At 40.0% G+C, this 72089-nt stretch overlaps 1 protein-coding gene and 1 pseudogene across 1 annotated transcript; both read right to left on the bottom strand.

Annotated features, from left to right (window-relative positions):
* Window positions 1-9078: 9078 nt before the first annotated feature.
* On the bottom strand, window positions 9079-9996 carry LOC149205989 (mitochondrial carnitine/acylcarnitine carrier-like protein pseudogene; annotated as a pseudogene).
* Window positions 9997-15318: 5322 nt separating this feature from the next.
* LOC149205990 (uncharacterized) lies at window positions 15319-19858 on the bottom strand. Its single transcript, XM_089397559.1, has 2 exons — window positions 18440-19858; window positions 15319-15825 (listed from the first exon to the last, which is right to left on the bottom strand). Exons 1-2 carry the CDS (start codon window positions 19856-19858, stop codon window positions 15319-15321), a joined length of 1926 nt encoding a protein of 641 aa, XP_089253685.1.
* Window positions 19859-72089: the final 52231 nt, after the last annotated feature.

The following is a 72089-nucleotide window of genomic DNA, read 5'->3' on the forward strand; positions in this document are numbered from 1 at the left end:
CAAGCCTCCTGGTCTGGTTGAACTCATTCTGTCAATTTGTGATTCTTATATAACATATAGTCTTTAAGGAAGCAACCAAGAAAACTTTAGTACAATCCCGTAAGCCTCCTGCTTTAGTTGACATTCCATTCATTTACATTCCAGGGAAAATTGTAAAGTTATAACTAAAATTGTAAGTTGATTTGGATGGCCTAAGACCCGACATATCAAATCAGCAAAGGTAATTACTAAAATTCAGGTTATAAATTCCCAAAGCCGTTGGCATTGCTCCACTATGAAAATTATTGAAACCGCATATTTATGATACAAAGAAAGTGTAGATACAATATGATCTTTGGATGATAAGCCTTCACCTAAAGGCTAAAGTGTCAACACATCCTTAGCCTCAGATATCTCTAAATAGAATGGACACAATAAGCTTTAGAAAATGACATTCACTAAACTCGTACTTTGAAACCAATTTCAAAGTATTCTTAGTTATTAACTTGCATATCTAAAAGCATACAGTGCAATAGGGTAAGTATAAATAGGGCAGGCCACAGCAGAAAAGGTTTGAAGCTGATGCAGCTTCTCCTGGTTACAGAGCCTCTCTTCACTTTGTCTGTTGTATATCTAGAAAAGCAGGAAGTCGAATAGTTCTGCTGGCACATTGTGGCACCCCAAGATGATGCTTGACCCGCATCTCTAACATTAGCTCTCTGCTTTAAATTGTAGAGCTGGTCTTCCCATCTTGATCTCCATTCTTCTTTTGCAAGTTCCTTCCAGAGGACAAGTAAAATAGTCAAAACAAAATAGCAAGCATTGTATGTGTCAGCCACACATTTATCATGCTAAAGTAACCCCTGGTTAGCACATTATACGAGTCATGGATCACAACACAATACCAAACGACACCCACGTCATGACATGCATAAAAAAGAGGTGAATGAAGTTTTCCAGTATTTGTTTATAATACAAACCTAACATAAGATAGTTCCAGATTTTGAGATCCAAAGATACACAAATTCAACATCAAAGTAAGCCTCACCAGACAAATATTTCAAATGCAATCCAGCATACCATTACATTTCCTCGAAGAGCTATTTAATCCTAATCCACATCTGAAACCATTAACAACTCACAACCAGTGCAACATAAATGTCTGCCAAATCATGGAAATACATGTAAACAAAGAAAACCACTATGCTAGGCATACTAAGCAACCTGGAGTGCTTTGATTTTTGTTCACCTTAAAACTGTTAGCAGTTTGACGAAGTGTATTCAAAACAATAGAATGAAGATGTTTGGACAATACAAATTGTGTCTATTTCCATACAGATCAAACTCTATGAAATTGACACAAGCAGTCACAAATGCTTTGCTAAACAGAATGCAGTCTTCACCAATTAAAAAGCAATGTAGCTATAGACCCCAAAATTGGCTCCCCTGAAATAGAGATTTCCACTAAAGATCATTATGAAGGGCTGCAGGCCCACAAAAAAACCATCTACAACACTAATATGATTTCACTTACTGACAATCCAAGCCTGATATAATTACAAACTAGGAATTTGTTATCATATTAAAACCTATCACACATGTGAGATCTATAGTTCCTTGAATTCAAAGGATCAAGCACGCTCACCATATTCAGTGTACAAGGGCCTCTTCCTATATGTCGGATGATAAGGAAAAACAAGGCAATATCAAAATTGTTGTTTCTTCGTGGAAGAAATTTCCCAATTGGAAAATGTCGATCAACTCTAGGAAAATCAATCTATTTTTCACCCACTGCCATATGGAATCAACAATCAAATCCCCCATTTTTTCAACCTTCTCTATGAAATTAGATGCATCTTGAAAAATATAGCTAATATTTGCATCATCAACATTATACATCTCAATTTTTTTATACTCAAAAAGGTCTCGATATTGTGCTTCTGATTGACTAAATTGATTAGCACAAAAGCATAGAACATGAGTGACATCCAGAAACTGTAATGTAGTTATAGACCTTGAAGCCAAAGATCCACCAATAAAAAATATTCTGTAACATGTGATGGCCGCTTTGAGCCGATAGCCTAAGAGAGCAAAGCCATCTTTTCCAAAATGTGTTCACTATCAAGCTTTGAAATCTTGTTCAAATATTTCAATTTAACTGTCAGGGATATACTGTGACATGAATCACTATTTCCTTTTGGATATTTTCCATGATAGTTGTCCTGGAAAAATGGTGACATTTCTAAGTTATCCTTATCAGGTGATTTTGAGAATGGATACTGAGAAAGTCCTATAAACCTATACCACTAGTATATGCAATATCTTGTGGTTTTGTGTTTTCCCCATTTTCAAGCATTCTTTACCTACAACAGTTAACTGGAAAGAAAATAATTGAAATGATGAGTGCAAGTGACCTAATTTAGTGGCCCTAGAATCTTCTTTCTCGTCATCCCCTGGAAGATATTTTCTTAGAAATGTATTTATCAAAACATCCAATTTATGGTGAAGTTTGAATATGAATGGTTGCAACTTCATCATTTCTCTTGATCCTCCACAAAAGCTAGCTTGAACTCATGCACAAATTTGTTTTGGTCAATATCTCCATAGATAAATTGATCCATTGATCCAATTGTTGTTTCTAAAATGTAACAACCAAGCTTTTCCCCTGATATCTCATGTAACAAATCTGAAGCAATTTCTGGACTATTTAGAAAAAGCTCGACTAGTCTTGGATGCTGTGAAATATCAAACGATATTTTTCCAGTGGAAGGATGTCCTGGAACCCCTGATTACATTGCCACAATATGAAAATCACTATCATGTGTATTTTTGTCTTCAATGGTAAGGAAAATTCCTTCATAAGTAGTCTCAGTCGCATTGTAGAATGCATCCACACGAACCTTATCATATCATGCCTTTAAAGCATTGATCCATCTCCAGTCTGAAATACAATTGATATTCCAAGGACAAAAATTCCAGAGCATTTACCATAGAATATTAACTTTGGTTCCTTGTGTTCCAAACTTTTATTTGAATTTATTTAAGGATTTTTCCTTTCTTGAATCATGGAGTCTCTCTCCATGTCCTTTTGGATGCCATTCACGATAATATCAATTGACTCATCTTGAGGTGAACCAAACTCGCCACAGGAGATAGCCTGAAGATTTGTTGCATTTGATCCATTAATTACTGTCTCTTGGGTAGAAAGAAGATATTTTCCAGTAATTTCATGTTAACTGCTGCCTAATAGCCCCGTACGTTTTCTTTAAAGTAAAATAAAAATGAAGTCCCGTCAATGACAAAAGGTCAACAACAGTCTTTTGTAACATAGTGTGACATGCTGCTAGACGATGCTTAACAATATCAATGCCAATCAGTGTCCCAGACCTCCTCAAAATTTCAGCGAGCATACAGATTTCAACACCCGTGCCATCAAATCTAGGAAGTTCCCTATCTGTGATTTCATCAGGTCCCATGAATAACCTGACAAAAGCGTGACAATGTGTCCCTCAAAGAGGTATTCCAAATCATTTCCCAACATCAACATTGTTGATTGCATCAAATCCTTCTAGGTAACAATATTTTGATGCATTGATCACTCCAACAGGGCCTTGAACATGGTGGAGTCCAGAAAAAAAAGCTTAGAATTCCGAAGCAACACACCTATGCCTTACAACATATGTAGAAACCAATGATGCATAATTGATCAAATTCACAAATGGTGTTTCCAATAATTGTAAAACTGCAATTGAGCCATCGACTCTCCGAAGGGGTATCTTAGGAAAAACAATGGAACTCTATAGTATTGCATATATCTCAATGTCTAAACAATTAGGTTCTCATGGATAACTAAAGAATTTGTCCTCACATGTGGGAAAGAATGTGCGTAGGAGATCAATTTCCTCCTCTTTAAATTTGAAAATTGCAACGAGACGTATATGCTCTTCTAATCCAACAAAGACAGTGTACTCCCCACCTAGGCGCACTCCATTGGGGTGGGCTTTGAATATCTAGTCGAAAGGCTGACAAATCTCTAGTTGTCTTCCAACATATATAACAATCAGCTTTCTGAGGTGACTTGATTCTGGTATGATTTCAACAATTGTTTTGTTGATAAGTGACTGAAGGCGTGGGATGCATGACTTAATTACAGTTTCAAGATGCTTCCATTTCAGGTCATTTTGAAAAACAACCTTGTTGATAGTGTGTAATATGTTGCAATTGATTATATCCCATAGTTCAACAATATGTCCAACTGGAACAAGATGTAGAGTGTTTTTTATTCTTCTGCCATAAGCTCTTTGGAAAGATGTCTCATGCTGGAAAAGGGAACCCATTTACCCACTTCTTCACCATCCTCTTCACTGGTAATCTTTGTTATGTCAAATAATTCTTCCAAAATCTCACAGATATTTCCAACACTTTTGTCATGTTTTAGATCAATTGCACCTTGGTCTATTCTTTTTTCACTCGTATATTTTCTTCTTATACTCAACTTGTTTGTAGGAAATGGTGTTCATGCATCTGTAGAGACACTTTGTAGAGAATCAGACACAAGCCCTGCATAATTGTTTTGCAAAGCAATGTTAACATGTTCATTTTGCTGACTAATTTCTTTTTTCCATAACTTACTCATTGGATGGAATGGATTAGAACATTAATCAAGACTTTTTAGAGATTATCCTTCTCACTCATATACAAGGAGAAAAAGTGTGTGGAAAATCTCCTATCTAAGGATGGACGTTGTGGATTATTGGGTATGATTAATTACTCTGCTTTTGATAATGAAACATTTCAAAGATCAGAAGTATAAAAATCTAAAGGATCTTCGTAGACAATTTCTATAAACTACTGTTTGATATTGTTGATACTTAAAAAGATTATTTTCTCTTTTTGTGAAGAAAACTTTTAGATATTTTAAATAGGATCAACCAAGGTAAGATAGATTAGGAAGATCGATAAAGATGGAAAGGTAGATCTTTTCAATTTATATATTATTTATATGTAATGATGAAATAAGATATAATTTTGAGGGGAATAATAAAGGGATCAAAGATGTATGGGGATGACATAAAAAATATTGAATATGTGACTAATTTCTGATAATGAAAATATGTGGGTTTTTTCTTATTGAAAAAAAAAAGATGCACTCAACAGCTCTAAAACCTATGAATCAACAATGTAGTTCACAAATCAACCCTATAAATTCAATAAACAACACATTGCACTAATGGGGTGTTGGATTCTAGGTGTGGTTTCAGCAAAACAGATTTATCAGTAGTCATATAGGCCACATTTATCTCTCGGCTTGTGTTCTTGTGGAGACTACTGGTAATATTGAGTGAAGAGGATTAAGAATCACTGGAAAGAAAAAAATTGAAATGATGAGTGCATGTGACCTAATTTAGTGGCCCTAGAATCTTCTTTCTTGTCATCCCCTGGAAGATATTTTCTTAGAAATGTATTTATCAAAACATCCAATTTATGGTGAAGTTTGAATATGAATGGTTGCAACTTCATCATTTCTCTTAATCCTCCACGAAAGCTAGCTTGAACTCATGCACAAATTTGTTTTGGTCAATATCTCCAGAGATAAATTGATCCATTGATCCAATTGTTGTTTCTGAAATGTAACAACCAAGCTTTTCCCATGATATCTCATGTAACACATCTGAAGCAATTTTTGGACTATTTAGAAAAAGCTCGACTAGTCTTGGATGTTGTGAAATATCAAACGATATTTTTCCAGTGGAAGGATGTCTTGGAACCCCTGATTAAATTTCCACAATATGAAAATCACTATCATGTGTATTTCTGTCTTCAATGGTAAGGAAAATTCCTTCAAAAGTAGTCTCATTTGCATTGTAGAATGCATCCACATGAACCTTATCATGTCATGCCTTTAAAGCCTTGATCCATCTCGAGTTTGAAATACAATTGATATTCCAAGGACAAAAATTCTAGAGCATTTACCATAGAATATTAACTTTGGTTCCTTGTGTTCCAAACTTTTATTTGAATTTATTTAAGGATTTTTCCTTTCTTGAATCATGGAGTCTCTCTCCATGTCCTTTTCGATGCCCATTCACGATAATATCAATTGACTCATCTTGAGGTGAACCAAACTCGCCACAGGAGATAACCTGAAGATTTGTTGCATTTGATCCATTAATTACTGTCTCTTGGGTAGAATGAATTTATTTTCCAGTAATTTCATGTTAACTGTTGCCTAATAGCCCCGTACGTTTTCTTTAACGTAAAAGAAAAAATGAAGTCCCATCAATGACAAAAAGTCGACAACAGTCTTTTGTAACATAGTGTGACATGCTTCTAGACGATGCTTAACAATATCAATGCCAATCAGTCTCCCAGACCTCCTCAAGATTTCAGCGAGCATACAGATTTCAACACCCGTCCCATGAATAACCTGACAAGAAATGATTGCATTACAATTTTGACATCCCAGTATTAGAGTACATAACTTGTAAAGAAATGATAGTGTATGCATTTGCATTTTCCATTAAATTGTCCAATTACAAGCTATAATATCTAGCCAAACGGTAAAGTGATCTATTCTAACTTGTAGCCACACAGGAAAGTGAACTATTCTAAGTTGTAGCTTCGTGGGAAAGTGAACTATTCTAACTTGTAAAGAAGAAATGATGTCGCATGTGTTTGCATTTTCTATTAAATTGTCCAATTACAAGCTACTATATCTAACCACCTGGGAAAATGAACTTGCAAATATATAATAGATTATACTAATTCAAAGAGAAAAGCCAGTGATCTTATGGATACATACTTGATTAACCAGATGCACTTCACTCTCAGAATTCCTCGCTTCTGAGAAGAAGGCCCCTCATGCTTTTTCTTTTCGATTCAATCGTGTATAAACCGAATAGAGGTACGACTGTAAATTGTTCAGAGGTACCAAAGAGAACATTGAACGTCTAGCTATTATGCCTGATGAGCAGGGAAAATTTTAAGAACCCCCCCTAAATTTATATATTTAATAAATGGGCGAATCTCCATGGTATATAGGAAAAATGGAAGGTGATTTTATCAATAATATAATATGTATATATAATTTTTTGGCGAATCTCTCACCAGGCATGGCGAATATTTTACTCAATTATAAAATCTTGTGTTCATTGAATACACAAATGAAATCATTTCATTTCTTTAAAATATATTTTGAAATCAAAATTACCGAAATTACATATGGATAACCTAGTGGGTGTAGGATAAAATTCTCCCGTGTCATTCACAGAAAGCATGAGAAAAAACCTAATACTATATATATAACCAAGACCACCGTGCCAATACACAAGTATGTTCCTATTTGCAGTTAGAAAAATTACCCAAATTACAATCTGTTTACTCTAGCATATGTTGGAAAGTTATAGAAGGATGACTAGTGCAATCAATCCATTCCTTTTAACTCTGGATTTGTTTCAGTTTAAAACAGAAGTATAAAAATATACTTGTCCAATGTCTATGCTTTAACCATTCACCTTAAGATGTTTTTACAATATAATTTCCTAAGTCTATTTAATATCTTCATTATCATAAAAACCAACCTATATCCATCTTAACTCCACATCTACCACTCTTAGGGGGATGAAATCTATTTATCCCTCCGAGCACGTGGTAGACCCAGAATTAAGATGGATCTAAGATGATAGAATTTCCCCTTTAAATAGTCTATGCTCACATGAATACCATGGTATTACCATGGGTCAATACCATAGGTTATCATAAACCTGGAGCTTAAAAATTACTATTAGTAATTTATAAAAATTAATAAAATTAATAGTTGATTTTTATTTTATTTTTTATTTTAACCAAGCCCCGAGAGGGATCAAATATTTTTCACTCTATGCTAGTTTGCATATCACGATATTTGGCACCTCTCGGGGGTTAGTAGATCCAGAGTAAAGATGGATCTATGCTGGTTTAACTCCCCCATTTAAATAGGTTGCATTCCAGGTGAATACCATGGGTCAATACCATGTGCCATTTTGGTGAATACCATGGGTCAATACAATGTGCCATTTTTATTTTTATTAATAATAATGTTTTTTTGCATGGTATTAATAACAATCTAGTCCATGGTATTTTTCCCATAGGTTTCACCTAAATATACCGCAATTTTTTGAATCTCCTTAAATATAAGGTGATTTATGGAGTAAATATAAAAAAATGTTTTATTTGTTTACCATACCTCTCGTTTATTTATATTTTTATTAATTTACCATACCTCTTTTACAAATATGGTATTTGGCCCATAGGATTCACTTAAATAAAATCTCTTTCTTGAGCCTTCATAAATAGAACGAGGGTTATGGACTAAATATAAAAAGAGGTTTATTTATTTACCATATGTCTAGTTTATTTATATTTTTATTTATTTACCATACCTTTTGAGTAAGTATAAAAAGACGTTTTAGTTATTTACCCTACCTCCACTTTACTTATATTTTTATTTGTTTACACCCTTGCATGTATATAAGGTGACTTATGGAGTAAATATAAAAAATGTTTTATTTATTTACCATACCTCTCATTTATTTATATTTTTATTAATTTACCATACCTCTTTTATAAATATGGTATTTGGGCCTTTGGCCCATAGGATTCACTTAAATAAAACCTATTCTTGAAAATGGGCGAATGGATTCACTTAAATAAAACCTATTCTTGAAAATGGGCGAATGGAAGGTTGTAACTCCTAATTTCAAGGGCTAAATTTACCTTTTTTACCCTCTCCCTTAAAATAAGGTGGGCTATTTGAGGTGATTTGTAAAAATGTACTATGATACAAAATATTCGCCCACTAAAAATTTAAAACCCCTTAATTTCGCCAAAGGGCGAACATTCACCCCTAAAATTATCCTTGCTGATGAGAGAGGAAGATGGAAACCCGTTAGAAATTTACGCCGCAAAATAAAATCAAAGACGACAGAGCTCACCCAAACCAAGAATGGAGAATAAAAAACGAGCCCTAAACAACTTTCAAATAACGAACATGCCATTCCCCAATTTGCTTTGTTTCTTTTGAACTCCTGTAACTAGACACAAGTTGATTTGAAGTTCCCATCATCCCAAGCTCAACCTGGTAATCTCATAAGCAAGGAAGCAGGCGACATTGGCAGGAACACTTCTGGCCATGGCTTTGACCAAGCCTTTTAGACAAGCCTTTAAGCCCTTCTAAAGCAGCAATTTTCTTGACGACATTAATTGTACCAACATACTTTGGATGGTGAAATTCATCAATCTGAATGACACTCTTCAACTCTTCAAAGCATCAGTTGGATATACAAGTGTCCAGCTAGAAGCGCCAGAAATCCCACCAGAAACAAGCAGGGTACCCATGCCCAATTGAGATGCATCATGCCGTCGTGCCATGAACGGCTTCAGAGCCTTATACACGCCATATGCAATGCCATTTACAGATACATCCCTTAATAAAGTAGGATAAAGCCCTTAAACAATTCTCTGGCTCCTTCGGATCTTAAGACATGCTTAGCTACATCAACTAGGCCATTGTGTTTAATAGAAGTTGTCACTCTTGTTACCCCTAAAGTTGCAACTGAAGCAGTATCCAAAGCACTCTGAGCTTGCAATCTACATCTGATAAGCTTAGTTGGGCAAGTCAAGAAAGATAAGAAATCCCTGCCCCTTCTCCACACACCACCTACTTCCCTACAGTGGCAAACCAGGCTCAACCCTAAATAGGGCTTCCATTTGACCTCTTGCACTAAACACAACTGCATTGCAAGCTACGACAGTGGAAAAAGGGGCTCCCATTCCTTTGTATATCCCTGTGAGGCCTTCTTTGGCAATGTTATGCTTGACAACATCCATTGCACCGACATAGCGAAGATGTTGGCCAGGAAGAAGCAATGGTTGACTCTAGGGCTTCACCTCAATTGTGTCAAAGGGATGCCCAGATATCAGTTGTGTTGTTCCCCCAACAGTGCTAGAAATTAGATCCTTTGCTACATCGATTGCCATAATTGGAAGCGACTAATCCTAAAACCTAATATCTACAACACACGGCTTTACTTTATGTGGAACTCTATCTGACGTTTAATATCGATAAAATGCGACCTTTTATTTAGTTTTCAATAAACGGAAGTATTCTAAATGCAGAAAGCTTCCTTAAAATGGGTGTTCAAGGTCACTCAAATTGTACATAGAACCTTAAAATGGGCGTTCAAGTCCACTCAAATTGTACAAAGAAGGTGGATGAATTGCTCACCTGATCAACATGCCTTGTCCAACAATAAAAACAACTTAATGTAACCCAGCGAAAAACCTACAAGCAGAACCCTGCATGAGATGGACCAAGATTCAATAACTTGAAAGCAGCAGAACCTGGAACTCAGTTGTTGGTTGGGGCGCTCATCCTCGATAGAATTTGTGGCAGATAAAGTTGAGCTTAGAAGGAGTTGAGTACCCTCTACAAATATCAAATCCATTAAAAACCCATATTAAACTTAGAGGAATTAGAGGTTAGCAAATCGGAAAGGGCATTGAATTATGCCAGAGGACAACTTTCTCACATTTTTGTATTAAATTAGACGACTGATTTTTGTTCAATCATCTAACAAAAGATCTAACGGCTACGATTAGGATATAAGGGCATTTGGGGGAGTTCATTTTAGAGGGAAATGCCTTACGGCGTAACGAGAAAAAAATGAACAAGATGTGCATTTTAATTTTTTTTTTTAAGTTATTTATTTTAACTCTTCTATACTTTATAATCTGAACTTAGATTGAGTCATTTGTTCAAACTTTGTCTTCTGGCAGCTTATTTATGGAACCAATTTGCAAGTCATTGCCCTAAGTTGCAAAGGTTTTTAATCCAAATCAACAACGAAACACGTAACACTTTTCAGTGTTTGAGTGCATTCACGCAAAGAAGAGTAAAAGTTTGGAACAAAATTTGTTGGATGAATCAATTTGTGCAATACAATGTTCAATTCAAGGGGGCAATTGGTTGAACAATACTTCTCATGTGGACCCCATAGTCTTGGAGGAGACTGATCACTCCTCAAATTGGATTGTGGAGACTCGGAGAGTCATCCAACATATTTTCTAGGGGACAACTTTATTTGGATGGGCTTGGGGTCCCATAATTGCCGGAAGTGCATGAATCAAGTATTGGACCTTCTGAGATAACCCCCTCAAGGGAGAAGTACAACGGATACATTCCTAAGGATGTAGCTTGTGTTGATGATCTTGATGAATTACAAGTCATGACCCGTGACATAGTATGTCCTTACTAGTTTAAAGTTTGAAGCTTTTTTGGACTTTGGAGACCATTTCAAACATTATTGTTAATGTATTTTATGTTCATAGTTTATAGTTTATGTATCTCGATGTAATTTTTCCTATTTACACCAATACATGCAATATAAGTCAATAAACTTGCATATGTGATGTCTAATTGTTTGTATTTACATTGATAAATATTTTTCATGGGTCAAGTCCCCTGACATAGTATGTCTTTATTACTTTATAGTTTGAAGCGTTTTTGGACATTGGAGACCATTTCAAGCATTATTGTTAATGTATTTTATGTTTATAGTTTGTAGTTTATGTATCTCGCTGTAATTTCTCCTATTTGCACCATTACATGTGAACAGTGATATAAGTCAGTAAACTTACATATGTGGTGTCTAATTGTTTGTATTTACATTGATAAATGTTTTATGCATTATTTATTCAGCCAAGTAGTTCACCAGGTCAAAGGCCAAGTTTGAGCCAAGCCTTTTGCCAAGTCAAAGACCAAGTTCTAGCCGAGTAATAATCTTTGACCTCACCATGTCTGACTCTCATAACTATGGCATCCAATAGATATTGTAGTACAGCCAACTAGCATATTCAACAGCGACAACATATTTTCCATATATATTGGTGAACCTGAAAACAAATTTGATATACCAAGAACACAACTCCAAAATGCATAAGAGTTAAACAACAATATCGAGTGATCTTTCTTGTTTTTATATAAGATTTCATCAACTTTGTCAAGCTTGTTGCTCGATGTTTAACTCCTAAGACTAGGAGCCATTTTGCACTGGTAGGTTACTTCAGTTAGGTTGAATTAGCAATCCATCTAGGAAATTTTGGCTTCACACTGCAATATTAGGTCAGGATTAGCTACATTAAAAATGAACTGACATTCCCCAAACTTTAATGTAGGTCACAGCCTACTTTAACCACATTTCTATAATTTATTTTACTTCATCTGTACAGAGAAAAACATAATTGACATTATCTAGCAATAATGGGTAGTACAAAATTAGCCTTAATTCAACAAAGCACGCCTAAAACTTGGAGGAGAGTTCCCCCTGCATAATTGAATACTTCATACCATATGGAATAGATCATGCTTTTTTCAATCATGATGGTTGCAAGTTCAAAGGGCTCCACAACAAAAAAAAACTTGCACTTAATCTCAATAAACAATGAATTTTTTGACTTACTGAAACGAGCACTAAAATGGAAAACAAATCAGCAAAGAGATGGTTTAATCTACAGTGAAATTTTTACTTATTGAAATGAGTGCTAAAAATGGAAAACCAATTAGCAAGAGGAGATTTGAAGAACTCAAAATAGATGGAAGGTAGACCAAAGGATTATGATGAAAGGTTGCATGAGGAAACTATCCAACAAAGGCTGACACAAGGCAAATACAAGGGATGATGATGGCAAATGGTCTGCCTGGTCTTTAAAGTTAAATCATGAAATAAGGTTGCAACAAAAACAACAAATGCATATATTAGTGTAGACCTATCTTAACTTAGGATCTATTAAGTACCAAGAGGAATCAAATCTTTTGAGATGTAAATTTTTGGATCATAAGATGGATCTAGGTACAGATGAAGAAAGGGGTCGCAATATTTCTATGTAAATATCATAGCTGCAGTATTTCTATTTATGTGTAAATCTGGGTCTCTCTTTTATCTCTTTATATAGCCATTTAATATTAGATGTACATATCAAATCGCTTATATAGAGAGAGAGAGAGAGGGGGAGAGAAAGATTTTATTTCTGTTTGTATATACATTTGGCTAAGTCTTTACTATTATTTGTTATAAATATTATATCTTTTTTGAAGCCAACATGTAAGCATTGCCCACATGACAAATGTGACAACATCTCTATCATACTGGACTGTAGATGCACCTCGCTACTCTTGGTGCAGCAAAAAATTAAAAGCTTGTGCACAAGGCATGAATAAGTGGAGTTGGGAAAACATATCCAGGAAGACATCTCGGAGGTTGGGCAAAGAAAACAGTATACTAAACCTCAACAAGCACATAACCTAGGACTTGGCGATTTTAATCTCACAGCGTATCTGACCCTGGAGTAAATATATTGAAATCCCTGTTGATGCAATCTCTAAAGATATTGAACCCTTAAGGTTCCTTAATTTGGCTTCCTCCAACAATTTGCTCAATTTATAAGTTCCAACACAAGGAGTTTGACTTGCACAGAACAGTTCTTTGTTCAAGAAACTTCCAAAATCACTTTCCCCTAACAGGGTTGCTTTAAAACATGGACAATAAAGATTCATCAACCTCCCAAATATAAGAATTAGAAGTATCATAAAACTTGTACAGTTATTCGATAACCTCAACACCAAGGCCAATTGGGGAGAATAACACTTGCAAACTACAGGGTGTAAGATAGAGAAATGTAAACACTACCACACAATTATAGAGTTCGTGAGAGAGGTCAGCCAATCATGTAGAGAACGAGGCAGGCCTCAAAGAGATGTACCAAATGGAGCAATTAATGACAGCAAAGGCAGGACGGGTGGCAGTGTAAACAACAATCCACAAGGGGTAGCCACATCACCTATAACAACAAGACAGGTGAAGGCACATTAATTATAACATCACATCTCCTTCTTAGATATGAGAACACAAAGGAAAGCTGATTGGGTGAGGAGGGGGGTGTAGGGAAGACTACTGATTGACATGATAACAGAAATGTTGATGTTGATGCAGATGAATCATGAATTTGCTCTTACAGGGGAGGGGTTTCACAACAAGCAGCCCACGAGGGAATGTAGACCATGCCCCAGTCCATTGAACTCGTCATAGAAGATACAAGGATTATGACACAGTACATTTTGGCCAAGGTGGGGATCAACTGTTCTCTGGGGATGAGTCACCAAGTTGTGGATTCAATGGAGATGGAAAGTTGGAACCTGGGAAAGGCAACACCACACCAGTGACTCCTCCCTCTGGGATTGAATCTAGTTACAGACTTTTATTTTCTGATACTTATTAGTTAGCAATATTTAGGAAAATCTGAGCTTAAGTAATCCAGTTCATCTTAGTACTTTTTTCTTGGAGAAGCCTAGCTGATAAATGCAACTTTAATAGATAAATCTGGTAGAAGCTGATGATCTAAAATTCACACTTTTTTTTGGTTTCCCCTTATATGTCTTTTGAACCACTGCAAACATGGATATGGCCCGGGAATATTTTATTTCTGAACTGCAAAACTGGGATCCAAGATCTAAACTAAAACCCCATAATTTTGTGACTGAAAATCAACACTAAGTGCTTTCTTCTGTATATTAATAAAATCCTTGTTTGTTGACTAAAGAAATAATTGTAAAATAACCCCTGATTATTTTTCTAAGGACAAACAGGTGTGGCATTTAAACTCCACCAGCAACTAAATTTTTGCAGCAATTTTCTCACTTTTCATGTGCAATCATGACATAACACATATGAAAACTAAGTGCCATTAGTAACATTGCAGATGAACAACATACTCAACTTTTCAGCACACACCCCGACAAAGCAAAATAATGCAATAGATCCGTGTGCCATTCACACAAGTCCAAAATATTACCATGTAGAGCAGTTTTGCCACGCTGCATCAAGAAACTTACATACCATACGGCATAACCATACATAGAAATATTACAAGAGACAAGGAAATATAAGCAATATAGTTCTAACGTCAAATCTATCCGATGCTAGCAAGCAGTTTGTTGAGGAAAACTCTCCCCTGCTCTGTCTAGAATTACAGATCTATGTTAACAAAAGAAAGAATGCCTACAAATCAAATTAAATTAAGCCGATGGATCAGAAAGACTACCATAAAGACAACAGAAATTCTGTTAAGATTTTAAAAAATTAAGGTAATTCTTGCCTCGTTTTTAAGAAAATATTCCGTACAACATTACAAAAGCTTGACAATGGATTTGTTTCCAAAGCCCACAAATGCAGTTGAATTTTTCTCCGCCTATTCCCACTCCAAACAATTACTACAAAATATCTGTGCCACCGAAACAAATACCTTTCAGAAAATCACCAGGAGAGAGAAAAGCATGTAAATCAAGCTGCAAGCATACGCCACCAAGCCTTGTTGTTCATTTCCATGAGATGCCAAGACAATCAATAAACTGCTGCAAGCTCTTGTGCACCAAAGCACGGTCAATGCCGCCATGACAAACATGACAAGTCCTTGAGGTGGGATAAAAAGCGTAGATGCCGAGAAAATCACCATTGGCAGCATACAGTAGCCCACCAAGCTCAGACATCTGTACAGATCCAAGTTACCATTTCTCCCTGCCAACATATTGAACACAAAATAGAGGAACAGGGAAGCGACTGTCATCCAGCCCAAAATTACGCCGAAGTAAAGCTTTCCTGCTAGAAGCTGGCAAAGCCCAAAAGCTATGCAGAACAAAAAATGGCCTGATAGGTCAACATTCTCATGTAGATTGGGATTCACTCTGAAGGGATTCAAAAGGTTTAAGGTCTTCTTTGTTATGAGATGGGTATTGATCCCCAATTCAAATGGACTCTACCTGGAACTCCTACGTAAAAAGCGCACAGATGTGGAGTGGAGAGCAGAATTCAAATGGACTCTACCTGTAACTCCTCCGTAAAAAGCGCACAAATGTCGAGCGGAGTTTTTTTTAAGGGTATTTTAACATTTTAAAACATTTTTTTATTAAATTAGACGGCTGATTTTTGTTCAATCGTCTAACAAAAGATCTAACGACTACGATTAGGACAGAAGGGCATTTGGGGGAGTTCATTTCAGAGGGAAACGACTTACGGTGTAAATAATTGAAAAATATTATTTTGTTAAAATTCTATTGATAAGTACTTTCTACATGTGAGTATAAGGGAGACATGTAATTTTTGCATACTCAACTTGGAGTTGACACATAACATTTAAAAATAATAATAAGTTTATTTCAATGTTTTAGAATGCAAACTTATGTGGTTCATTATGATTTTTCAAGGGAAATTTTTCAGTAAATCACATTCCAATTTTTTGGGCCGATGCATTTCGAACCAATGAGTGTGCTTCATCATCATGAGTTAGATGAATGTTCTGATCCAACCATGTTAATATATACTACAGAGATGCAAAACGACTAGAAATAACAGAGAAAATAAACAAATAAATAAAATATTTCAATGTTCACCTTAAGTAAAACATTTCTTCTTCTTTTTTTTAATAGGAAAGATCCAATGTCTAAGCAAGAGCCTAGATGTCCCATATTGACAACATACAGAGTGAAAACTCCCTAGAACTACCTACTTCTTGAGCCTAATTAATACAAGTTACAACATGCCTCCGGAGACTTGAACTTGGGTGAGTGGGGTGGCAAGCCACAATCCCAACCACTTGAGCTAAGAACTATTGGCACCTTAAGTAAAATATTTCAAGTAGAGAGGTGCTCTTCAATTAAGTATGGTGGAGACATTGTGACACTAAAAAAATGACAAATAAATGACTTTTCATGTACATATATACATGGCAACATGTGACGAATCAAATGCATCTTAAATATGGATTTATGGATAAAGAAAGCTCAAATTTCGAGGTAGTTTTTTTTAATCAATTAGTATGAAGGAATTAATACCTGAAATAAAATTATATGATTAAAAAATTACATCTTGAGAAATTTGATTCCTCTCATTACTTGATTTTTTTTTTTCCCGTGGAAAAAGTCATAATTTCTATTAATTCGTAAGAAATTACATTCTGTAGATGCCTAGGCATATGCATAATGAGGCTGGTAGCCTCCCAGATATAGCAGATAATTGTTGTTGTGACAGCAGCAGCCATGTACAAAAATTAAAAAAAAATTGTCTTCTGCCTCCACGCAGGGAGTTCATAAAATATCAAAGACATTTTACAAAAAACCAAGGATAAACATAAAAACAAGATAGCTGTTTTGCAGAGATATGCTCCACGCAGGGAGGCCATCTGGGTTCATACAAAAAAGAACCAAAACCCATAGGTCAAAAAAGAAATTTTGAAGAAAAAACAGTCGTTGAGATGACTGTCGGAGAGTTCTGAGATGAAGCTGTGGTAGAAACCATTACGATAACAGAAGATATACCCAGCGGTTTTCCAGAAAAACCATTGAGCCAAAAAGAAACTGTGAGTGGAAAAGTAAACAACAGTATGGTTAAGTCTCCCGGTGAGGATGCAGATCTACACACGACCTGTGGTAGTATTGGTGGAAAGTTCCATCCACTTCTTCCTGTATCAACCAGTCCTCTTCTTGCCTATGCGCTGCCTCCTTTGATAGGTGGTCTGCCCCTGAGTTGCGCTCCCTGTAAATGTGTTGACAAACAAAATTATCAAAAGTCGCTGAAAGCCTGTGAGCCTCATCCAAAATGTGTCTCAAAGAAAAATCAGAGCAATGAGATGTTCTATTGAGCCAATTGCAGACAAGTTTTGAGTCCCCAAACAGTTGTAGCTTTGTGCAACTTTTCTCAAGGGCAAAGTGGATGAGGTGTTTGGCTATGGAGAGCTCAACAAAATTATTTGTACCCCTTCCCAGGTGCATTTGGATCTTAAAACAGTGGTCGTCCCTTAGGTGGAGTATGGCTCCTCCCCCACAACCTTCTTCTTGGGCTGAACCATCAAAGTAGGCCCAAGGGTATGATTTATCAATGAGCTCAGGTCGGATGGTTCTGGGAGGAGTTGGTGGGGGGTCTTCGGGGAGGAGGCTGAAATCGGCAAGGACATGGGTTCTGATGGCAGGCCAGAGGGGGTCCTTTCAGTCAAAAATGGCTCGGTTCCTCGCCGTCCAGATAGCCCAGCACATTAGGAGGGGAATGTTCCTGTCTCTACCCTTGTGCTTCTCTAGCCAGTCCTGCCAGGCCTCTATAATGGATCTCCCTTGCCATTGATGTAGGGAATGAGAAGATGAGGTGATGAGGGTCCATTGCTCATTGACAATAGGGAAAGACAGAAATAAGTGTTCGGTGTCTTCCTCATTGTTCCTACAGAGGTGACACCAGAACGGCCCATGAAAAGATCGCCTCATCAAATTTGAGCCCGTGGGGATTTTGTTGAAAAGGATGGTCCACATTAGCATTCGCGCTCTCGGCGCTGCTTTGAGCTTCCATAGTGATTTCCACCAGTTCTGAATGTTTTATGGCTAGACCTGCTGCATGAGCTTTAGGTAGCCTTCCTTGGGAGAGTATTTCCCATTTTTTGCAAAAGCCCACACAACTTCATCTTCTTCTTCCGTTATCCTGATGTGTGCTTGTGTGAGAGCTTCCGTGAAATCCTCCCAGTCTTGCCTCCAGTGTCCCGGGATGTGAAGTTCTTGTGCTGTCTTCCAAGCCTGCTGGAAAAGGGTGGAGTTTGCCTGATCTGCAATGTTGGATATGTGAGTAACGCCCTGGTTCTTTAGGAGAGGAATCAACTGTGCTGGGAGTCGATGGGTGTTTCCACATCCGATCCAGGGATCCACTCCTACACGAACGGCGTTCCCCTGATGAATCCGCCATGTTAGGCCTTCCCGAATGAGGGGGAGGGAGTTTAGTACTGCTTTCCATATATTGGATTTGCTGCCGCTTGCCCTGTGTTCCCTGCAGATCCAGTCGATAGTGTTTTCCGGGGCGATGTACTTATCATATACTACTCTTGTCCAGAGGTTGTGCGAGGTGATGAGCTGCCATCCTAGCTTTGCTGCCAATGCTTTGGCAAAATAATCCAACCTTTTTATACCCCAGCCTCCCCATTTCTTAGGCCTCGCTATTGTGTCCCATTTTACCCATGCGAAGAGATTCCCCTGCTTGTTCCCTTTCCATAGGAATCTGTTGCAGATCTTTTGCAATCTGGCTAGAATTCCCCTAGGAATCCAGGCCAGAGACATCCAGTATACCGGTGTTGCTTCCAGCACTGCTTTTATGAGGGTGAGTCTTCCTGCCCGAGTAAGGTACCTGTTGTACCACACATTCAACCTCTTTTCCACCTTAACAATGAGCCAGATCCAATCTGCAACTTTGTATCCCCCGGGTTTTAGCCGGAATCCTAGATATTTCAACCCTTCCTCCATGGGATGTGTAGAGAAAGGAAACCGGCGAAGAGTGAAATGTACTTCATGTTGCGAGCATCCTATAGCTGTGAGGGTGGATTTGTGTACATTTATGATCATGCCTGTGGCCTTCTGGAAGAGGTCGAAAACATTCTGTAAGGCGGTGGTGTCGGCCATGCTGCCATTTAAGAATATGAGCACATCGTCTACAAATAGGAGGTGGGTGAGAGAGAAATTCTCCATTATTTTTATACCTGTAAATCCGCCTCTCCTGTGTTCTGCCCCTATTAGTCTGCTTAGCCCCTCCATGACAAGCAGGAAAAGTAATGGTGATAGAGGGCATCCCTGCCTAAGGCCCCTTTCGGCTGTGAAGAAAGGAGTGGGAGTTCCATTGAGGAGGACACTGAAAGGCACATCAGAAATGCAGCTCATAATCCATTTGATGTACATATAAGGGAAGCCCAGATGAGTGAGGAGCATGTGAATGTAGAGCAGGCTTGTTCTGTCGTAAGCTTTGGAGAGGTCCACTTTTAAGAGCATACCTTTTAGATTCTTAATCTGCACCGAGTGTAGGAGTTCTTATGCAGTTCCAATGGCTTCGTGGATCTGGCAATGCTGTAGGAAAGCAAACTGTTCAGGGGATATGTGTGCCGAAAGGATGGGCTTGAGTCTATTAGCTAGGATTTTGGCCATGATCTTGTAGAGGCAGTTGCACAGAGAGATGGGTTGAAAGTCATTGAAAGAAGCTGGCTTGTCGGATTTGGGAATGAGGGCTATGAAAGTGGATTTGATGGCCGAGGGGATTTTTCCATTGAGGCGGAAATGATTGATTACTTTGAGGAGGTCCTGACCCAGTAGGTCAAAAAAGGCCAGATAGAATTCTATAGACCAGCCGTCAGGTCCTGGGCTTTTGTCTCTTTGGAAACCTCGGATAGTAGCCTCAAGCTCCCCCAGCAAAACCTCCTTGGTGAGTTCCCCTTCTTCCCCTTCATTCACAAACCTGGGGAAGTGCTCGACCACTCTCATGATCTCTAACAGGCTGGCTTCCCTCGGGGCCATATAAATATTCCTGAAATGCGAGGTGGCCAATGAGGCGAGCTCTTTGGATGTGTGAACCTGATGCCCCTGTTCATTTTGCAGCTCCCAGATAATGTTGATTTCTTTCCTGCCATTTGCAAAGCGATGAAAGAACTTTGTATTCTCGTCCCCCTCCTTGAGCCAGATTGCTCTGCTTCTTAGTCGCCAGCTTTCTTCTCTGTCTTTAAGAACTTGAGCCTTCTGCTTGGTTAAAGTTTCATATAAGGCTTTCTGTTCCATAGAGGTGAAAGTACCCTCTGATTGAGATTCAAGATCTGCGATCACCTGCTCAGCTTGGGTTATAATGAGGTCTTCTTGTTCCCTTTTCTTGTGAGCCCAAGCTCTGGATAAGACCTTAATTTCAGAGAGGTTTTTGACAAACCGTATTGCTGGATCCTCCTCCTCAGTGATCGGGTGCAATTTCCAGAATTTAGTTATTAGGATGATATAGGAGAGGTCCTGGAGCCATGTAGAGTTGAATTTGAAAGGGGCTGTGTGCTTTTGTCGCCTGTCTCCAACCTCTAAAAGAATGGGCCTATGATCCGAGATTCCTCCACTGCCGACCCATTGCCTAGATTTGGGTTGGCTGTTGTAGAAAGCCTCCTTGATTATAAAACGGTCCAGTCTCCTAGCCAGGCTTTGATCACCAATTCGGTTGTTCCTCCAGGTATGTTGAATCTTAGCCGAGGGGATATCTATCCAGAGGAAATTCTCTAGCAGATGCTCAAAGAAGTCGGATAGCGGGTCTATCTGCGCCATATGTCCCCAAGATTCCGAGAAGCCCATAGAGAAATTCAGGTCCCCACCTAGGATCACGTTATCTTCTAGAAGGAGGGGGGAGCTGAGTAGCCTACGCCAAAAAAGCTCCCTATTGTGGCAAGGTCCATAGACATTGATAATTCTCAGCTCTTCCTCCAGATCCTTGGAATAGATGTCCGCTCCCAGAAATCCCCCCCCTCCCCATATGTTCTTCAGGTTAATGGTGCTATGCTTAAACCCAACTGCGATACCCCCGGAGCGTCCTGAGACGTCAAGAGCGTGGAAAGTCCATCCCGGCAGCCAAGAACTTAGGATAGGGATAACCGCTTCTGCCTTACAAAGAGTTTCTTGTAAAAGGATAACATCAACCAAATCAGATAAGAGGAGACGCTTCAGGGCCAACTTTTTCTTGGGGCTGGCCAGCTCTCTACAATTGAAGGACAGAATCTTCATGGAGGGGGATTGGGGAGGGTGTCCTTTGCTCTAAGTGCCCTTTCAATAGTATGTTGTTTGCCCTGAATCACTTCGTCACCTGCTTGTCCTATTGCTTTGTGAAGTTTGGAAGGCCTCCCTCTACCTTGTTTGGGTGAGAGGATAGGAGGGGTAGCATCCAACCCTATGGTATCCGGCTCTTTCTGCTTGGCAGTCGAGCGAGTGGAATACCTCGGTGTTGAGTTTACCGATGGGGAAGGGGTCTGTAGGGAGGGGATAGGGATGGATGAGAGGGAGCACGAGGCAAAGGTGGCTGATGGCTTTGGAAGGGGGCAGGTCATATAGCTGACCTGTCCTTGAGGGGGGGAGAGGGGGCCGGGACTCCGCTACCGGGTCAGGATCCAACGGGGAAGAGGGGGGGGATCAAGATCGGAGGGGGTAAATGGGAGGAGAGCGACAAAAAAGAAGAAGTATGATGAGAAACAGAGGCAGCGGGGGGGAGAGACATACCCGATGAGAAGACGTCGCCTTTTGCTGCCTTTGAGCGCGTCAGTGGTGGAGAAGGAGGCCTGATCGGGTTCTTGCCCTTCTTTTTCTGCAGAGGTGCGAGCGGCGCTTCCACAGTGTCCGAAGTTTTGATTTGCTCCGCCTTTTGAGCTACAGCGACCTGTGGATCGGGATTCTCAGATTCCGGGGCTTGTTCCTGCTCTCTGATATCCTGAGGATTTTTCTTGAGGAGGGGGCAGTCTTTGTATAGATGACCCACTTGGTGGCATCTCCTACAGCGGTAGGGGATTCCTTCATAATCCAGCTTCTGCTTCCTCGAAAAGGATTTCCATTGTATAATGATATACTCCTGCAGGCCTCCTCTTGTGTCTAGATGCACTAAAATCCTGGCATATGCCATCATTCCCGTTGTGATATATGACTTGTCAGACTCCATGTAAGTACCCAATGAGTTCCCGATTCTCCTGAAAATATCCTCGGACCAGTACTGGAGGGGCAGGCTCGGGAGTCTGATCCAGACCGGCCCAACCCCAATTTGTTCAGTCTCCGGGTCGAAGAGGGGCGACCATCTTTTGAGAAGTACCGGTGCTTTTTCGAAATGCCAGAAAGATGACAAAACCCAGCTCGTGTGGTCGGCCCTGGCGAACCTCAGCGCGAACCATCCTCGCACGAATGTCTGGACAAAGGGGATTTCTGCCAGATGTTGACCCCAGATCTCCATTGCCCATAACTTTAGCCTTTCCGCTGAGTAATTTCTGCCTCTGATGCGCCCCACTAGCACCCTATCTGCTAAGTCCATCGCGTCCCCCCACTGAATGTCTTCTTCGAGCCTCAGAATGATGTCCGCAGGTCGGGATTTGAAGCAACGCTGTTTCTTTGAGGGGCGGGAGGACATACGTTTAGGGTTTGTAGGAGCCCTAGATCCTTCTGGAGCAGCGAGCGGGGGGAAGGGTTAGGGGTCGGGAGGGGGACGGGAATAGCCTCCGGAAGGGGGGGGGTCGAGTTAAAACTGCTAGAGGAAACAGGGGGTACGAGGGGAGGGGGCGGAGCTGCCAGAGGGATAGCTTCGAGGGATGCTTCAGATTGAAGCGGGGGAGGGTGGGAGCCTGGCAGATCTGAAGGGCCGGCGCAGGAAGGAGAGGCTTGGAAGCAATCCGAGAGAAACCCAAGTGAGGCCGGGGAAGGAACAGTGAAGGGCGTCCAGGATGTGGGTTCTTCCGGCTGAAGAGAGGCAGAGAGAACAGGGTCTGTCGACTGTGTGAGGTCCTCGAAGCTGGCGGTCAAGCTTTCACTGTACAGACCTCCTGAAGCTGCAAACGTGGAGCGCCAGATGGAGCCTTCCGCCAGCGGAGAGTCCGAGTAGTCCACCTCGTCTAGGTCCATTATGCCAGGTGCTAAAAACAGGGTAATACCTCGGAACCAGGTAACCGTCAGAGACCGGCACCGACAACGTTGTTGGATCGGGACCGTCCAGGGGCGGGAAAAATGGAACAAAGAAACCGCCCGGGACGAGCAGGCGGGAGGAAAACGACGGGATGCGTCCGTGACCTATCTGTGAATAGTTCTTCAAAACCCTAACAGCAATCGGCAGAGGTGAAAAAAACAGGGTAAAAGGATAAGGTAAGAGATAACTCTCTATGTTGGTGAGAAAAAGAGGATCGCTAGCCTGGGCACGTGTTCTGAGATGTGTCAGGGGCGGCTGTAGGACCGATGCCAGCCTGCAACCCCGTTCCCCTACCCCCGTTCAAACCATGAGAAAACCAGGTCCAGTCGTACCCTCTTCGGCCGATCCATTCCATAATGAGTGTTTCTCATTACTTGATATATCTGGGTTTAAGATGGATTTTCGTTGGTATTTATTATTATTTGTTTAGAAAAAAATGCTAAGCAAACTAAGTGATTCTTTCCCTATATTCATTAAAGGCATCTTTATTAATTTTATTGAGATAGATTGGTGCACCTAACTTAGGGTGATCCATTGCTAGACATCAACTAGTATGAAACTAGCGAAATGCCCATCACTGTAACCAACTAATTGAGTTAAGCCCTTGGGATTTTTATATTAGGTATATGTATGTGTGTATTATTTATATTAATTATGTTCATTACACATCTTACATTAAACTAAATTTGAGTTGATGAGTTGGAATTTATATACCATTGGAGTTTCGAGAAATTGGCTCAATGATAATCATCGTGTTGTATACATAGAAGTCAAAGACAATTACATTTTATATTTTTATTTAACAATATTTATTACATATAAACCCGGTCTAGGTTAAGGTATTAGCAACATCATCTCAAGATATCATAAATATTCTAAAAATTCTAAATATAGAGTATTTTATATTACCACTAACTCAAATTCTTAAAAACAATAATCTCACATTAATTAGAATTATAACGAAGATGTCTTATATTAACTACTATTTTGAAGGTCACAACCAATCCAAACACCAAATTGGTATATGAGATCCCCTTGTTTGAGGGATAAGGGACTAATCTCTAAATAGTGATTTGACTACTAAAGTCTACATAAGTGTATATACTCTTCTAACTTCTAAATTTAAATGTGTGACCTCTTAGGAGGAAACATATGTTTTTAACCATTAGGCTCTCTCTCTCTCTCTCTCTCTCTCTCTCTCTCTAATATGATGATAATGATGATGATGATGATGATGATGGTGATGATTAACATCCATTGACATTATAATTAGTTTATCAGACCTTTAGAAAGGTAAGAGATACTTGGATTTCTTTAGAATGTTATTTCTATTCTAAAAATACATTAGGAGACACGTTCCAAGATAACCATAAGTTTGATGATATATAAGTTCAAAAAGGCTAATATTATGACAAATATTTTGAGATTGTGATCTAATTTGAGTATATGCATGACACTCTTAGAAAAAATGCTTTTATCTTCAACCATTTTAGTGTCACAAAGATGATGGATTATTTCATACCAAAGTGTTTTAAGAATTGTCCAATGTCATTTTCACCATACAATTCATGAGAATTTGCTCTTATTTTAGTGATGTTGTTTTTCTTCTTTATGCGAGTCAAAACAAAGAGATAATTTTGATCTTCTTGACTAGGGTTGACCATCTCCTTATAGTACATTAGTTTTCTTTTATCCTCTAATCCTTTATTGCACCACAGATTCTCCCTCTACTTAAATTTAAGATGTAATGTGATTTTTAATATTATCGATATTTAAAAAAAAATGATTTCTTCCTTTATTCCCAAATGATTTAGCTAAGACTTGACATCTTTATGACATCCCTACTCATGTGACTAGTGGTTTTGACTAGAATTTGAAGCAAGTGCAAACTTGAGGGGGCCTAATTGTTAAAAACATGTGTTTCCTCCTTGGAATTCACAAGTTCAAAACCAAAGGGGGTAAAGTTTGTACATGTTTATTAATTATATTAGCATGTTGTGACAAGGCTCAAGGGGTAGGTGTCCCCTTGGTGTGGGATGTCTAAATGATCAATAATGGGAGTGTCTTCAAGCATCTTGGCACATTCCAAGTCACAAGTTTTTGCTAGTATTGACTTGCTAAGTTAGCTTCGCCCAATTTTCTTGTTAAAAAAAGAGAGTTTGAAGCAATTTTAGTGAGTCTCTTGTTGTCTGTGTTGTGTATCTTGTCCTTGTACATTAAGTTTATAATCATTGTCATGTTCTCAATGTGGGAAAAGCTCACTTCTGTGAGGAGGATACGATAGGGTTTCTTGCCTTTAATTTGATATTATAATTTATTTATTTTTGGATCCGCTCTATCTTTCTCTAAGATTCTCTAGAGATACTACATCCCAAACTTCACATCCATATAAGATGATAGGAATAATGAGAGTCTCAAAGAGGAGTTTTTTAGTTTTTATCATCCCATAGCCAAAGGTCCACTAATTTACAATCATTTTCATTCCCATAATAAGCTTCATTTATTCTTTTCTTAACACTATAGTTCCAATTGAACTTGTGTTGAATATCAATTATGAGATATTTGTAGGCAGAAACTTCCTCCAAGTGGTTGTTGTCATAAACAAAAGTGTTGTAGATGATATTTTCAGATTTAATTATCATAACCTTCATTTTGTTATTGTTCAAAGTCATACCTATATTAAAGCAGAACACAAGAAGAAGTCCTTGAGGATTCTTAGTTGGTCGTTGAGGTCATAGTTACTTCTCACCATAAAAATAATATCATTGTCGTAATAAGAAATGTGATGGCTATACCAGCAAGAATTGGGCCAACAAAACTTGTGTCTTCTAAACAATTTTTTAACTTGTGAATATATACCAAAAAAAAGAAAAAAAAGAAATAAGAAACAACCTTACTTAACTCCAACATTATGTTAAACAATCTTTTAACTTATAAATATATATATAAAAGAAATAAAAAACAACCTTACTTAACTCCAACATTATGATTAATATTTTATGACTACCCTCAATATTACTAAACTTATTTTTTTATTATGATTAATATTTTATGACTACCCTCAATATTACTAAACTTATTTTTTTAAGTATAATCATGAACTTATCCTTTTTTTAACAATAATCGATTAATTTGTATTAGCAAATTACTTGCAACTGCACAACAAAATTACATGTCTTTCCTAGGTAGTAAAGTATTTCCACCTTTTCTATATCACTTCAAACATGCAAAGGTGTGCTGATCTTCCACTTTCCACGTGATATTCAATTATCCACGTGGGGTTCCTTGCATGAAGCTTCAGCTATTCTCGTGCCGCCGTCATTGGTGTCCTACTTCAATCGAGCTAAGAGTATAGTTGTCAACGGACAGAAATCTCGGGGTAAATTGGCGGAGGAAATTAAACTTTTGCTATTGAACAGAGAATTTAGTCTACATTCAGCTGGATAAGTTCAGAGGATAGATGCCTGATTACATTTGTAGAATCTCCCACAATTATAAGAGCGTCGATAGGTAGTTAATTAATTTGCCAGGTTTATACTTTGCATCCATCTCTGCTATATTATTGCTCATTATTCCCATTATGAGTATCTTGTTCCAATTGGTTCATCAAAACTATAAAATAATTCCCTGCATTTATCACCCATTTCAGTGTTCCTAAACTTAATAATATTGTAGAAATATGCTATATTATAAAAAAAATAAAAAAAAATATTAATGAATATATACTATATATAATAAAAAATAAAATAATAATAATAATTATGATATAATCACAAACATAACAATATTATATAATTAATTTATATATATATATATATGATTGTTGCCTCTGCTTTCTCGCATTTTTGGGTGCGGAGTGGAGAGCCGGCTGAAGCTACCAGGTCGCCATAGCCATGACTTCCACATGTCTACAGCCAATCCACGCAAAGCAGGTAAGCCAACAGTGAATGCATGACTAGTTTCTGTTTTCATTGCCACGTTTTACTCCTCGGTAGAATCCCTGTATGTCCATGCACGTCTGCTGCTTCGATGTGCCTCCTCCATAGCTACCTCCCAGCAATAGTCCTCACAACCTCTCATGCATCCCCCTAAAACGACACGCACCCTCCATTTCTCACCTGATTCCACAGAGACCTACATATCCAGCCTTTGCAGTTGTGAGGACGTTTGGCCAGCTTCCCCTTCAGGCTGACCTTTTGCAATTTGACCTTTCACTTTCCCGGTGGTCGTCGTTCTGGTTTTGGCTCGGCTGGAGGCTCTCAGTCGCTATTCCCTCGGCACGCGCCCGGATAGAGGTCAGTCACTCAGTTTTTGTCTTACATGCTTTACACAGATTTTCTCTGCCTCTTTAAAAAGTGTCTGGAATATTGTTTATTGAGTGATTTCTTCCAGCTTTCCACTATCATTGAGACTAGCCTGCATGGAAAAAGATATATATATATATATATATATATATTGATTGGGATTACAACAGAATAGGTTTATTCTAAGCTAGTTTAAAAGTCTCTCTGCATAGATTCTGGTTCTTCTGGCTACAACATGTCCTGGTTATTTTTTCACAAATTGAAGGAATCTATAGTGTTTTACAAGCCCTGTACAGACTTTCGAGTTAAAATAGGAACATGGTGGTGCATATTTGAAATATACTGCTGTTGTATTGTATGCCAAGAATCATCAGTTAGTTAAGGCTCCCTAGCGGTATTTTGAATAGACTCTACTTTCACCACTGATCTTGAACTCTCGCCCTCCACTCTCCTGAAGTGGATCGGAAAACCACTTCCCGACGCCCGGAATTTGAACTCCATTCCGGCTTCCCTTATGGCTCTGGGAATATTACACTGAATGAAGGGTCTCACACCTGTGGGAGTAAATTATTAGACTCAATCCCCTCAAATTGAGAGTCTATCGTCAGAGGGGACTTAAATTCCTTTCATCCAACATCACCTAATCCGAGCCTTTTGTCCAATGCCTGATCGTCTGCTCATTTACTCCCAGTAGTTATCCCGATTTGGCAATCTATCCCTCTGCTGATTTTTGCCTTCTCAATTCCCGAAGTCTTCTAGCAGCTAGGCTTTTTGTCAGAACGGGTATCTTTCCCCGGCAGGTCAATATCTTATCGAGGCTCTTCTCTCAGAGTCCAGACGCCTATGTATTAAATTCTAGCCCATTGCCCCGATTTGGAAATCTTCCTAGGATTCCAATTCACTATACAAAGCCAGGTGACAGTTTTGGAGGCACATGGAGGGCGGCTCCGACGCATCAGCCACGGAGGCCATGACACAGGCTGCCATAATGGCAGAGAAAGAATGGGGTGGCGCCACATCATCCAAAGGTTGGAATGCCACATCATCCAAAAGTTGGCAAGCCACGTTGGACGAGGTTGTCATCCAATCAACAATGCACCATACTGAAAAGGACAGAGACCGACCTCAGCATATGCTGTCGGATCACACAGGTCACTACAACAAGGCTCGAAACCCAGTTAAGACCATACCTCCGCCTGCTGCTATCAAATTAGACAACATCCACCTGACTGAACGCATAGACAGTCTACAGGATCTCGCCTTAGTTTGCAGATGGCATTTCCCAGAAATGAATGATTCCTCAATGCGAAAATGGCTTGAGACTCAGTGGAAGCCGCTGAGATACCTCCCTATAATCTCTAAGCTCATGAAGGAGTGGTATTGTTTCCATTTTTTAAAAGTTGGGGATGCAGAAGACATCTAGTCTCGCCCTTGGGTTCACAGAAGGAGCTTCCTAGCCCTCCACAGATGGTACATAGGGTACAACCCTTTGAGAAACACCCCCTCGAATAACCTGATCTGGGTAAAACTCCCAAATCTTCCCCTGGAAATGTGGTCAAAAGAGACCCTTACAGAGATAGGAAACTCCATCGGAAGATTTGTCTATGTCGATCCATGGTGTCTCGGGCAGAGAGATAAACACATTGCTTGGATTCTTATTGAAATGGCCTATAGGGGAGGATTCCCCGACCATATAGAAATAGCATGGAGAGACTTAAAAATAAAACAACGTCTTGACTTTTGGGGCATACCATTCAGGTGTTCTGCTTGTCATAAGACAGGTCATCTTATAAACAACTGCCCCCCTCATCCTAGCAGGAAGCATCATGGAAAGATCCGAGCAGTTTCTCCCCTGTCCACTGAAAAGGAAAAACTATCTCCTACAGCTAGTTCAAATCCGGCGGATTAGGTCGATGCACTAGATTTCAATAATCTGGAAAATGATTTCAACCTATCTCCACAGCATATCTCACAAGTCCTCTCTCGGAACTTCCGTCCCAGACCTGATAGCTTTTCCATGACTGGCCTAGATGCTGAAAATAATACACAAATATTTCATTGTTTTCCCCTGCCGATTTCGCCTGATGATAGACCCATTCCTCCTCCCCCCCGATCTCCAAGCCAAAGATCTCTACTGTGGGCTCCCAAACCATCCACATCCCATCATCCTCGCCTTCGCCCGAAAAGGCCCAGTCTCCTACATTAAAAGGCAATGTACCGAAAATGGTCCAGTTTCCATCTCTTAAAGGCAAAGAACCGATAATTTCTGCCACCCCCGTAAACTCCCCGGCCTCATCCCCTACAAATTTGTACAACTGTGATTTAGATTTCCTCCTAAACAAGAAATCCCTCGAGCTGGAACCTTTAACCATCCATAAGCCTCGTAAACCTTTGCCTCCTTTCATCAGTTCAAATTCTGCTAAAAATATTACAGTGCGGAAAAATCCAATAGAGGGAGTAGACATTTTCGGGGGAGGACAAAGGATGCGGATAGAGAAATGAGAGACCTATCCCTTAGGGATGTTCCTATTTTCGACATGACAGAGTTTCAGCCTCTTAGAGAAAGCTCGGCTGGTTTTCCCGTTAAATGACCTTCATCATATCTATGAACATCTGAGGCCTGGGAGCAGGTCTCAAATTTTTGGCGCTTAAAGACCTCTTCTCCTCAGCCAATCCTAAAATCATTTTAGTTCAAGAAACTATGCACAGTAAGCAAGCGACCATCTCTTACTTCAGTAAAATGTTCCCAACATGGCACATGTCTGCCTCAGAAGCACATGGTCTATCGGGAGGGCTGGCGGTTTTGTGGGATCCTTATTGGATCAAAGCCAACACCTTCAAATGCTTTGCGGGCATTCTCATAACAACTAAAATCAGAGGATATAATTGCCCCATCAATATTTTAAACATATACGCTCCTTATAAGAACAGGATACACTTTTGGGATAAATTTTTCGATTCAAAAATCTTTGACATTGACTCATTAATGATTGCAGGTGATTGAAACATTACTTTAAGCACAGAAGAACGCTGGGGCAACTGCAGAAAGAGAGATCCGCTCGCTGATAGAATCAAGTATGAGCTCCTGCACAGGAACCTAGTAGATGTTGTCCCACTCGAAATTATGCCCACGTGGGATAATGGAAGAATTGAGAAGGCCTATATTGCAAAAAGGATAGACAGGTTCCTTGTTCATACCAACATAATCGACACAATGGGCATGCCTTTCTCGTCCATTGAGAATGTATACATCTCCGACCACAGGCCTATCTTTCTCAGCTGGAAGGAAAAAGGGTATAAGAACGGATACTCCTTCAAATTCAACAGAATTTGCTTAGAGCACCCTGAATTAAATGAATTAATTAAAAAAGCATGGAAGGAGTTAACAACAAATAACTTTTCCCTCCCTTTTATGACATTTCGAGACAAGCTATCTCATATTAGAAAAGTGGTAAAGGAATGGCAACACAAAAAAAGACAGGCGGACAGAATGGCTCTACAGGAAGTGCAAAAGGAACTGGACAGTATTTCCAAGCTCTTGGAGACAAACTCGCCTTCTTTCAGTATGAGATGTCGCCTCAATGAGCTTGAAAGAAAGAAACAAAATTTCCTAAAGCAGGAGGAAACAACATGGCGTCTTAAAAGCAGAGCAACCTGGCTCAAGGAAGGGGACATAAATTCTAAATTCTTTCACAAGTATGCTAATGCCAGAAGGGAGAGAAACGCCATATGGAAGATTAGTGATGGAAAGGGGGGGTTCCTTTTCTCACAACAAGACATATCAAAAGAAGCTGTGAGACATTTTAAAAATCAATACAAAAGAAGGGAAAATTATTGCTTCCAGGATATCTTATGGGGCCTTGAACTGGTCCCTCAAATGTTCGATGATGAAAAAAATGAAAGTCTCTTTCAGCCCATTACTGAGGAAGAGCTTCTTGGAGTTATGAAGGCCTTTATGAAGGATAAATGTCCTGGCCCGGATGGCTGGGCAATTGATTTTTTCATTCACTTCTTTGACATCATCAAACTAGATCTGCTGAGAATGGTTGAAGCAGCGAGAATCTCTGGCAGCATTCATCAGATTACTTCTTCCACGCAGATTGCTCTTATCCCAAAGAAACTGGAAGCGGACACCTTCAAAGACTTTAGGCCGATTTCCTTATGCAACATAACTTTCAAAATCATCACCAAAATCATTGCTGAAAGAATGAAATCGACCTTAGCCAGCTTTTTATCAAAGGACCAGCACACATTTTTAAAGGGGAGGAACATATTGGACGCAGTGGCCAACACTCAAGAGAGCCTGTTCTCCATAGTCTCCAACAAAACATAAGCTGCCATTCTGAAAATCAAATTACAAAAAGCTTTTGACTGCTTAGACTGGGGCTTCATCAGATGTTTATTAGCTAAGATTGGCTTGAAATCAAACGCCATAAACTGGATAATGGCATGCGTCGAGAAAGTGAACTATTAAATCATCATAAACGGATCTCCCTCCCCATTCTTCCCTGCAGAAAGGGGGCTTCGTCAAGGCTGCCCACTCTCTCCGTTGTTGTTCATCCTAGCCATGAACTCCTTAAGCCTCCATATAAATAAGGGTGTCTCCGAGAACAGATGCAGGGCTGTAAATATATGTAGGAACAACTTTATCACTCACAATCTGTTTGTTGACAACGTACTAATTTTTTCCATGCTGTGCAGGATCTCGTGGGCATGTTTATATGACATATTAATAAAGTTTCAAAGCGCCACTGGCTTACAAATAAACAAGTCAAAATCCACTCTCTTCCACAATGAAGCCAATATGGAAACAATGGAATGGATATCTTCACTGTTTGGAGTAGAAGCGAGATCAATAAAGGACGGTATAAAATATCTGGGCTTCAGGCTAAAGGCAAAGGGTTATACCAAAGATGACTGGCAATGGCTAATTGATCGCTTCTATAAAAAGATCACAGCATGGGAATACAAATTTCTATCACTGGCAGGTAGAATCGTGCTTACACAAGCAGTACTGTCGCAACTTGCAGTATATTGGGCTCACATCTTCCTTCTTCCGGCTAGCATCACATAGAAAATGAACAGGGTGATCGCAAATTCCATATGGAGCAACAAAACGGTCAACGACAAATATCATCTCACTAGTCTGAAAAAGATCTCACGGCCAAAGTCCGCAAGTGGTTGGGGACTTATCGACTTGAGGGCCTTTGGGAAAGCTCTGCTTTGCAAATCCCTATGGAGGGGAATATTTGGAGAAGGGCCATGGAGCACCACAATTAAACTTAAATATATGAGAGGCAAGAAGCTAGAATACTGGTTTCGCCTTGGAAGGATTGACCCTAGGAACGGATCCGCGATTTGGATCAGCTTCCGAAAAATAGAGAAATACTTTCTAATGAACCTAAAATGGTCCCTCCAATCTGGTACAAACATCCTCATTGGGCTCGATCCCATCATGAGCGGGCGTGAACACATCTCCATCCCCGCGCGGATCCTTATCTTTCTACATAGCAAGGGCTTTTTCACATGGGACAAGCTCATTGCTGGTTGGCATGGCCCCCTCCCTTCATGGAAAACGGCCGCTGATCTTTGTATGTCGGAGCCTATGGCTAGCCTTTGGAACATAGTCAGGAATGCCTTAAGATGTTGCGGTTTTCACAAATCAAGGTCACATGATTACCTCATCTGGAAGACGCCTATTGCTGAGGAACAGGTTCGCGTCAAGGATATTTATGCTGACCTGATTGGTTTATCACCCCCACCTTCTCTCCCCATTTTCCCTACAGTCTTCTGGAAAAGAGGCTGCTCTCCAAAACTTATATATTTCTCGTGGCTGGTGTTTAACAACGAAAATTTTTCCTGGGAAAATTTAAGAAAAAGAAAGTGGCAAGGGCCGAGAAGGTGTCTCTTATGTAGATCAGAAGAAGAAACAAATTTTCACATGTTCTTCCAATGCAAATCCATTCTGAAACTGTGGCACGAATTCGCTGGCCTATATGTCTTCCCCTAGGTCATTCATGCTTCTACACATGCTGCTTTTGAATGGTGGAGTGGACAACGGGATTCATGGCGCTCCTTCATTATCATTGTCATATGGTGTGCATGGAGGTGGAGGAACCGAATTATCTTCAAGGACGCTAAGGAGCCTCTCGACGATATTTTACAACACATCATTTCCATCCACGACTCTATTTTGATAAAGCCTCCCAATCTGAAAGCAATCAACAGAAATGGGCAAGAAGATTTACAAGCCCTCCCCCCAATGGCCTTCTTTAATGGCGCCGCCCAGCAGAACTCATGTGGCTGTGGAGCTCTCATTATTATGGATGAGGATCTCCATTACAGTCTCTTGGAATTCTGGAAAGGGCACCAATAGCTTGGCTGAAGCAAAAGCCCTGGCTGGTCTTCTTTCCTTTTGTATTTATTTTGATATTCGCACCATCTCCATTTTCGGGGACTCAAAGATCATGATCGATCATGTAAATGGAAAATGCCACATCAAATGCCCCCACCTCTTTGCCTGGATGGACAGGATCATGTTCTTTTGGGGCCACTTGCGAGAATGCACCATCAAGCACATCTACAGGGCACAGAACCAGCTTGCAGACCGCCTGTCCAAGGACGGTCTTCATCTTGATCGAGGTCGCTGGTCCTTGGAGGTAAAGTCTGGAGGGGAAGCATTTTCCATACAGGACTTCTCTCTCCCAAGCTTTTGATTATCTGATCTGGTTTTCTCATCCTTTTTTGTTTTCCAAGTTTTTGTATGGCATATATATGATTTTCCGCCGATTCCCCCTCTGTTTCTTGCACGATGTTTCTCATCTACATGGATCTGCTAATGTATTTGTGCTCCATGTCCCCAACTTATCCGATCTCATCAGCATGATATGTTCCATTTTGTAACTGTTATATTGACTCAATATAATATAACTTAGCTTTTTCTTCTTGAAAATATATAACTTATATATATATATATATATATATATATATATATATATATATATATATATATATATATATATATATATATATATATATATATATATATATATATATATATATATATATATATATAAAAGTTATATATAATATTATTATGTTTATGATTATATTATACATAAAATTATAAAATTATTACATTTGTGGTTATATATAGTGTATATTTGTTAGTGATATATATGACTAACTAATATACACTCTATAAAACAACAAATGTAATATTTTTATGGTATAATAACTATTGATTATAATCACACATATATTATTATTATATAATTAATTTACAAAATATAATAAAATAATATAGTATATATAATATTAGTAAAAAATAAATACACATATATATTTTGAATGGGTTTAATGGTTAAGAATGTACGTTTTTTTCTAGGAGGTCATAGATTTCAATCTAAAGGAGAGTATAATATGTACACCTCTATAGACTTTAGCAATCAAATTGTTGTGAAGAGGGGTCCCTTGTTTGTGATGCACCAATTTGGTGTTTGTTTTAATTGTGATTTTCAAATTAGGTTGTTGTTGTTATTATTATTATTATTATTATTTACTTAGATGGAGTCACATGTGGTGGTGCGAGAATGTCTCCCACATGTTTGGAGGATGCCAATAGAACCACCCACACATGTTTGGGAGATGAGGCAAGGTGTAGGTAGGAATGGGATGATGGGTTTCGTGGTTAGTTGTCCCATTTGTAAGGAAACCTTAGATATGATTTAGTAAGAATGATGGCAGGGGCAACATTATGACAAGAATTAGGATGCGACTTCTTATAGTTAATCTCCTACACAAGCATGCCAATTTCATGGAAGAAGAGGGCAATTCTAGTAGCTCTATGGACACTAGAATAGGCCTCATTTTAGCTCTTTTGTGCAACCCTTGATTCTAACAGTTAATATCTGTTTTTTATTAATTAATTAACCTGTTCATATTTTTTGTGTGTTATTATTTTGGAGTTTGGTCTACATGTAAAATATTATGGATCCTTCAAAACATTTGAGAAAGAAATGCACGTGGTTTCTCTAGTTGTCTCCATCTCCCAAATTATGACACTTAGTATAGTCATTGATTTGTGTTAAAAATTAATATCCCTAATGTTGGTACCATAAATATTTTCTTTTGGTAATTTTTGCTTCTTGACAATAGAAGATTTTAGGGTGTTTGATTTTATACTCCCCTAGGTCAGGCTAGCCTTGTCAATTTATTTGGGCCTCTATATCTTCAAGTTGTTGATAGTTCTTTTTCCATCATTGGTATCTCACCCACTCCTAAACTTTCTAGGATACCCTTGTCATCCCCATAAAAGTATTGTCTTTGAGTTGCAACCCCATAAGTTGTCCACATATGCTTACTTTTTCTCTTCAGTTCTCGACTTTATGTCCCCTACACTCATTTCATCTTGATTGTCCCTCCTTTGCATCTTGCAAATTCCAGCCTCCCCCAGTGAGGCAAGCAAGAAAAGGGCCTGACCCTGAGTGCAACAAACAAGGTCCCTATGTATGCCCTCCCTCTTATGTCAAACATCAACCACCCTTGCAAACCCTTCAGTGCATATTAAGATCCGAGATTGATGCCATCAAGTAGGCCACACATTTCTAATGTAGATTCCCCATGGAGATCAAGGCCAATGTGTCCACCATGGATGAGATATCAAAAGAAAAATATAGAAATTATCTAAGGATGACCTATAGGTCAAATTCAAGGAGTGGATCCTCGACCTCAACAACTCTTAAAAAGTGTATAAATTTTGATAGAATTGCAATTGCTCAAGAAATTTAATCTAAAATCAAGAGACACAATTCTACTCTACTGATCCGCGGAATGAATTCCACAATTTAGAAAAACATGCATAGATATGCAATAAGAAAAACCACAAATACACAGTGAGTTCGATGGGAACCCAACTGGGAAAAACCCCTCAAGCCTGTTTCATTAATCAATGAATTGAGAAACTATTACAGTTGCTAACTCCCGTTCTAAGCTCAACTCGCAGAAAGAATAATTGTTCTCTTGCTCAATGAACAACCTCTCACCAACACTTAGCCAAATATTTTCTCACTAAGGCCCCTATTTCCTTGCACAAATCCTGAGGAAAATAAACCCTATTCTTTAAGAATTTCCTCCAAAATGATTGTGTAATTCCAAAGGGTTGATCATTGATTGCATGGAACACATATACACTTAACACTAGTTTACAACTAACGTTACACTACCTTAGAATCTCCACCACAGATGAGAAATTTGAATTCCTTGCATGCATGAGATATTTTTGGTTGACTGACTAGTTAATCGGATGATCTCTGAGTTAGATTGTTGTCCCAACGCACAATTGACCTCCAACTAGTTCTATTAACTGTTAGAACTAGTTTAACTGAGTATAACTGGAAATAACTGAATTGGATTGCTATAAATTAGAAATCAACACATGCAAACTGAAATCCAATCCCACTAACTCGAATTTACTAAACTAACTGAGTGACAAGAGCCATGTCACCTCAATTAACTGCCTCCAAGTTGTTTGTTGATGTGGAAATTTCAATTTTTCTCAATTTGACCAAGGTTAAGTCAAATTGAGCCTTTCTTTCTACACTTATCAACACTCCCTCTTAGTAAGAAAGGGATTATCAACCACCCCTACCATGCATATGTGGAATTCAAACTTCCCTCTTGACAAAGCCTTTGTCAAGATGTCAGCGTCTTGTTCCTCAGTTGGAATGTACTGTAACAACATAATTCTCCTCTACACATAGTCCCGCAAACGATGATACCAAATATCATGTGTTTGGACTTGTCATGAAATACCAGATTCTCAGATAGATTAATGCAACTATGATTATCACGATATATCACTGTCGAATCCATCTCTTGACTGAATAGTCCCACAAGTATTTTCCTCATCTAGATTACTTCACATGTTGCTTGAATTGCAACCATGTATTCAACCTCTACTAAGTTGAGCGTCAAAAACCTCTGCTTCCTGTTGTACCAGGAAATAGCTGTGAACCAAACATTGAAGATAACTCCTGATGTACTTTCTTGTCAGATGGAATCCATACCCAATTTGCATCAGTGAAGCCTTGCAACTTCACTCCCTATGTCCTTCTGTACCATAATCCATACTGGGTAGTGCCTCTAAGGTACCGTAAAACATGCTTTGTTGCCTACCAATGCAATTTGGTCGACCTAACCATAGCTTGGCTCAACTGGTTGACTGGATAACACATATCTGGTTATGTGTTCACAAGATACATCAATGAATCCACTAACTACTAGTAAATGGTAGCATCAACCTCTTTACCTGAAGTGGCATTTCCCTTTCTCTAGTTTGTCGCTAGAGGTGTCTCCATGGGCTTACAACTCTCCATGAAAAATATATGGAATATTTCAGTGGCATACTTTCCTTGAGACACAAACAATTCCCCATCACCTTGCCATACTTCCAGCCCGAGGAAGTAGTGCATGAGACCCATGTATTTCATCTCAAATTCCCTTGCAAGGTCCTCCTTGCAAGAGTTGATCAACTACTCATCACTTGTCAATATTAAATCATCAACATATAAAACAATGATAAACAATTTACCTTCTACCAAAATATGATAGAGGTTCACGTCTACTTCACTTTTGGTGAAGCCCAATCCAGTGAGATAACTATCAATTCAAGTGTACCAATCTTGGGGTGCTTGTTTGAGACAATACAATGTTCGCATGAGTCTGTAAACATGAGACTCCCAATCAAATGTCTCAAAAAAAATTGGTTTCTCTATGTACACTTCCTCCTCAATAACACCATTGTGAAATGTTGCTTTTACATCCATCTAGTCGATCTTCCACCTCATTTGTGCAAAGAATGCAAGAATTGATCTAATGGATGAATACCTTGCTATGGGAGCAAAGGTTTCCTCATAGTCAATTCCCTCAACTCGAGAGAATCCTTTGGCCACAAATTTGGCCTTATACTTCTCTATGATTTTGTTTGTTGCATGCTTAACTTTGAAGATCCATTTCGAACCCACAATTAATTTTTCTTCTGGTCTTGGGACTGCTTCCCAAACACTATTTTTTATGATGGATTCATATTCTTCCACCATTTCATCAACCGAAACTGATTTCTCAATTACTTCCTCAAAAGAGGATGGCTACGTCTCTACAAGCTCAGTCATTATATCCATGTATGGAGTGTACCTCTCAGGTGACCACCTTTGACTGCGCAAATTTGAAGAAGCTCCCATATTCTCCCTCGCATCATTTACTAGTCTTTCAGCTTCCCTGGTTCTTTTCTATCTTCTCTAGATGGTTATGCTTGATTGGATGTCTCCATTCTTCCTCCTCCCTTCTCCTCCATTTGTGATTCCTCCACAACTTTATGAGGCTCCTCCTTTGGAGTTAAAATCTCCTCTTATGGTGGGATTTGAAGCTCTCTCTCAAGAGAGCATCTTATTCTTTTCTCCTCATCAAACTTTACATCCCTTTGCAAAATTGTCATTCTGAGGGAAGGCAATGATCAGGTGCTCAAGTTTATTCTTAAAAATCAAAGTGTCAGAATCTTGTTAAAATTAGCTTCAAATCGAAGAGCTTGTCAATTTGAATCCAACGGTGTGAATGGCACTCAAATTCGAGCTCGTATGCAGAAGTTAGAGCAAGTCAAAGTTCATCTTTGACTTATCTACATGGCAAAGCCCTTCCGCGAATGAGGAGGCGCCAAGTGGTATGCTATCATTAGCCCCCACAAATCACAAATCGTAGTCATAGGCAGAAAGGCATTATAAAATTGGCCCCATAATAGGTTGGGATGGGATGCGATAAGGCAATCGCAAATCGCAATCGCAATCAGCGAGGAGCAGGTATTACAAAAATTGGTCCTTGACAAGGTGGGTTGCGATGCGATATCGCAGGAAAAATAAGGTCGCAGACTTTAAGATCTTGGTTCTCCGCTGATTGTGATGAGCGATGCACTGCGCGGACGTGATAATTTATATATTTTATATAATACTCTCGTCGGGTCCACAATATTGATATCACAACATTGCTGCCGTGTTAACAAGACCTTCAGCCCGCCAAACTTCACCGATTTCGATTTGCAATACAACCGACACAATATAGCCCACCGTGCGGTGCAACATTCACTCAGTTAGCAGATTTTTGAGTGAATTTGTGGGTTTCTATCAATTTTTGAGCAATTTGTGGAACAAATAGTGGGAGAACTAGGAGAAGCCATAACTTTTTCTGTTCTTATCGAAAGTGGATGCAAAAAGATGCTAGATAGCCATTTTTGAGCATTCTGAACTAAGTGAGACAGATTTCAGAGGCATTTGAGCATTGTAAACACACTTTTGTTTTAATTTTGAGTATAATAGAGAGGCCCAAGCATTGGAAGCTGGACCAAGGAGATATAGCCCAGGACGGGTGAACTCCTCATCAAATCTCTGCGTTGTGTGTTGTATTTTGACGTTCTTTGTTGTTGTTTTGTTGTTGTTCAACACATCTTTTATGTTACATTGTTTATAACATTTACATAAGAAACTCTCATGGGAATCAATTAATTAAACAAAAATAGTTAATCCTTAAGCACTTGATAAGCAAAAGATGATCATCTTGGGTTTTTATTCTGAATGGGGAATTATCACAACATTACTAATCTGCTCCATTTCAGATCAAGTTGGTATTAGAGGATTGGTTTTTGCTTACTAGATTTTCTTTGTGAAAGAAGGATTTAATTGTTTGCAAGTTTAAGTCATGCTGACAAGGTTAAAGCTCAAAAGAGGTGAAGGAAAGTTGGTTAGAAGCCCTGAAGTTGGGTCAAGTGAAAGAAGAGAAAGGTTTCCAAAGTCTTCTACACCAGTACATCCTCAAGTTGCAGTTGAGTCTTCAGAGACCATGTCTCATGAAGGAGAACCTATCATGACAGAAGATGAGAAGACCTTCAGAAAGGCTTTCTTTGATATGACAGAGATGGTGAAGTGATTGTAAGGAGAAAGTTCCAAAACTCTTGTTGAAAATAGCAACAAGAAATGCTAAAAATAACATTGCTATAAATAACATTTCAGGATATACTCCAACTCTGTTGGAAATAGAAAAAAATAGAAATGCTAAAAATAGCATTGATATAAATAACATTTCAGGATATATTCCAATTTTGATTTGTCCTTGAATCAAAATTGAGAATTAAAATTCGAATTTAGTCTCACTAGGTATTTGAAAAATAATTAATTGATTCATCTTGAGTTAATTAGTTGGAGAAAATCAAACATGAAGTCTTTGTGAAGACATGCAACAATTATCCCTTTGATTGAGGAAGTTATCCCTTAATTAAGGAGATAAGGATGAGTTGTATTTGAGTTGTAATTAGTTAGCTTAGTTAACTGAGTTAAGTCCAGTTAGATTAGTTCCAAATAGTTTGTGAAATTAATTGTGAGTTCAGTCAGTTAATGCATGCATGCATGCAACTAGTGTTCTCCAGATAACTAAATATTCTCTCATAAATAACTCATGCATGTCAGTTCAGAGAAAGACCCAGTTGAGATTAAAGACAGGGACATTGTACTATCAGTTGGAGGAATTTTCCTATAAAGGAAACTCATCCATGCATAAGGAATCAACTCGTTCAGGATTGTGCAGTTATTTCAGAGGTCAGTGTTGTGTGTTAGGTGAGAATCACACAGGTTGCAGCTGGAGGACCCAGGAGAAACTATGCAAGGAAATAGGAGGCTTGGAGGACTTAAGGAATGCATATGTGTTTTCTATTCTGTCTATGAGCAACAGTGAGGGATTGTACTGAGAGTTGGATAGCTTGAGAGCTAAAGCTTTGTGTAATCCTGAGATATTTCCACTTGTATGATAATACATATATCGAGGTTTTTAATTGAGGCTTTCCCTAGAGTATTCTTCTGTGTTTCATGTGTATGATTTCTTCTTCTCTGTTATATGTGTTGTGATTGATCTTGCTCAAATTGATTAAGCTTCCGCAAAGTTTGATAGTAGAAGTAGATCAAGTATTTTCCTTTAGTACATTGCATTATCAGGGGATCTACAGTGAGAATTTCTACATGGTATCAGAGCTAGCTGATCCATAGAGAAATTTACATGGTATCGGAGAAAAGGTGATCAAAGTGGAGAACAATATACAAAGGAGGGAGAAGTTTGAAGTTCGAAGTTCTTGATTCTAAGTACAGAATCGATTTCTTATCACATCTCAAAGTTCACCAATGGTGTTTAATGGCTTGAGACTCGAGTATGCCATGGATGGCAGCTTGAATTACATAGCCTGGAAGGATCGCATGGAAGCGGTATTAGAGGACAATGGTTTGAAGGACTTCATTGATCAAGAAGTCCCCAAGCCAGCAACAACTAATGCCTAAGAATTGGCGGAATGGAAGAAATGTGTGGCGAGAGCGAGGAGGATTCTTCTAGAGGGAGTTTGAGACCATATTGTCTTGAGTCTCCATGGGAAGGAGAAACTGTTTTCAATGTGGAAGACATTGAAGGATCTATATCAGAACAACAGCGACCAGAGGAAGCTGGCACTGAAGGACAAGCTTCAGAAAATCAAGTGTGAAAAGGGCGACACGATATCTACATATCTGAACAAGCTCACCACTTGCAGAGATGAGCTTGGAAGTGTAGGAATCACGACAATCGATGATGACATAGTGAGTATTTCTCTCCTCGGTCTTCCTAAGAGCTGGCATAGCTACCAGGACTCGGTGAATGGAAGAGAGAAACTGCCAGATTGGGAACGACTGTGGTCAGATCTGATGCGAGAGGAGATTAGGAGAAGCACCAAATATGATTCTTCATCCAAGGAGGATGAAGAAAATCTAGCCTTAGCCAGTAAGGCAAGGAAAGGGAAGGAGAAGGATTCTCATTCCAAATCGAGTTCTTCCCATGGTGGGTAGAAGATTGACAAATCTAAAGTGTGATGCTTTAATTGTCATGAGGTGGGCCATTATGCAACAAATTTTCCATTGAAGAAATGCAAGAATGGATCCTTGGAAGGATCTGAAGGTGAGGCCCTAGCCTCTCAATTTGAATTGGATTTTACCCTCATCGCATGCATGGTTTCATCGATGATGGGTTGTGGTTGGTTTCTTGATAGTGGAGCCTCATTCCACATGACTGGCGATAAGATTTTGTTCAGTACCTTGGAGGAGAAAGACCTCCAGATGCGCATAGAGATGGGTAATGATGAAAAGTATAATGTTTCAGGAGTGGGCACGGTTGCTTTTCAGAGGGAGCATGGAGCTCTCATTACCTTGACATATGTGAAGTATGTGCCTGGACTAAAGAAGAACTTGGTATCGATCGCGATGATGGAGGAAAAAGGCTACGATGTTGTCTTCAGTAAGGGAAAGGTCTTCCTTAAACACATCACCACAGGTAAGGTGAAACAGATCGGTTCACGGGTACAAAACCTGTATGCTCTTGAGGTTCAAGACGCATGCAAAGCCTTAAGGAGCAAGAAAAATGTTGGAGACTTGGTAGTTGAGAGTGAGAGTACATTACCTCTCAACATGCAGTGCCATAAGAAGTCTCAGACAATTGTGGAGGAGCCACAATTGCTGAAGCAACTTCAGGAGGTTATGGAGTAGCCACAACTGGAGAAGCCGATAGGAGACCGAGTGGAGGCATCCACTCATATAGAGACCTCCAGTAGGGGGAAATTTCGAGCCAAGTGGGCAAAGGGATCACATGCAGCCATACCTCCAGGTGTGAGGTGGGGCGATGTGAAGTGATAGTCCCAAGAGGGCTGAAATAGGGGCAGGATCCTTGAGGTACCCAACCTCTTTGATTATACCTTGCTACGGGAGCCCCAACGAGGAGTAGCAGGACTGACTGAGTGGGTAGAGTCAGATGCAGATGGAGCGGCAGAGGTAGCTTCAGCATTAGAGGGTGTTTCTAGCCCAACAGGGAGATCAGTCACTTACTTCTCAGTAACTGAGTTGCAGTGCAATAGTGGGCAGCACGATGCAACATGATGAGAGGAGGTGTAGTGCGGATGCAGTGCTGGGAGAAAGGATTAGCAGCAGCACTGATGCAGCAAGAGGAATCAGTGTGATTGATGCAGTCAAAGATCAAAGTGCAGAGGCTAGAGTAGTCAGATACTGAAGAGCAAAGAGGTGCAGAGTTTTCAGTTGACAGAGGCAATAGCAGTCAGAGACTTTGATGACAGAGGCATCATTCTAATTCAGGTTGTATATTTTTTGTTTCTGGAGTTTCTGGAGCAACGACACTTGAGAGAAGTGTTGCATGTAGAACATTCCAAAGGTTGAGGATCCATTACAGATCATTATTATATACCCACCATTGGAGCTAAAGATTTACGTGTTGAAATTGAGTGTATAGACTAAATAGTAACTAACTAGTAATGGTTGGGCTATGATAGTTACTATGATGAAGCGCTAGGGTAAAGTCCTCTCCCGGTGGTCGAGCCTGCTTACGCATCCTCTTAACATTGTGACTACAAAGCTGGGCCTATTAAGAGAAAAGGTGGGGAGAGCCTTGATCGGAAAAGAGATCTTTAGGGGAGGCATTGTCTTCACCACCTATTGAAGTAGCGGATCCACTTATAATATTGAAAAGTATATCCAGCAGATCTCGTTCCAGGACTATGGGCATCCCCTCCTTTTCAATATTCATATCCATATCCAGACACAGATCGAGATGCAAAGACGAAAGCAGGAAAGGCATAGCCCGGAAAGTCTATTGATCGAGTGAAAGATAAGAAAAGGTGGAGACGAAGAAAGCATAGGTAAAGGCCGTAAAGTCCCTAGTGACACAGTCCAGCGAAGGATCTCACGCCGGTTGACCTTATTTACTAATAACCCCCAATGACAGAGGCTCAGAAGCAGTAGTTTATTTACTTAGTTTCTTATCCAGTCAAAGAGCCAGCTAACCGTGCTTACCTAGTTGATGGACCCGCCCAGGTATGGTAAATAAGTAGGAAAAAAGATAGCTAAAAGCTCGAAGAGAATCTTCAATTGGTTATAAACCAAAAAGGGACGTGGTTAGGTCCACCGACTTTGACCTTTTCACTTTCTCAACTGAGTCCATGCTTGGAACTGAAACTTAGTGAAATCAATCCCTAGCAAGAAGGGATACTAGGTGATATGGTGATGAGGAAGCTCGCTTTGGATCAGCAACTGGAGAATCTGTTACCTTAAGTCAATTATCTCCCCCAAAAGAAGCAGAGGGTGTTTTGCCCTGCTTACGCATCCTTATCAGTCGAGCCTGCTTACGCATCCTTTCAGACGATTTCTGAGGTCTACGCAGCCTTTGGAACCCCAGCTTGAGCGTGTCAAGTAGCCGTAAAACGCGCGCAAATGCCCTTTCAGACGAGATTCCACTCTCGATGCATGCCTCTGGAAAACTACCGCAACATAGATAAGATATTTCAGTCATTCCGCTAATGGACTCAGGAATTTCCCTACTGGAATGTGAGCCATTTCTTCATGCCACGAATTCCTTCCCCTCCCTGATCTAGATGGCGGTTCGAGTTGAATGCCTTTCTTGTTGAGAGGGAGTGTTGAAAATAGCAACAAGAAATGCTAAAAACAGCTTTGCTATAAATAGCATTTCAGGATATATTCCAATTTTGATTTGTCCTTGAATCAAAATTGAGAATTAAAATTCGAATTTAATCTCAATAGTTGTTTGAAAATAATAAATTAATTCATCTTGAGTTAATTAGTGGGAGAAAATAAAACATGAAGTCTTTGTGAAGACATGCAACAATTATCCCTTAATTAAGGAGATAAGGATGAGTTGTATTTGAGTTGTAATTAGTTAGCCCAGTTAACTGAGTTAAGTCTAGTTAGATTAGTTCCGAATAGTTTGTGGAATTAATTGTGTGTTCAACCAGTTAATGCATGCATGCATGCAACTAGTGTTCTCCAGATAACTGAATATTCTCTCATAAATAACTCATGTATGTCAGTTCAGAGAAAGACCTAGTTGAGATTAAAGACAGGGACATTGTACTATCAGTTGGAGGAATTTTCCTATAAACGAAACTCATCCACGCAGAAGGAATCGACTCCTTCAAGATTGCACAATTATTTCAGAGGTCAGTGTTGTGTGTGAGGTGAGAATCACACAGGTTGCAGCTCGAGGACCCAAGAGAAACTGCGCAAGGAAATAGGAGGCTTGGAGGATTGAAGGAAGGCATGTGCGTTGTCTAATCTATCTATGAGCAGCAGTGAGGGATTTTACTGAGAGTTGGATAACTTGAGAGCTAAAGCTTTGTGTAATCCTGAGATATTTCCACTTGTATGATAATACAGATAGCAGGGTTTTTAGCTGAGGCTTTCCCAAGAGTATTCTTCTGTGTTTCATGTGTATGATTTCTTCTTCTTTGTTATATGTGTTCCGATTGATCTTGCTCAAATTGATTAAGCTTTTGCAAAGTTTGATAGTATAAGTAGATCAAGTATTTTGCTTTAGTACATTGCATTATCAGGTGATCTACAGTGAGAATTTCTACACCTCCCAAAGGAGAAGGCTCTTCAGGAGGAGGTAATGGAAAAGGAGGTAATCGGAATGTAGAAAAACCTCCACCCTCTCTACCATCTTCTTCATCTTCTACTTCACAAGCATCTTCACACTCTTCCACTAATACAATCCTTACTCATACTCATTATCATTCTTTAAAAGGAACTGGTAAATCACCTTTTCTAAAGCTTGATGTTAAATTTGAGTTGCCTATGTACAATGGAGAAGTTAATGCAAAAAAGTTGGATAACTGGATTCGTCAGTTGGAGGTGTATTATAGAATTCAGAACCTTCAAGAGGATGATATCAAAATTCAATTGGCTTCATTGAGAATGGAGGGTGCAACACTTATTTGGTGGGAAGCAAGGACTCAAGACGAGATCAAAAAACATGGTAAGATCTCTATTACTTGGTTTGATTTCATTGCTGCTATAAAAAGACAATTCTACCCTTTAGCTCATATGAAAAAAGATATTATGAATTGACAAAATTTCAGACAGTTAAAAGGTCAAAATGTGCAAGAGTATACTCGAGTTTAGGAGAAGATCTCTTATGTTAGGAGTAGACTTGCAGTCACAAGACACTTTGCTGAAATATATAGGAGGTTTGCATAACTATCTTCGACATACCATTCTTATGTTTAATCCCACTAATCTTGATGAGGTCTGTGTTCAAGCTACACACTTCGAAGTAAGAGGGAAAAATGTACAAGAAGAAGGTAAGAAGAAGCCATTCCAGAGTGGTGAAAAAGGGAAGAAATTTAAAGGAAAGAAGAAGAAAAATGCTTCTGTTAAGAAAGAAGGGGAGAAACCCGTGTGCAAGAATTGTTCCAAAGAGGGCCATGATGAAGCGCATTGAATTACGACCAAAGAAATTTAACAATAAATGGAAATAGAAGACCAATGTTGTTGTACAACAGGACTTGGGTTCTAACTCAGATGATGAAACCAAGATTGCAGCCACGGTCACTAAGGGAAAAGCCATGGTAAAAGCAAGCAAAGAGGAAGTCGTGGCAAGCACCAGTGCAACAAATAACTCCAACAAAGTTTCAAATGAGGAAAACATAATCGAGCTGTTCCATATCAGAGTTATTTCCAAACACGCCAAGATTGATACGTTATTTGACAGTGGATCCCATGCAAATTTAATTTCTACAGACTTGGTCAAGAATTTAAATCTGGAAACCATGCCTCATCATAAACCGTATCCGTTGGGTTGGATAACCAAGGATGAAAATCTTTAGGTCACAAGGAAATGTGTTTTTAGGTTTTCAATTATTGCCAATTTCGTTGATGAAGTCGAATTAGATGTGGTGCCGCTAGATATTTATGGAATTGCATTGGGAAGCCTGTATCTGTATGACAGGAAAGCCATTTTCCATATATTTGAGAACAAATATCATTTTTTCAAAGGCAGAGTGGAGTATATTGTGAGAGCCCATCGCAGGAAGCTTAATCTGTCTTTGGCAAGCACAGGGAAAATGAAACGATTGGTCAATTCCAACAAGAGTTTCGTGCTCCTTATGATCAAGAAGAAGAATGACACAGAGATTGAATCCTTTGTAGGCTGTGACGTGAAGCTGAAAGACAAATTGGTTGATGTGGTCAATCAATATGGGGATGTGTTTCAAGAACCAAAGGGATTGCCACCAAAAATGGGAATTCAACACAAAATTCAGCTACAACAAGACTGTCCACTCCCAAATATTGGTATGTATCGAATGTCAATTTTGGAAAGTTTAGCGATTAAGAAACAAGTCCATGAATTGTTAGATAAATGTGTATTTCGTCCCTCTACTTCGCCATGTGGTTCACCAATTGTTTTGGTACCCAAGAAAGATGGAACCTGGCAAATGTGTGTAGATTATTGAGCTTTGAATAAAATTACCATAAAAAATCGATACCCACAACCCAAAATATATGATTTTCTAGATCAGTTGAAGAATGCAAAATATTTCACTAAATTAGACTTGAGAAGTGGGTATCATCAAGTTAGAATACTTGAGGAGGATATTTGGAAGACTACTTTTAAAACCAAAAAGGGATTGTTTGAGTGGCTGGTTATGCCTTTCGGTCTTTGCAACGCTCCAACTACATTCATGAGAGTTATGAATGACGTTTTAATATCCTTTCTTGATGAATTTGTAATTTATTATTTAGATGATATTTCAATATTCAATAGATCACGAGAAGAGCATGTCAAGCATGTGAGGAAAGTGTTGGATGTCTTGAGAGAAGAACAATTATTTATGAAAATGTCTAAATGTGAATTTGTGAAAACTTCCTTAGTGTATTTTGGCCACATAGTTGGAGGAGGTGAGTTGAAGAATGAACCCTCTAAATTTTTGGTCATTGTGAATTGGCCAATACCCAAATCAATCACAGAAGTAAGGAGTTTTCTGGGAGCAGTGTAGTACTGGAGGAAGTTCATTGCCAATTTCTCTTCCATAGCAGCTCGACTACATGATTTGAGCATCATGAAGGTTGTCTTCCAATGGGGAGGCAAACAACAAAAGCCATTCAATGCCTTAAAACAAAAGATCAGTTTAGCCCTAGTTATAGCATTGCCGGATTTGAAACAACCATTTGAAATACAAACAGATGCAAGTGACTACACCATGGTTGCAGTTCTTTTACAACATGGTAAGCCCATTTCATTTCATTCTGAGATTTTTAATGGTGTTGTTTTTAACTATCCTACATATAATAAAGAGCTTTACGCATTGGTGAAAAGTGTGAATAAATGGAAGCATTACTTGATGGGAAAAGAAACCATTATTCACACCGATCATCAACTTTTGCAATATCTGCAATCTCAAACAAAATTGGAGCAATAAAGGCACTTTCGTTGGATGGGATTCATACATCAATTCCACTTGGTAATCAGGTACAAGAAAGGTATGTATAACAGAGTTGTTGATATGCTTTCTAGACCGGTTGTTAATGTAGCCATTTTACTCAAGAATCGTTATGTTTTGCCTGAAAGCTATGTTGAACAATACGCACATGATGCTGAATTTCAAGAGGTATATTCAAACTTGAGTCAAGGCCACCAAGTTGAGGAATTAGACTACCATGTATATGATAATATGTTGTATCATTTGGGAAAAATTTGTGTTCCACAAGAAGAGAGAGTAAACGTCACAACGGAAGTGTACACTTCTCTTATTGTTGGACATTTTGGTGTAAGTAAAATAATGGCAAATCTTCAGAGGTATTTTTACTGGCCTCGTATGCTTGAAAGTGTGTCACATTTTATCAGAGGTTGTTCATTGTGTGCAGACAGTAAGCCTAATAATAGGAAACTAGGATTGTACACACCACTTCCAGTGCCTTCACGTCCATGGGAGAGTATTTCTATGGATTTTGTAGAAGGTCTTCCTTTATCAAGAAAAGGTCATGATTATTTGTATGTAGTTGTGGATAGTTTCAGCAAGATGTGTGTACCAATGCCTTGTAAAAAACAAATTACAGCTGAACAAACAACTCAACTTTTCTTTCAAAATGTATGGGTTCATTTTATATTACCTACTTCTATTGTAAGTGATCGTGATTCTCGATTTGTTGGGAATTTTTGGTCTAATTTATGGAACTTGATGGACACCAAGTTGAAGAAAAGTACAACCTTCCATCCGCAAACAGATGGTCAAACTGAAGTGGTTAATAAGACAATTATTCATTTTCTAAGAGGATATTGCAGAAAACATCCTAAGTTGTGGGATGAACAGTTGCATTATATTCAACATGCTTACAACCGAGTAAAACAACCTTCTGCTCTAACTTTACCTTTTGAGGCATGTCTTGGTTATTTGCCTAAATCGCCTTTGGATTTCATCTTTGAGAAATATGTAGTTGTAGATGGACATAGCGACATAGACAGAGAAAATAAATTCATTGAGAAAATTCAGTTGGTTCACCAAACAGTTCAAGAACAACTAGAAAAGAGTTACGGCAAGTATAAGGCAAGGCATGACAAGCATCGTGTGGATCATCAGTTTCAAGTAGGTGATGAAGTTTGGTTATACACTAGCAAGGAAAGAATTCAAGGTGAAGGTAAAAATCTGAAACCAATCCGTTATGGTCCATTTAAAATTCCGAAAAATATTGGTAATAATGCTTTCAAGCTTGATTTACATTCATACATGCAAATTTATTCCATTGTTAATGTTGAAAATTTGAGATTGTATGAGCCTCCTTTGATTGAAGATCAAGGAGAAAGTGTATAGATTCCATCAATTGAAGATTTTTCTCCAGAATTTCTTGATGAGCTTTAGCAAGACACCATACTTAATAGAAGAATGAGGTCATCAAAGAGGGGAAATGTTGATTATCTTCGAGTGGGTCTCAAAGGTACAAATCCATCAAAGGCCAAATGGATTGAAGAGGGGAAGGTGAGGGAACAATACCCTCATCTTTTCAATAACTGAATATAATATTTTGGGGTCCAAAAGGCTTCCAGTGGAGAGGAGTGATCATGTGCTCAAGTTTATGCTAAAAAATAAAAGTGTTAGAATCTTTTTAAACTCAGCTTCAGATCGAAGAGCTCGTCATTCTGAATCCAATGGTGTGAACGACACTCAAATTCGAGCTCGTATGAAGAAGTTAGAGCAAGTCAAAGTTCAGCTTTGACTTGTCTACATTGCAGGATTGGATGACATGGCAAAGCCCTTCAGCGAATGAGGAGGTACCAAGTGGTCGGCTGCCATTAGACCTTGCATATTGTAAATCGTTGTCACAAGTGAAAAGGCATTATAAAATCGGCCCTGAAACAGGGTGGGATGTGATGCGATGAGGCAATCACAAATCACAATCGCAATCGACGAGGGGAAGGTATTACAGAAATTGGCCCTTGGTAGGTTTGGTTGCGATGTGATATCGCAATCGCATATCATAGGAAAAACAAGGCCGCAAACTTTAAGACCCCAGAACTCCACCGATTGAAATGAGTGATGGACTGCCCGGACGTGATATTTTATATATTCCAGTTAATACTCCTGTCGGGTCCACGATATCGCTATCGCAACATCGTCGCCATGTTAACAAGACCTTTAGCCTGCCAAACTTCGCCGATTACGATTTGCGATACGACTGACACAATATAGCCCGTCGAGTGGCGAAATATTTGCTCAGTTAGCGGATTATAGAGCAAATTTGTGGGTTTATGTCGGTTTTGGAGCAATTTGTGGAACAAATAGTGGCAGAACTAGGAGTAGTCATAACTTCTTCAGTTCTTATCCAATTTGGATGCAAAAAGAGGCTAGATAACCATTTTTTAGCATTCTGAACTCATTGAGATAGGTTTCAAAGGCATTTGATCATTATAAACACACTTTTGTTGTAATTTCGAGTATAATAGAGAGGCCCAAGCATTGGAAGTTGGACCAAGGAGACGTAGCCCCGGGGGGGGTGAAATCCTCATCAAATCTCTATGTTGTGTGTTGTATTTTGATGTTCTTTGTTGTTATTTTGCTATTTTTTAGCATATGTTTTATGTTAAATTGTTTATAACATTTACATAAGAAAATCTCATGGGAATCAATTAATTAAGCAAAAATAGTTAATCCTTAAGCACTTGATAAGAAAATGATAAGCATCTTGAGTTTTTATTCTAAATGGGGAATTAGCACGACATTACTAATCTGCTCCATTTCATACCATGTAAGTACATCCAATAGTTGTGTGGAGTTTTGGTGTAACCCACAAAATATCCCAACTCTATTGTCAGCTCAAGTTTCTTCCTCGAATATTTGGAGACATGAAAGTAAACAAAGGTTCCAAAAATTTTGAAATGAGACACATCTGAATTTTTCCCTGAGAAGGCCTCCTCTGATGTAATCATACTAAGAATATGATGAGGAATCTAGTTCTAGAAGTAGACGGTTGTGTTACATGCCTTTGCCCACAAATGCAGTGCTAGGTCTTGGTCATGTAGCATAGCTCTCACAACTCCCATAATGCTCTGGTTCTTTCTCTCAGCTACCCCATTTTATTGTGGGTTGTGGGGAGTTGTTAGTTCTCTTCAAGTTCCTTTTTTAGCACAAAAGTACTTGAAGTCATTTGAAACATACTCACCTCCATTTTCACTCCTAAAAGCCTTCACCTTCTTGTTGGTCTCTTTCTCAACGAGTGCCTTGAATTCTCCAAATTTCGAGAATGTCTCATCTTTCTTCTGCATGAAGAAGATACAACACTTTCTTGAGAAATCATCAATAAAGATAACATAGTATTTGTGTCTATCAATGGACGATGTCGAGAAGGATCCACAAACATCAGAGTGGAATCTCTCCAAGACTACATTTTCTTTGTTGTCTCGATCATGGAATGTGGATTTTACATACTTCCCCAAGGTACAACCTTTGCAGACATCATGCTACTCAAGTGATCCTTTAAGGAGGCCAGTGGTTATTTGCTGCATAATTTTAAGGACGCCATGGTGCAAATGACCAAGTCTTTTGTGCCAGAGTTCATCAACACCTCGACTCTGCAATTTCTCTACCTTATTGCTTAATGCAATAGAATATTCCACATCAAATTTGTACAGGTTCTTTACATGAATCTCGATTTTCTACACCTGCTTAGTGGCTATGCGTCTCAGAAATGATTTTGCTTTACTAAAGATTACATCATAGCCACGATCTTCCAAAACTTCTACAGAGATGAGGTTTTTCTTCAGGCCTAGTACAAACATGACATATTTGAGGCGAAGAGGGGATCCTGACTCCCTGTTAGAGGTTATTGTACCAATCTTGGTAGCACTGTACCTTCCTTCATCCCCAAGCTTAATATGCATCTAGAGATCTTTCTCTTCCTAGTCACTGAAAAAATATATACACCTTGTCATGTGGAACGAAGCACCTGAGTCCAAGTACCACACACTCCCCATCATAGTGTTGGCCATGCATGAAATCAGGGTGAATTCTAAGTTGAATTGTGAAGCTAATTCTTCACCTGCTCCTCCTACTAAGTTCTTCTTGCTAGAATTTTTGTGTGGATGCTTTTTAGCGTAGTGCCTGAATTCATGACAATTGAAGCATTTTATTTTGGAAAAGTATTTCTTCTTTCCCCCTTGACTGGAATCTAGTTTGGTTTGATATTTCTTCCCTTATCTCTTCTTTTCCTTTCCAACCAATGCAAAATTTTCTTCATCCTCTCCCTTGGATGAGTCTCCATCTCTAGTATTTCGCCTGATTTCTTCTTGTCCCAAATTGGACCATAAGCATTTCAAATTCAGTAATTTTTCCATCTCATTCACTAAGTCCTAGTAGCTATGCCAGGATTTTGGAAGGCCTAGAAGAGCTAGGCTCACTAGGTCATCTTCTGCAACATTCACACAAACCCCTCTAATATCATACGGAACTTGTGTAAATCTAGAGAGATACTGCAGAATAGTATCTTTCTTCTGCATCTTAATGTTTTGAAGTTTGTCTTTCAGGGCCAATTTCCTATGGTCACTGCTATATTCAAATATCTCATTCAATGCCTTACACATAAAAAATGGTGTCTCTTTTCCATGGAGATTTGAGACAATGTGGTCTCTCACTCCCTCTAGGATTATTCTCCTCACTTTGGCTACATATTTCTTCCAATGGGCTAGGTTCTGAGCAGTGGTTGATCTTGGTTTTGGAATGTCTATCTTGACATGATCCAACAATCCATTGTCATTAACCATTGCCTCCAAGCGATCCTTCCAGGAAATTAAATTCAAGTTTCCTTCCAAGGCATACTCTAATCTCAGTCCATTGAAGGCCATTCTCCAAACTCTAAGGAAATCCTACTACACTGAAGCTACAAATTCAAACCTCCTGAGGAACAACTTAAAAATTATTGTTCTAATGTGAATTATGCTCTGATACCATGTAGAAATTTTGATAGAATTTCAACTTCTTTAGAAATTTAATCTAAAATCAAGAGACACAATTCTACTCTACTAATATGCAAATGAATTCCACAATTTAGAACAACATGCATAGACATGCAATAAGAAAAACCACAAATACAAAGTGATTTCTAAGGGAAACCAACTTGGAAAAACCCCTCAAGTCCATTTTCATTAATCAATGAATTGAGAAACTATTACAATTGCTAGTTCTAATGCTGAGCTCAACCTGTAAAAGAATAACTCTTCTCCTGCTTAATGAACAAGCTCTCGCTAACACTTAGCCAAATATTTTCTCACCAAGGCCCCTATTTCCTTGCGTAAATCCTGAGGAAATTAGCTTCTATTCTTTAGGAATTTCCTCCAAAATGATTGCTCAATTCCCAAGGATGGATTACTGATTCCATGCAACACATGTACGCTCAACACTAGTTTACAACTAATGTTACACTGCCTTGGAATCTTCACCACAGCCGAGTAATTCGAATTCCTTGGATGCATGTGCTATTATTGGTTGATTGATTAGCTAACTAGATGATCTCTGAGTTAGGTTGTTGTCCCATTGCACAAATGACCTCCAACTAGTTCTATTAATTGTTAGAACTAGTTTAACTGAGTTAGGCATGAAGACAAGCTTTCATATTTTTTGGAAAACTTCATGAATTTTGTGATGTAAAAAACTTGGTTATCAAATACAATTGTGGTCCTAGTTTCCAATGTGTTAGGCCAAAATTAGTTATGTAAGATTACACAATATTAATTATTTTTTGTTGTGATAATACAAACCTTTCATTATTATTTGTAACCCTCATCTTGTAACTCTATACTAACCCAAATTACCTAGCAACCATCAATAATAAGGAAAAATAGATTAACCTTCACTAGATAACACCTCTAACTTAGTTAATACATCGATATTTTCCTTAAGAAGCCCATTTTAGACCCCAAATTCACTCTAATGTGTCTTTCCACTTTAATTCGAATTCCATATATTTTTTTTCCATTAGGAGTTTGTTTCACAATCTTCAACTCCCTTAAAAAAATTCTAAATAGTTCACAAGAACTTCCAACTTAACCATGGAGTGTTCCCTACACCATATGATCCTTCATATTTTCAACCTAATTCAAAAAATTATTTACTGAATTCCTTACTTCTACATACCTTAATGATTTCTAAACTATGGTGGATGTTCAACTAAATAGTTCATCGCAACAAATCTTATGAGTTGATAAAAAATACTGTGATTCTATCTTCTATTATGCAATGTTCGCTTGTTATTCTAATATAATATTACAAGCATAACACACGTTATTGAAATAAATTGGAATATCATAAACTAAGCTAAACCAAATACCATGCCATCCACATAATCAACACAAGATGTCTCCTAGGAAACCCCATATGGTAAAAGCCAACCAAAAGGCGAGAACTACACCCTACTGTTTTTTTCTCAATTAGAGAATGTAAATGTAAAGAAAGTTGCAACCACTATGGAATGCATTAAATACTATGGACTGAGTTGTTGCTATCCCTTCTCAACTATGGGATAATAAATTGATACAACAAGAATGGAACCCCTTCCGTTGCTAGTGATATAGTGTTTAACATGACATGATAACCATTTAAGTTTTAGTGTTTTTGCATGCATCAATTCCTTATTAGGGTTAGGGTTTTGGATCAACTAGAATCTTCTTGAAGCTCCAGACATTACTAGCTCCACATATGTGAATAATAGGAGTTTTCATGGCATACACTCAATATTATAGTGATCAAAGCATAGGTCAACTTATGAGAGGCATAACTTCCTCATATGAACTCCAATTGAGGCGATCTTTGCATTATTGGAAGTATCTTGATGAGTAAAACAATATTTGAAATCGAGGAACCTTTGAAACAAAGATTTTACCCAAAAAAAACCATTTAGGGCCCTTAACAAGCTCTAGAAACTTCAAGACCTAAAATCACCAAAATAGGACCTACCCCTAAAGTGGACCTTATAAGTCTATCTCCAACTTTCCACTCAAAAAGTGACAAACTAGATGAAAAATTATAAAGTGATCCATTTCAAACCATGCATTGTCATTTTCAAATGTCTTTGGTCACCTAAACAATTTAGTGAATGAGATAAATAAATTTTTACTCGTCATTATCCATAGAGTACTATTTGGCCTTGCCTAAAAGTTTTCATTTTAACCTAACCTATCAAATTTCTTGTTGCCTCCATCTAGTTGGCATATACTTCATTTCAATTTTTTTTCCTTTGCTAACTCTAACTAAGATTTTAATTCAAAGTCTTATTTGGTAGGTAGAGTTGTCTATTTTTTTCCTAGTTTAAAATGGAAGACTTATATAGTTTTAGATTCATCGCATTGACTATTGAATACATGTGTGCGTGTATGGTGGTAGACTAATTCTATAGGTTGTTGGGCATGGAATCCCCCCACGGCATGTTTTGGGGCTCAAAGCCCAAGTTTTTGTCAAATGTATTGTAAGACTCTGCGAATTGCGGGTGCGGAGCGTGAAGTATAGGTTGAGTCATAGGGTTGTCCGCCCTAAAGTATTGTAATGTAATGTAAAGTCATGCCAGCCTACCCATGGTCTGCAGACCATGGGATTGTATAAATAGAGCGAGGCTCTAAGTTGTAAAGAGAGTAAAGGGGAGAGAAGAATATGAATGGTTGAAGCATAGAGTAAGAGTCTAAGTGTATTGGGTCATAGTAGTAGGAAGAGGCTTTGCAACTGAGTGTGTAGAGGCCTAGTAGAGTCCGCAACTGAGTGTGTGGACCCCTGCAGCTGAGTGTGCAGGGCGGTGTCGCGTCTGTAATCTTGATCAAAGAATAATAAAGAGAAGTTGATTCCTATTTCTATGTATCTTCTTATGCATTGCCTTATTTACATTTATATTGTTTTATTTATCGCGCACACTGATATGATTGCTAGATATGCTGTAATAATCACTATTATTACACAAATAAGTTAAGTAATCGGGTAATAACAGATTAAATAGCAAGGAACTTGGGTATAATACGGATTGCGCCCCGGGTAGGGCTATGCGAAGGCGGCCTCATAGGTTGCGAAGAACTAACAAGTGTGCGTAGCGACGTGCACGCAGGGTCAAACTGCGGACCTCCAGAAGCCCATCAGACATTCCCAGGGTGCGGAAACCTGGTTCTAGCACCCTCCCATACTACTTCGGGTGACACCTCAGTCCACACTTCGCGGACTGTTGTCGAAAGGGCCAGTAGTATCGGAATTTGCTTGGCTAAATCACCTCTCGACCTGAGTCAGGGCCATACAAGCCAACAAATGGTTCCATTGCCAGGACCTGGATCTGCATAAGGGATATCTGATGTCGTGCCACTGGAATCCAAAAAAGAAAGAAATTGAAGAGTGGTTAGACAAGAAGATTCAAGAGTTCGCGGCACAGGAAAACAGAAATTCATGAGTATCTAAGGAACAATGGTTGGAGCGCTGCTTGTATATGGAAATCCATGAAATTTTCTTTGCATCCTTTCCTTCTGAGCTATATGAGTGGATCGCGAAGTTAGCAGACAGCCAGGGAAGGTGTAGGATCAACAAACCAATAGTGTGAACTTCAGAATTAGTGTGGAGACTAGAAGCGTCAGGAGGTAAGATCGCACAAGCTGTGGACCATTGGCTCGACCGAATAATAGGAGGATTTATCACTGAGTTTGCAATAGACACGACCATCAACTACAATGAGGCGGAGCGACGTTTCCTCAAGGGACCGCGAGGTAAGTATATTAAATATTTGAAAACTTGGATTAAGATGCTATTGTGTGAAAAGCGGGTTATGCGAATAAATTAATGTTTGGAGCTATGCGAAGTGGGAAGATCTACAGAAACAGAGGTAGCGAAGAATTAGAAACTAGCCCCTTAATTTCACCCTCACGGGAAAGCGAGGAAGAGCTCGCGAAAGTTTCTCCGAGAAGCGCAATCAGTTAGATAAGATATCAAATTCCACGTTTACCACCTCCACCCACACCACCACCTGTCTCACCCTCCTCACCTCCATCTCCACCCACCCCACCTTCGCCACCACCACAGTTCAGTATGGAGAGTGTGATCAAACTACCAGTATTAAGAGGAGTGGGGAATGAAGATCCAGACTAATTCTGGTTCGTGGCAAGAGAATTATGGGAAGCACAAGGCGTCATGGATGACAATATTAAGAATGCTACGCTGGTGAGCGCATTGTAGGATCGCGCATTAACATGGTATGTCAAGCATTCTAATGACCACCCAAATGCAAGAATCACAGAAATCCAAGCTGCGCTGAATAGGGAATTTAGCAGGCCAAAGTCAGAAACACAATCAATAATCGGGTTTAAGGAGATTGCAATGCTCCCGGGCGAGACCCCCTGGGATCTGGACCAAAGGCTGAAGAGTATGATTCGTGAAGCCAATATGACTTTGACAGATGGATAACACCGCGCATGGTTTGTAGCATCACTTACGCCACACTTAAGGATGGCACTGTCACAGCAAAAACTTTCCACCCAGGCTGAAGCTTTGGAGATGGCAATGAGATTACATGAGACCCCTATACAAGACCCTGGGTTGGGAGTCCAACAAATCCATGTGCAACTGCAGAATCTGTGTTTGGAAATGCAGAGTTTGAAATAGGACAGGACACCTCGGCCAGAGGCGCGCGAGGAGGTATGGTGCATAAAATGCAAAGGCCAAGGGCATGACAAGGACCACTGTCCAGTGTTCATGAATTACTTTGCAGAAGGAGGGCTTGTGTCACTAAGACCTGAGGCACAGGCAGGACCGAGCGTGGCGCCTGCATTATAGTTCACGATCTGTCAGATAGGAGGAAAACACACTACGGATAATTGTCATCTATTGCAGAAGTATATGCAGACGTCCCAACAATTGTTTTGTAATTTCTGCAGGTCGGTAGGCCATTATGAACGCACTTGCCGAAGATACGAAATAATGATGGATCTGACTCCTACCTCCAGGGTGCAGACTGAAACGCGAGCCCTCGACCCAAATGCAGGGATGATGCGCGCTGGATTTCAGGGGCGCAGTTGAGGTCGAGGCGAAATGGGACTGGGAAGGGGTTGCGAACAACTAATTTGTTACAATTGTGGAGGCCTAGGGCACTATGCCCACAATTTTACAAATCCGACAAGGACATCATGTTGGTACTGTACTCAGTTTGATCATGAGGCAGAAGACTGCCCTTCGCTGATAGCGAGGATGCGCGAAAAAGGGTTACTCCAGCCCCCTCTGACTCAGAATTTGCAGATGATGAGGTCTAAGCTACACGAAGAAGACCCAAATGTAAACATGATGCTCAGGAGTGGTATGACCACAGGCGATGATAAAGGGAAGCAACCAGAAGAAAGTGCATGGGTTTGCAAGGCTCCTACAAAGGAACTCGAATTTGATTTAGAACGCGCGAAGGAGACATTCATGGAAGCTAAGAAGAGCTTCACGGAGGCCTCCACTTCAGGTAGTAAGGATCAACTAGAACCAAGGATGGATCCTTCAATGCTCACTACCTTTCTGGAGACATGCATGAAACTGCTATACGACAGTAAGGCAGTCAAAGGACTACAGGAACTTATCACTAGGTGTGCGGGGTCAGGAGAACCGCGCGTGGTCCGAAAACTTGGAAAGCATGCATTGCGCACAGGAAGGGAAATGAGGTTGGTTGCACAAATTGACGATTATGAAATGGATCAGGTAATCCTGGATCTCGGATCGGATGCAAATGTACTGCCAAAACAAACATGGGAACGCATGGGCAGACCCGCGCTACAGTGGTCTCCTATCCAGTTACGAATGGCGAACCAATAGAAGATTTTGCCCATGGGAAGATTGCAAGGGGTAACAGTAAACATTGAAGGTGCGAGCGCGCAAGCAGATTTTGAAGTAATAGAGATTGTCGATGACAATAATCCTTATCCCGCACTATTAGGAATAGACTGGGCCATCAATATGAACGGAGTCATAAATTTGAAGAAGCGCAAAATTATCTTTGAGAAAAAGTCATTACGCGTAGTAGTACCGCTAGATCTAGCCGAACGAGTGCGATACATTGAACCGGTGTGCGACGATGATAGTGATGACGATCTCGATTGTATTTACAAGATAACTGCACATGAACATGATTGGGTGAATCTGACTGTAGATGGAAGAATTTCGTGGGAGCGTGAAAGCTCTTGCACTTCAGATTCAGACGAAGAAGTAGAATGATGACAGAATCGGTTGCACGAAGTAACAACGCCTAATTTCAATATGATGATTAGATCAATGCGTTGCGTGACAACAGAGGCAAGGGAGCTGTCGACATATGATGGATTAATAGCGGTGGATGAATTTCTGAGCAAATTTGAAAGTGCAGTACCAGAACAACAACGATTCGATGCTCTGAAATGGGCGCTGCGCGCAACACCCGCACGATGGTGGGGTACGCATCAAGAAAATTTTGAGGACTGGCGCGGATGCAGAAGGATGATGCACCTACGTTGGAAAACCCTAGATCCAAACAAGAGCCAGTTAGCAGGGGCGAAAAAATTGCACGCACACCTTTCCTGATGGGTACAAACATATGTTGTACAACCCGCACAAGTGCACACCACCCCCAGAATAGAGAATCAGAACAAATCGCAGCAGCAGGAAAGGTGACGCATGCTACCAATTATCCATGACGAAGCATTTGATAGGGTGTGCGGAGTACTGAACAAGGTTCACCAGGAAAGACGCACTGATTGGGACCTGCATGTACCAGCGGTTCGATGGGCCTATAGGACCCTGTGCAAAACCCTAACCGCGGAAAAGATTCCGAAGGTGTGAAACAGAGTAGGGACCATAATTTCTGAAGAGAATGCAAACAGGGATCCACACGTAATAGCTCTCGTAGTTGTGACAGTACGCGAAGACTAGGACGAAGAAATCACATGGCTATGCGAGGTCAAACACATAGAGATTCAGGAAGCCATTCGGTAAGGGAACCTTAGACTTCGCGAACTCGAAAAGGACCGGGTACGACTGTGGAAGAAAATAATTTTGATGGACGCCAAGATCAAAAGGCTGGAAAACGAGATCAAGCAAGTAGGTCTCATCGAGAAACCAAGGTTAACAAGACAAGGTGCAGATGATCATACCACTGGATTAGAAGATTATCGTTGGGAATTTATGACTCTGATTCCATGTCTATGACCGCACCTCACCAAACACAGTAACCAAGGGTGTTCACTACGTACAATAGAATGCGTGGCACCAGTTGTTGCGAAGGCAATTGAGGAGTTTCCGCAGACTATACTGAAAGGCAAGTTGAAGTCTCGCACAGGTGGTATGACCACCTGACTAGCTGTAGGGAGCATAGTCTCAGCGCTCCAGGCAGTTGAAAGAGAGCGTGGGACTATAAAAGAGTCTGTTTGGGAGGTGCGCGATGAGGGAGGTGCACGCAGAATCAGCATGTCACAAGGGTTGCGACTGTGCATGGGGGGCTATGCTGTCGCGCGGGTAGGTTGGGAAGTGACCATTGGTGTCACTATTCATGACAAGATGTCCGATTTAAGGCAAAAGGGAGCGGGCGGTGGGCATTTAAGACATGAATTAAGGGCAAGATTTGGGGCAATCTGCCGCCAAGAAAGCATTGATGGCCCAGAATTGGGGGGAATGGTCGAATTTGAATTCAAAAGGCACTATAAAACTCTAGGGGCTAGCCACGAGACAACACTTTTTCACTTGAGATTTGAGCAGTTGATTAGAGCACAGAGTGTTGAGTGCCGAGAAATATTTGAGCCTTGAAGTTTGCAAACGACCACAAACAATTCAAACAGGATGATGGCTACCAAGAGAGGTTTGGGCTCTGCAGAAGGAACCACCAATGAGGCTGCGCAAAACCCCATGGTACATGATGTTCCCGGAGACACTGGGGTCACGTCAGAAATCCCGAAATTGCCTCGGATGCCGAGGCCCAAGAAAGATAAGCAGGCAGTGGGACCAGTTCGCATGTCCCCGAGGAATCCGCGGTTTGGTAAACTCTCAATGGAAGAAAAGGGCAAGGCTATCACCATTGAGACAAATGACAAGGAGGAGGACCTATAGGCTCACGTCGATGAGATAGAGGAAGTAGAAGACATGGAAGAGGACATTCAGTTGTGCGCTCTGCAGCGAAATTGCTCGAGTACATCCCTCCATGGAAAGGGAAAACTAAGATACCAAAGGAATTAGATGCCACTAAGAGCACACTCCAAACCCCGCCCCTCCCCGATGGAATTGTGTTTGAGGGCTCGCACCTGGGTCGCGTGCCCACAATGAAGTTTGAAGATTGGGACCTCGTAGACAGCAAGAAGTTCCCACACTTAGAGACGGAGAGCTTCATGAACCAGAGCATGGAGGGGCCAGTCACAACACTAAAGCCGCGAAAATGGTTGCATGGTGTGGACAAGGTCAGATTACTTCATCTGCTGTGGATTCCAAACTTTCACCACGTGCTTACCATTATTTTCATCATCAGGCAGCTACTTTGCTTGGTGCACGATGGGTACTTATGGCTGGAGGAGCCTATTCCCATCATGGTGGATCTCATCCATAGAATTTACCGACTCCCCTGAAAGGGAAAGGAACCCACGGCGATAGTAGGAAAAAGTGGAGATTGGTGCTCGCGGAGGCCATGAAGAAAAAATACAAGCTTGAGAAGAAAAAGAGGGGTTACACAATCAACAACATCAAAGATAAAGGGGTGCGCGTAGCCACCCAACTCCTGGCTGGGAAGGTAATGAGAAAATGTCGCAGCGATGAGGTACCAACGTCGGTAATTGTGCTGGCCGAACAATGCACAGAGAGGGTCCAATTCAACTGGGCTGAGTTCCTCTGCGAGGAATTCTTGACCAACTGCAAGGAAGCCCAGGAGCAGGGCAAGACCTTCCACTATGCGTGGTTGCTCTTGTCCATTTTGCTGGTAACAGGAGAATTGCCTGAGGACAGTCAGTTCCCTATCATTGAACATGACTTACCAGAGGCCGCAAAGTACGCGTCGCTCTGGGCCAACAAGGACACAAAGCGGATTCGTGAGACAAAGATCTTTTGGGTGCTCATGGAGGTGAGCATGCGAATGTGGATAAATAGATGGTTGCGCTTATCCCCCACAATGCACAACAGTCTGTAGAGGTTTGTAGACTCCAAGGCGGACATGCATAATGTTTACATCAAGGTGCGTAAGGATCCGGCGTAGTAATGGACCAAGCTCCCCTTCATCGCCATTGAAAATGAAATCTTTTCAGTGTTAGAATCATGGCCCCCCCAAGTGGCGCGCCCCAAATTTGGCGGAGATGGATAGGACAGCAACACAAAAATGAAAGGATGAGGCCAAGTTGCGTGTCACGAAGTTAGCTGAGAAGAGGCGCATTGAAAAAGCGACCGCAGAGGTAAGGGTTGTCTGCGAGGCAACAAGGGTAGCCGCAGAGCAGGCAAAGGCCGCCGAAGAAGTAGCAGGAGCGCAGGCAATAGGGGCCACCACAACACAGGACGAGGAGGGCCAGGACTTGTCTACAGGATAGGAAGCAGAGGACACGGACCTCGCAGAAGAAGGTGCGGACTCGGGCATAATTTCCACCTAGCTGAAAATTCCGCACGTCACAGAGAGATTGGGTCCACGAAAAAAGGTCAAGGCATCCAAATTGGCCATCAGCCCGATCACGTTAACAGAAGGCGACCTCTACGACATCGCCGACACGGTTCGTGAGTTCACCGAGGAAGAGCTCCAGGAATCCATGTCGGAGTAGCAGATTGTGTTGGGGGCCCTAAGGGCACAGCTACATGAACTACAGGTGTGGCCCCCACAGGAAGGAACCGTAGCCACCTACGGTGCAACAGGCACATTAGCAGCGGCTATGCACAAATATGGCCAACCCCATAGTGCTACCAGAAGGAGCACTAACAACAGAGAATGAGGACGATAGAGCCGCGGTGGGCAGGATCAAGGGACTTGGCCTTAATTTGGCTGCCCTTCCGCGAGACACATTGTACCAACTGCAAGATGGCATAACAGCAGAGCTCCACGCCAAGGAGGGCTGCGTGATTAAGGTGATGAGTGAGCAAAAGATCAACATCGAACAACATAGCTTGCAGCATGACGAACTGGTGTCACAGAACCAACAGATCGTGCAAACAGTTGATGAAGCATGCCGGTGAGTCCCAGAGTTGTCCATCGCCGCAGACCTACCAACAGAGATACAGATCCACTGTCTATCAAGTGGAGTCTGAAACGCACGCGAAGAAACAACACGTGTGAAATTGGATCTGAATCTCCAAATTGCGGAGATGCGGCTGAAGGCGCAGCCTTACACTCCTCCAGAAGTTAGAGAGCAGCATGTTAGCGCTATTCAAAAAGGATTGGAAGAAATTAGACGGGCAGTGCAGGACTGTACCGATATGTTGGACCAAGCCTTTGGCGTCCTCACATCCTTGCAGGAGGACCCCAACATACAACGCCTGGAAACAGAGGCGCACGAGCTTTAGGAGCAGTATGATAATGTAAGGGGAACTGCACAGATAGTCGTCCTCACCCAACGGCTGGAAAAGATGCAGCAAGCAAGGGCACTGAAAGAGCAGGTGGATGCCGCAAGACAGAAAGAGGCACTTCTCAAAGCGCGCGTCCAACCATGGATTGATGAGGCCTTCACCATTACGGTAGATATTGAGGGCAAGCTTGCACAGATGCAGGGAATCTACACGCTAAGGCAGACTACTGATCCTCAAAAAGAAGCATCGGAAGAGCACATGCAACAGGTCCAATAACCCGCAGAATAGTGCGTCGCGGACCTTCGAGTAGTACAGGACCAGTTGGAGGGGCTCTGCGCCAAGATCGCCACACCAACAGAGTGACTCGTTACGAGTCATGATGATTGTGTTGGGGGCCTGTTGGGCATGGAATTGCCCCAAAACATGTTTTGGGGCTCAAAGCCCAAGTTTTGGTCAAATGTATTGTAATACTTCGCGAATTCCGGGCGCGGAGCGCGAAGTATAGGTTGAGTCATAGGGTTGTCCACCCTAAAGTATTGAAATGTAATGTAAAGTCATGTCGGCCTACCCATGGTCTGCGGACCATGGAATTGTATAAATAGAGTGAGGCTCTAAGTTGTAAAGAGAGCAAAGGGGAGAGAAGAATACAAATGGTTGAAGCATAGAGTAAGAGTCTAATTGTATTGGGTCGTAGTAGTAGGAAGACGCTCTATAGCTGAGTGCACAAAGGCCTAGTAGAGTTCGAAGTTGTGTGCGCGGACCCCTGTAGCTGAGTGTGCAGGGCGGTGTCGAGTCTATAATCTTCATCGAAGAATAATAAAGAGAAGTTGATTCCTATTTCTGTGTATCTTCTTGTGCATTGCCTTCTTTACATTTACACTGTTTTATTTATCGCGTGCACTGATATGATTGCTGGATATGCTGTAATAATCACTAGTCTTACACAAATAAGTTAAGTAATTGGGTAATAACAGATTAAATAGCAAGGAACTTGGGTATAGTACGGATCGTGCCCCGGGTAGGGTTGCACGAGGGCAACCTCACAGGTTGCGAAGGACTAACAAGTGCGCATAGTGACGTGCACGCAGGGTTAAACCGCGGACCTCCAGAAGCCCATCAGACATCCCTAGGGTGCGGAAACCTGAATCTAGCACCCTCCCATACTACTTCGGGTGAGACCTCACTTCGCACTCTGCGGATTGTTGCCGAAAGGGCCAGTAGTACTGGGATTTGCTTGGCTAAATCACCTCTGAACCTGGGTCAGGCCCATACAAGCCAACATAGGCATTATCACCTACCTATTCCAACAATTACAAAGGACCATACCGCAAAGACTTAATCTTATTATGAATACTTGTATTTCTTCATTAAGGTTCAACTAAACTCAATCTCCTACCTTGAATATCTTCTCAATTTTTTTCCAATCATGTTGGGCCTTGCACTTTTCTTATGACTTCTTCAATGTCTCATGGACTTGAAAATGGGTCTAATTAATGTTTTTAATGAATTTTTCATCCCTTAATGCTTCTCGTATGATTTCTTCCTTCATTCCTTGATGATGTCCATATACAACATATAAAATCAAAGGTGGAAAATATCCAAAGCAAGTTTCAACAAAGGAATTACTAGTGTAAGTGTGACCTACTTTATTTTAAAAGTGATAAATACATATAAAAGTCTCATCCCAGGTTCTTGGATGTTGTTAATTATAACAACTCAAAATTTGAAATAATGTTTCATTCACCACTTTTCTTTTACCATTCCTTTGTGGATCAATGCACATCTGTTCAAATTGGTGTACATTTTATCCCAAAGTGTAGTCCAAAAGGCACTAAGAAATCTATTATCTTTATCTAAGATCATGCTCATCAGTATTCAACTACACCTAGAACCTTTCAAAGGACATTATTACTATATATTTTCTTCCAATTCCATTTTATAAAGCATGGTAATGCACATCACACTAATTTTTTCCACTACACCAATATATAGTTATGTACTTTCCTAGTTCTTGGAAAACCACCAATAAACTCCATGGAGACGCTCTTTCGTGGTCTAGCGGGTACAAGTGAAAATATATACCTTGATTCCTATCACCAAGTTTGTTGGTACAACAAAGTATACATCCCCTAATAAAGTGAGTGACATATTATTGCATTCTAGGACAATATGAATTCTTTTGTAATTTGGCCATTATTTTCCGATCAACAAAATGAACTACAACATCTTGGAAAAAAGTCGGAATGACTGGAATGGATGCCGCGCCCCTGACCGCCTCTGCAACCCTAGGTTTCATTCACCATGTTGACAGGAAGGGCAGTCCAAGCCGGGAGGTTGCTCTGCATGGGGCTCTGGTCTACTCTTTGCCCCTTCTCGCGACCACACCTGCAAAGCACTTCGATTTTGGAGGTCGGGAGTTTTTTAACCTAGGATTATTCAACGATATTGAAGCGCTCCTGCTCACTGCAGATCAAGCCAGGGACTGCCGCCTCCAGAAATGCGTGGAAAGGCAGGGACTGCCGCCTCCAGAAATGCGTGAAAAGGCAGGGACTGCTCACCGCAGATCAAGCCAGGGACTGCCGCCGCCGGTTCTACTGAGCGATATCAAATGGAAGAACAGGGCAGCTAAAGGAACAGAGTGCGAGGCCCATGAACCGATCCGCCCCTTTTCTCCTGCAACAATCAGGGTCGATCTCATTCTCCGAAGCAAAGAGCCAAAGATTTAGATACGGATTTCTATATTCACCTCATCCCTTTTCTGCGGAAGGCATGCTCCAGATCTCAGATCTGATGTAAGCAAGCAACGCTTTTGCTTCTTGTTTTTGCTGGGCATAAGCGCAGAAGTTTTAAGGTTAGCAGCACACATCCTCTGTGCTCCGAGTCCAGCTTCAACCATCGCTCCAAGACCGGTGAATCTGATTTGCTGGAAGCAGATTCATCCATTGAACCAGTCAGACCGATCCGAAGAGACACAGGCATTTCAGATCCAAATCAAACTTATGAGCAAGACGATGATGCAATGGGTTCACGCAACAGATCTGGTGCAAGATCTCCTGCAAGAACTCGAACGCCGGCTGAGGATCCCCTCATCTTATCTCAGGCTGCTATATCAGGGTAAGCAACTTATGAATACCCTTCCTCTTTCCTTCTATAGCATTCATAAGGACGCTTCTATTGGGGTTTCCTTTCGGTTAAGAGGAGGGTCCTTTGGGCAAACCTCCTCTGCCCCTTCTTTTTCTTATAAAGATGCAGCTTGCAAAAATGATGGCCAACCTCAAACCTCTTCGAAATCAGTCCATCCGAATGGGGCTCCAAAACAGTTTCTAGTAGACAAATCAGAGGAAATTCCTTCTATCAACTGCTCTCATCCTGAGCTTGAAAATCGCTACCAAACATTTGCTGAATCTGCACTTATATGCATATTTAATGGGCTTTGGCCTCGCACAGCAGAGCTATATCAGTGGATCCATGAATCTTGGACCAAAAAAAGCAAGATCTACCTATGCTCAAAAGGATTCTTCATTGTGGTTTTTTACTCAGATGAAGACTACCAAAAGGTCTTAACGGGAGGCCCTTGGTTCTGGGGCTCAGCTGGGCTTTTTCTCACCCCTTGGTTTCCAGAATTTGACCCTTCTATAGCCATCATCACCAAGATTCCCATTTGGGTCAGGCTCCCGAATCTTCCGACACATCTATGGCATTTCTCTGTCTTCCTAGCCATTGGAGGCACTTTGGGACGCTACCTAGCTACAGATACTTCCAGAAAGGATAATGGTCTCTACACTTATGGCAGACTATGCGCTGAAATAGATATCAGCAAAGGACTGCCGGATCAGATCAATCTCAAGATGGGAGATTTCCACTGGACTCAACCATTAGATTACGAGAATACAGCCTTCCGTTGCCGACATTGTAATAAAGCGGGACACCTCCAAAGTACCTGCACCCAGTTCCTCGACAAAAAGAAGAAACTGAATCGCAAGCCCAAATCCAAGCGCTGGAATCCTTGTGAGCCACCCTGTCGTATGAACGATTTATACTTCTCCAGCTCGGATGAGGAGGAAACCATAGCAGACGGGCAAGATGATGAGACTCCGATGGATGCTCCCTCGGTCGACCCGGCAGTCCCATCTGACCCTCAGATTTCTCAGAAACGTACTCATTCTTCTTCGTCCTCAGACTCTGATAAGGATATTCCGCCGACAGTGCAGAATAGTCTGCAACTTGTAATGGCTCAGCCAAATTCCTCAGGGTGGGTCAAAGTAAGCAAGAAAAAAGGAAAAAAATGTCGGGTGGTAGGAACTGACCCCTCAGGGTAGTTTTCTCTGCTCAGTTCTTTCTTTTGCTTCTCAGTGTTCTCTTGTCTGTTTCTAAGGAGCGAGGTAGAGAGCCTATCCCCATTGGCTCCCTCGCTTTTTTCTTTGCTTGTTCGCAAGCCTGTTTGTACTATATTTTTTCTTTTAATAGAATTAGTCTTTATACAGAAAAAAAAAAAAAAAACAAAAAAAAACAAAATGAACTACAACATTGGAGGTGTGTCCCTCTCTTACAACTTGAATTCTTTCTCCTTAATAACATAGAAATTATCCAACTTATAAAGAGATTTGTTTGAGGGGATGGTTGTTAGCCTTGTTATCATCATCTTCCTCATGAACTTGACTTGCCGTTGTTGAAATACCTCAGTGAAGTCCTCATTTTTAATGTATTCCTCTTTGAATGCATCATGGATGAAATGATCCATGTGTAATAGACATTGTGTCCCAAATAAATCATGTATCTTCTTCTATGGAACAAAAATTTGATACAATAATAACTAATCACCTTCCTTCACTGGTGACCCAATGTTTAACATGACCTCATAGCCATCTATGGTTTAGGGTTGTTGCATGCCTTGAATCCTTATTACGGTTATGGTTGTAGACCCTTTATACTCTTCATGAAAGTTCACACATGTGAGTAATGAGGGTTTCCACCGATATTAAAAACATAGGTCAACTTGTGGGAGGCATAACTTCATCATACATATTTCAATTGAGGTGACCTTTTCATTGTTTGAAATATCTTGAAGAGGATAATAATGTTGGAATGATATGAACATTTTTTAATATGATATTACACCCAAAATACTAGTTAGTACCCCAAATAGGCTTTAGAAGTCTTAGGACCTCAATCACCAATATAGTAACTACAACCAAAATGGGCCTTATATGTCTGACTTCAATTTCTCCACTCAAAAACACAAAACTAGATGGCAAATTATAAAGTAGTTAAATTCAGATTGCACCTCCCCAATTTGAGAGGTTGTTGGTCCCTAAAAGATTTTATTGAAAGAGATAAGGAGATTTTTACTCTTCATTCTCCTCAAAGTAATATTTGGCCTTATTGAGAATTTGTCCCTTTAACCTATTGGAGTACATGGACATCATGTACCCTTTAGGAGGTCATACTATTTTTAGTATTTACTATTTATAGCAAGGGATACCATGTAGGATGAACGTGGCAATGGTTGGGAATTGAATCGACAATGACATGGCTATTTCTTATCCATTAATGTGCACTTCATTATCCCTAGATAGCTTATCCACAAGTCTATACTTCCTTCCTGTTTTTGGAGACAAACCTTATCCAAAACCCTATCCACTTATCCCTTTGTTGTAGGAAACCTTATCCTTTGACTTTTAGTCCCAATTTTTGGGGTTTTCTATATTTTTTGAGTTATGAGCGGACTATATGATTTATTTCTTCAGTTCACACTTATTTTTGGCTCATTATATCCTTAGTCAACTCTATTATTGGTTCTAGCTCTATTTTAGACCCTACAACTCCATTTTTTGTCCTAGTTAATTGGAATTAATGGAGAGTTGCTTTTCTACTGGTTGTGCACACATAAGGAACCACACTTAGTGTGCATTAGTATTCTCTATGAGAGTTTTATTTAATTGTATTCAAGTCAAGAAATGTGACATGAGTGAATTTTAATTGGTCTTTCAGTCTCTTAGTCTAAAAAGTGATATTTTATTCTCTCTTCTCTCCTTTTGTCTTGTAAATGCTAGTGTAGTTTTCTATCACAACTAGATTTTGTGCTTGTGCTTAAAATCCTACATGGTATCAAATATTCAAAAATATAACATAATCCAACATGCCAAAGACCTTATTTCCCACATCTGGTTTTTTTATACTTCATTTGCAAAAGTGTTTCCTTTACTAGCTATGTTTGAGCCTCTAGTACAAAGTCCTCTATGGTAGGTTATGATTTCTTATCATTTTATTAATCTAACATGGAAGGTTCATAGAGTTACAATTTTTTCACATTGATTACAAAATAAATGGAGGTTGACACAGTCTATAGTCATTACCACTTACTTATTCCAACATTTCGAAAGGACCATACCATAAAGCCTTAATCTCATTAACAATACCTTGTGTCCTTTTTTGGTTCAATTTCACCCATACTTTATCGACTAAGGTCTTGAAATTATTCTCAAATCTATGTTGTTCATCTTAGACCTCATGGTTTTCTTATTCCTTCTTCAATGTATCATGTACTTGGAAATGGATCTGTCTAATCGCGCTATTTAAAATTTCAACCTTGAATTCTTCGCTTATCGTGCCTTCCTTAACTCCTCCATGGTTTCCATATGCAACATCTAATGGTGAAGGTGGAAAGTATCCAAAGCACGTTTGAAAAGGGGACTTATCAATGGAAGTGTGGACTACTTTGTTATCAAGGTGCTAAATCTAGATCAAATTCTCATCCCAAGTTCTTGGATGCTTTTGATTGTAACCCATCAAAAGTTGAACTAATGTCCTATTCACCATGATTGTTTGAACATTAATTTATGGACGGGGAACTATATATATCTCCTTGTCTTGGTGTCTATTTTATCCCAAATCATACTCTAAAAGGATGTAAGAAATTTAACATCTTAATATGAGACAATGCTCCTTAATATCTAAAGTGCATCCATACCTTTAATTTCAAAGAACATGGTTGTCACATCTTGTCCTATGGTGGTCTTTTACAATGCATGATAGTGAACATCCTACTAAATATGTCCACTACACAATAGATGGTTATGTACCTACCTATTTCTTGGAAAATCAACCACAAATTCCATGGATTTTCTCTTCCATAACCTAGTAGATACAAGTAAGGGACAACATAGACCTTGCTTCGCATTTCTAAGTTTGTTTGTACAACAAATTATGCATACCCTAATAATTCAAGCTACATATTATTGCATTCTTGGCCAATATCCATACCTATGTAAGTTGACCAATGATTTCCCAATACCAAAGTGAATTGTAACTTTGGAGGTGCAACCTTCCCTAATAGGTTGCAACATTTCTCCCTTAGGAACACAGATC

The sequence above is a fragment of the Pinus tabuliformis genome, chromosome 1_2 (genome assembly GCF_031772625.1).
Source record: "Pinus tabuliformis cultivar Carrire ecotype Pingquan chromosome 1_2, CPIR1, whole genome shotgun sequence".
Taxonomy (NCBI): domain Eukaryota; kingdom Viridiplantae; phylum Streptophyta; class Pinopsida; order Pinales; family Pinaceae; genus Pinus; species Pinus tabuliformis.

Coding starts and splice junctions, on each gene's coding strand:
- LOC149205990 (XM_089397559.1), bottom strand. CDS start 19,858: ATGCTCTTAAAAGTGGACCTCTCCAAAGCTTACGACAGAACAAGCCTG. Junction 15,826..18,439: donor ACCTAAAGCTCATGCAGCAG/GTCTAGCCATAA, acceptor AGTTCCAGGTAG/AGTCCATTTGAATTGGGGAT.